Source organism: Kryptolebias marmoratus, linkage group LG24, assembly GCF_001649575.2.
Source record: "Kryptolebias marmoratus isolate JLee-2015 linkage group LG24, ASM164957v2, whole genome shotgun sequence".
Taxonomy (NCBI): domain Eukaryota; kingdom Metazoa; phylum Chordata; class Actinopteri; order Cyprinodontiformes; family Rivulidae; genus Kryptolebias; species Kryptolebias marmoratus.
This window is the reverse complement of record NC_051453.1, coordinates 1,560,806-1,627,803: the sequence shown is the minus strand read 5'-3', so window position 1 is coordinate 1,627,803 and position 66,998 is coordinate 1,560,806. Positions and strand designations below refer to the sequence as shown.

Sequence of the window (66,998 nt, the reverse complement as noted above, 5' to 3'; positions counted from 1 at the left end):
AGACACACACCTCTGTTCCATGTTTCATGCACACACAGACACACACCTCTGTTCCATGTTTCATGCACACACAGACACACACCTCTGTTCCATGTTTCATGCACACACAGAAACACACTTCTGTTCCATGTTTCATGCACACACAGACACACACCTCTATTCCATGTTTCATGCACACACAGACACACACCTCTGTTCCATGTTTCATGCACAAACCTACCGTATAATTGCTTTTGCTTTTTGCCTGTCTCACTTTGTGCTCGTCTCTGCTGACTGCTGCCAAAAAAAAAAAAGAATAGATGTGTGATATGTGTGATGTAGGGAAACCTTTGACAGATATTACAACAATAGCATCTGGACAAATTTAGCAGCTCCACAATTTGCAGGAGTATAAACAACAGAGCATGAAAAATACTGTGTACACAACAGAACTGAATGGCAAAAAGTGAAGCATTTCTTAGTTAACTCATCCCTCGGCAGCCTCCACACACTTTGAGGAATAAATGATGCACAGACTATGACCACAGCTCCCTCTTGCCTAATTGAGGTGATTGATGGTGTGCACTAACGTGTAACATCCAGAGTTTCATTAAAACAAAATGTAGAAATCAAGATAACGACACAGGGGGCCTAAATAAAAGTGGCATCCTTGAAATTGGAGCATATATAAGTCCCCTGTTCTCACCTAATTCCCAGAACAAACACAACATTTTCAAAGCCTTCCATTGCTTTTCTGGTAATTAGTTTGGTATCATCAATGACAGAGTAAAGGTCACAATTTGCCAAAGGAGATGGGCTTGAATAAGTGATCATTTGTAGAGGAGACAATCAAAATTTATTTCAGTTTACAAGCAATGGAAAATGGAAACATCATGTTAGTCTCACATATACATACATATATAACTCAATATTTGTTATAACAATTCAAATCAATAAATCTAACAAGGGGATTGTCCATGCCACAAAGACTGAGTAGATCTCAGCTCTGTAAACATTTAGTATAATTTTTAAATTTCAAACTATCATTTACAAACCTTCATTCCAAGTCATCTGTACCTCAGATGTGCACACATGTAGCACATCCTGAAAAGCATTTTCTTCTGATAAAAAAAGTCAAAAGCCAATAATAAAGACCAGCCAGAGCAAAACTAGCAGGAACATTTTCTCATTTAGCAGCAAAGCAGCCGAAGGTGAGCTAATCTGTGAAATCAGCTGCTGTCATATCACAGTCCATACATACAAGGTGGGACTTTTCCACCTTGCAAACACTGTCATTAAAATGCAGATATTTGCATGAAGCAAACATTCTCATAATCTGTTTGTGAAGAGTAATAAATACAGAATGTCAACATTTGCATATCCCAAGTTGGTGTGTTATTTATATTACCATCTCTAAATTGTACAAAGTACTGTTGCAACAGTCAGACAAATAATTATTTACCTAACAAAAACAGAGTGTTAATCTGAATGTATATTGAAAGGCAATAAAAAAGATGGAGCTGTTCAGAAATGATAAGCAACAGAGTCTACAGGTGCTGGTAGGTGGAAGAAATGACAACTGGACACATTGTGCTTTGTGGATATCCAGCTGCAAATCTGTCAGGAGATTCTTCAGTTCAAATTCTATTTTTAACTCAAAGATCAAATTCAAAAAATCCTAGAACCACATATTTATACATCAAAAATCTTTATGTCTTGCTGTAGAGGTTAAAGTTAACATCTTGAATCAGTCTTTGGCATGTCACTTTGCAGATCTTTTCACGTATTATAATGGTACTTGCACTTGTAACACAACTGTGTTTATTTTACATAAACAATAAAACCTTTAATGTTATAGATGTGAATTCAAAGAGGGCCACAAGTTAGTTCTTACCACATTTCTGTCATTTTAGATGGAGAGCGTTCTCTATTGTCACAGATACAAAACAGAAGTAAACATCATTATTCACTGAGGCTAGACTGTCTTTGTACAGCATTTTTCAAATGTATGTTAAAAGTCAGTAAGAGGAAGTGAACGCTCTGCCTGAGGCTGAGCTGTGGTTGGTGCTCAGCACTTCACACCCTGTTGTGCACACGCTTACAGACATCTGTCCACAGTTTATCAAGTCCACCTGAAACACCTGATTATCAATTCTATAAGGCAAAAACTTTCAACAAACAAGAGAATTCCTGCTGCGTTTCCCCAAGATTTGAGTATTTTTGAGTTTATTTTGTATTTGGATCATTATTGTTTTATGTTTAGTTCTGTTTTATTTTTGATTTTTCTGTGTTGTTTAGGTTCTTGTGTAGTTTGCTTTTCTATGTTTTATCTGTGTAACTATTCACCTGCCCTGTGCTCAGTAATTCTCCGGTCTGCCTGCCACGCCCACCTCACCTGTTCCTCACCTGTTCCTCACCTGTTCCTCACCTGTTCCTCACCTGTTCCTCGTCTTCTCCCAGCTGCGACCCATTTCCCACTCAGCCTCAGCTTCTTTAAAACCTGTCTGTGTCCTTTCCTTCTGTTTGGTCATGCTCCTGTGTTTCATGCACACCAGGTTCATGCTCATATGGGTTTTGTTTCTTGTTTTGGGTTTTTTTTTTTTTTTTGCTGCCATGTCAGCTTTTTGTTTTCTTGGTTTTTTGAATGAATTAGTTTTATTTTTCTCAAAGCCATGAGTCTGCGTATTGAGTTTGCCATGCTCAGTCGCTACAACTTTCTCTGTTTGCCACCAATAAAAGATTCTGTCAAATTGATAAATGACAGAAAATAGTTCTTACAACCACTGTTTTTAATAAAGGTTTTTATTCATTCATTCATAACAAATCAGATACTTTACTGTCAATAATAAAGATTCTCCATTTTTTAAATTAAGACCCATACAGTTTCCACACAAATATTCAGCTTTCCCTCAACATCTTTACATAAACTCCTGAAAATGTCCGGAGTGCATGCAAATACTTATTTTTTTTTTCTCTTCCAAACTGCTCTCACTTTTGATGCAGCTTGAACATCCAGTAAAATGACAGATAATGGTTTTATTACCAAAACCATCTCTGCCCTCTTATGTTTTGCCTCTCAGCATTCACACCAGATGATAGTTAAACTTAGAAGCACTTTGTGCAGAGAACTGCATGACTACCAAGAATTGCCTGTTGCTTGAAGACGCACATCTAAATAAACAGAGATTATTATGGAACATATGGCTTGAAACAGATGCATCATATTTTGAAGGTTTTGTTGAATGTGATGGATACATTATCTCAACTAGGGATTATATAAAGTAGTTCTTTGACTTGGGAGGAAAAAACATTTCTAAAGTCAAACTTATTTTGGTCCATAGTGTTTTAACAACATCATTTAAGAAACTTAATTGCTATGCAACAAGGTTTGTAGTTGTAGGATGGACTCTGTGGTGATCTGCTGATTATACCTGTCAAATCATCTTTAAGCTATTCTGACATGATCAATTGTCCTAATTTTGTTATGTAATGCTGTAATTGGTAGGCAACCCATTTGAGACTGCATTATTCAGCAGTATGGATTTATAGGTTGCTACGATTCACGTCTGAGCTCAGATCAAGTTTGAGGGGAAGCAGAACATGTTTGCATGTAAGCAGTAATTTTTAAGTGTGAGGAAGGAATTTTGAGACATAATATCTGAAAGCTAAAATAAGATATTATGCTTTCAAATCTAAAACTTATGCTCTTGATTACCACTAAATTACCCCCATAGATATTTGGTACACCTGAATCCAAGGTCCTGAGTATTTGGAAGAGGTAGACTCAACTTTAGATGCAACACATCCCAGTATGGTTTCAGGCTGCTTTAACGCCTGGACTCTGGATATTTTGTATTAGGAAACACTTTAATATTTTAAGATTGTTGGAGAACTCCAAATACGGACATGCCCTTTGGACATGTCAAGTCCAAAACCTGTTTGTTGGGTTCAGTTTTAGTTCTCCGTTTTGCTCATAACACACAGATCAGTTGCAGTGTATGAGAAAGAGTGCACTGCTTTTGCAGTACAGAAACTCTATTTTCTGTTTGTTCTTCCTTCCCCTTTATGGTCTGACTGTCACTTACTTCCGATCTAGAATTTATTCGATCTGGCTTCTTATTTCTAACTGACTCGGTGCCCTCTTTCTGTGTGTAGGACAGCAAAGTCCTCGTTCCAGGAAAACCTCATTTCAGGAAAGTGTTCCATTTCAATAATGGCCAATAAATGATAGAAAGTGACAGTGACTTTAACAACAACATGTTATATAGTTCTTTTTCATTACATTTAGTCACTTTACAGAAGTCAAAGGTTATGATCTAGTCAGTGTCATTAAAGTTTTGTACTGAATCCAAACTTTTCTTGGGGGTATGCATTTATTCTTTTTAAAAGCTAAACTTTTTCCACTACAACTACACATGATTTTATTTGTATACATCAAATTGATTTCCTCCAAAATGCCTTAGCAGTAGGCCTGACACTAAAACCCTGAAGGCATTTAAAGTTTGGAGGCTGCTGTTGGGACACTCCAGATCCAAGAGAAAACTGCTCAGCCATGGTGCCGACTGATTGTTTCCCTCATAATATTATTGCTGTTAATTATTTGAAAAGCTTGGTTTTCTGTGGATTGGTTCCTTGTGTTCCTCTGGGCCATCAGCCACTCATCAGTCAGTCAGTTTCTGTTCCTCAGCTCCAACCCTCACCTGTTCTGGGTTGTCATTAAGCCCAGTTGTCCCTGGTCTACAGAGATCCTCAGTGTTCACTTCTCTTTGGGCAGCCATTGTAGCGTCACGCCTTGTTCAGTTCTGCTTTCTGTAGCCTTGAGTTCTGCTTTCGTTCTTGCTGCCATGCCAGCCTTAGTTTTTGCATTATTTTGTTCTAAATTAAGACCTTTTAGTTTTTACTTGGGCTCCTCAAGTTGGTCTTCATTTCTGGGTGACACCATTCCAGCTTTAAATAAAACAACCATGAAGCACACTACACAACCACTTTTTACATATTAATTTGAAATGTTTGAATATCTTTTTATTGTAAAAGTGCTTTGCTCAAGTTAACGAAACATTAAATGACCGAAGAGCACAGTGTTTCAACACAGTTTTAAACTAAAATCATTTTATGATGAAAAATAGTTATAGCTGTTTTGATCATACTTTTTAAATGACATTTCATGCAATATTGTAAGGTCTTGTGTGATGTGTTGTGTGCTGATGAGTCAGATACTACCACACCAAATTTAAGTTATAGTCATTTTGTGTTGGCCAGGGTTGGTTAGCTCTGGCGACCATGTTGAATTGGGTTGACTCCAATGTGCATCCAATGATTAACTTCTGAAGTCATTTCAATAAACTTTCAAAAGAAATTTAAGTTTGGTTTTGTGCAACGTATCCGAAGTGCTTCTGTAGAACCCTGCTGGGCTTCTGTTTTTTATTATTATTTATTTTTCCCCTCTTATCTGAAATACTTCAGCTCTGATTATGGATTGGTAGTTTTTTTTTTTTACATTCATAAGAGAACTCCACCAAATCTTTTTATCTTGGAGAGGTGCAATACCTCATCACTTGAGATGAAAATATTATTTAAACAGGTTAAAACATCAGCAAATAAAAGCATTATTTTATTTCACTGCTCATGATTTCTTGCATTTGTGATAAAAACATACAGAGTTCTACACTTTGTGCTTAATTTTGTATTGAAGTGTCAGTTTGTATTCAAGAGCCACACTTGTGTTCATTCATTCATTGGAAGCTTTGGGAGACTTTGATGTGCAGCAGAACAGTCTGTTTAGCCTCTAAAGACTCTATATTCACTACATCCTTCACTGACTATCCAGCCACTGTAGCATTTTATGAAGTACAACTGCAGCTGTTGCGGCTCCACAACTTTCAGAAGTGATGCAGCTATTCAAGGTTGGCTGGTTTCTGGTCCGGGCGATATTACTGTCTGAAGAAAGAGGGGCATCAATCTCGCCTGTCTCAAGGAACAAAAGCCTGCGTCTGCAACCTTAGGGTTTTGTTTTCATTTATTTATATTTCCTTATATCCTTTTGCTCATTTCTTCCTTCATAAGTCTTCCCCTGACTTTCATTAAAAACTCAGTGGGGTTTTCCAAACTTTCACATCACATCAAAAACAAAAGAAGAAAAATAACTTCTGACAAAATGTGAAACAAAAGCAGAACTTTTTCTTTGAACTGGGGCTTTGTGTTTGCAATATATGTGTGGTATTTCACAAAGCTGCAGGATGCCGACTCTTATTTCTTTGAATCACGTACTGGACAGAAAAAAAAAAGTGATATGTGAACCACAGACATCAAAAACATGATAACCATGAGGTGAATATCGTGTTTATCTAATAACAAAATTCTTCTATCTGTTTTTTTAATGTAAGTTTGTTTTCTTTCACATGAAAGAAATGGTTATCTTATGTATTTTGTCTTCTTTTTTGTTTGGCGGAGTATCGGGAGTAGTTGGTATCTTACCTGCAGTGGACAGGGGTCAATTACAATATGGAGAATTTCAAACTGGGAGCCAAATTTACTCAGAGCAAGGACCATTCAAGGAAAAAAGATGCTTTGCAACTTTTCACTTTTGCATGAAAAGTGTTGAATATAATTTGCTGCAAATCGTGGATGACTGAATTCTTCAAGTCTTGAGTCAAAACAGCAACTGCAGACAGTACAGTTGTGGTATTATACACAGATAAACATCCCTTTTTTTAAAAAAGGAGAAGAGATCTGTATCAGAAGATGTTACAGATGAGGAACTGTTAGAGCGGGAGTGGAACGTGCTGATCAGCCAGCATCTACTGTAGCATTAGGCAGAACAACACAAGCTGAGTTTGGCTGTGAAAATCCTAACGATATCAACAAATATAATCATAACGTAATCTGAGTTCAAGCAGGGGAGTGAAACTCATAAAGACAGAACTCTGGATTAAAACACTATTTTTCAAAGCTAAAAAGGTAAAGTTTACCTGACCTATCTTTTAATCTGTATACTTTACTTTACAAATCTGAGTATATATACATACCAATGCATGAAAACTGTCAGACTTCTCTATCCCAAACAGCTCTTCCATGGATGTTGCTGTTTCTGACCTATTTTTAGTGTCTTCAGCTGTTTTTATAGGTAAACAAATGCAGCTTGTTAGTTGGGAGACTTTTACAAACTCTGTTGACAAATTCTTTATTTAAAGGCACATTAATCATCAATATAAGGAAAACAAATAATTTTGCAGATTTTGTTTCTTAATTTATGATTTTCTTTTGTTTACTTTTGACTGGCCTTTATGATATTTCAATGAGTACCTTTTCAAGCATGAAACAACTAATTACAGCTAAACATATCAGAAACGTACTAATTACTACGTGAATCAACAGACGCCAACGCCCGACAGAAATGATCTGACATGTTGTTTTATTTTACCTAGGGAGGGCAATGTCCCATTTGTTTCCTTGGAGGGGAGGGGACTTAAAACTTGTACTGGAAGGCTGGTCACGTTCCAGCTTCAACTTCCGGGTTCTGGTCCGAGATCTGGATACAGTTTAAACGGTCAACGCTTCCAACTGACTTTACAAACTGAAATGAATCAGACTGTTAACTTCAAGTAAGATACCGTCTGCACTTAAGTCTTCAGCATATTTTTATCATTTACTTCAGTTGCTGGAGTTGCGTCTCTGATGACCTTAACTGCTCAATAACAACCTTCATATGGCATCCTGGCATTTGCAAAACATGATTAATATACTGTGCTAAATGTTGCTGCAGTCTGTCTTTGCCATCCTTTTCTCTCCTATTGTACTTATTTCCATGCACAGCAACCTCTCTTTTACAAGGTCAGCCTCATGCATCTCAGTACATTTCTCCATTACCACACTGTGGAGATAAAACAGTCGGCTGTTTGTTAAAAGGACCACCATCCTTCTTAGTTTATTCTAATTATCCAGTCTGTCTTTCTATAAATACCCTCTGAATCAGTCATCACTGGGGAGGCTGAAAGGGAAACAGTGAAAACAAGGGGCTGACGAGGAGAGAAAGGTGCTGGGGTGATTTGGGGGGGAAACAAAGAACACAGCAAAAAGAGAGCATGTGAGAAGAGATATGAAGAAGGTGTGACAAAAAAAAAAAATCATAACAGGGGAGAAAGATGGGAAGGAAACTGACCAAAACTGAACACATTTAAGAAATTTTCTTCTCAGCTACATTTGTTGTTGGGATGAAAACTGATCATTTTCTTTCTGCCCCCAAAGAATAAAAAAAATAAATCTGTGAATCCAGTCAAGAGTGAACCTTTTTGAGTTATTAAATTTGGAAGTCGTTTTCTTTTTTTTCTCTAATCAGCCCTGCAAACACTTGAGAGATATTTCAGTTGGCTCGGCCTGACAGGATGTGAGGGCAGCCGCCACCACCAGGCCTCACCGCTCTGACTGCTGGGAAGCAGGTACAGTCATGACTCACACACACACACACACCTGCACGCAGAGAGGAAACGCAGCTACACACACCTGCATGGGTGGTTTCATTGCCATGGCAACCAGTGATTGATCCCCTGTGTTAAGCAGTGTGAGAGAGAGAATATTAATGATGGAGAAGAAACAGCGGTGGAGGAAGGGAAGTGATGGCATAGTGGGTGAGAAAACAACTAATAGAGGCTCACATCGATGTACCCGGGGAGGGATCCATCAAAACAGCATGTAGAATGATCTGTGTTTGGTTAAGTCTGAGAGGAGAGGCTGTCAGCCTATTGTGTGTAAAAGTGTACTATTACAGCTATTGGTCATAACCTATACAGGCTTGTGACGGTTCAAAATAAAGTCTCAAATGTTGATCACATCCCAGAGGCATTGGTTTTCATTTTTAGTTTACTATTAAATGGGCAATTGAAAGACTTTTTAATGTAGATGGATGGCACTCATGGTAGTTTTACAGCAAGTTGTTGCACTCCTAGAAGTATGATCATGCTTCACAATAATTGCACAAATATTAAATGTAGAACAAACGATAACAGAATATTCTGATGTTTTTCAAGGTTGTAGAAGGAGGCACAAAAGAGGTCTTAAATCGATTTGTTCTCGCTCTGCTACCAAATGGATAAAAGGTGACCCGGTCAACCAAAAACTGCCGGGGCTTTATTTGCATTTCTGATTTTGTCGTTAGAGGAGTTGTTTTCAGTTACAGTATCTAAAGCAGTAAATGTAAAAGGGGTAATAAAAGAACAGATAGTGAGTATTTATTCAGACGAGACAACTTTACAACCCTGTTTCTAAAGAAAAACAGCTTCATCGTGTGTACCAGAGGTCATAGATTGGATTTATTGTACAACAGGAACAGGTGTCACATGTCCACGAACCAAACAACTCTAAAATGTTTCTCCGTGTATGAGACTCAACAATATATCAGCTGCATTTCAAAATTTAAAAAGATTTCTGATGTTAAAAGACACTACATACTATTTAACATTATTGCTATTTAAATGAGAAAGTAAAGAAAAAGTGCATTCATAAGGAATCTGTTTTCTCATGAAGTGAGCATGAGGAGGACTCATGCAGGTAACGGGAGGCGGTGGAATGATAAATAAAATAAAGACTGACTGTGTAAAACTAAAACAAAAATGTTGTCAAAACAGATTCAAAAGCAGTAATGGGAAACAGAACGGGACAATGTAGAAGGCTATCTCTGCATGGAGGTGAACAGAACATGCTCTGAACAAAGACTATAAACAGTGAGAAAAATGATGACTATGATAAGCAAAAACAAAAACTTCCTCTTTCAAAATGTAAAGATTAAGAATCAGGAAAGAATAAAAATATGAAATGAAAACAAAAACAGAAAAGCCATGAGCATTTTTCTTGGTTGTTGACAGAAGTTACCATGCTGATTTGGAATGTGTTTACAATGTGCTGGTGCAGCCATCATTAAGCAACATTTTTTTTAAATATTTGGAACCATATAAGTAGTATTACTGCAATTTTGAAAGTATAATTTTATCCATTTATGAATTGTTTTAATAATTACACTGGTATCATTGCGTGGCTCAGAATTCATGCCTCTCATTAGGTTCTGTATAATATTCCTGTTTTAACTGACTGAAGTCCAGACAGAGGACTTCTGTCAAAGTACAAGCAGAGGTTTGTCTTTACCTGGATACATTATTATATACACTGTTGAACATTAACTTTCTCCTTCTCATGTTATATGTGCAATGAAACATTTGCAGTTTTCTGAGAGTTCTGAATGGCACACAAAGCTGGATTTTGTAGCAAAGTCTTTTATTGAAGAGGCAAGGCTTTAGTGCAGAGATTGTAAATGTGTAACTTCTCAGGAAATAAATCTAATCTAAACAATCACAATAAAACATCCCAGCTGCAGCAGCAGTTCGCTGAATCCCAACAAAGCAAGATAAATTAAGCAACACATCTATGTACATAATTACATGGGTTGTTGAAGTGAACTGAAAAGTCAAAGAAAGTCATTGACTTCACCAGTTTCCCATCTGGTCTTGGGAACAAAGTGTTCATTAATCATGTTGTAAAGTTTTTATCTCTTCGTCAAGCAGAGTTGCTGAATATTGGACCTCGACAAGCCTCTTTTGTCCGCGTTTCTCATGTTTCTCATGTTTGTGTCAGAGAAATGAATGCTCTTTTAATTTGCTCCTTGTTCAAATCATCAAACTCCAATTTATTATCTGTGATTGCATGGACAGCTTTAACAGTGGTGATGGACAGCCAGCCAAGTACAGTAGCTGTCTTATAAAGTTAAAGTATCGCTAGTTATAAAAAACTAGTCGAGCAAAACTTCCACATTTTTGTCCTCCATGAGTGCTCCTGGTGTTGTTAGCAACAGTGATGGCTGTTGTTTGGTGATGTTGATGACATGCTATGATTTGACTGGTGTGATGCCAATCAAATCAATGTTGTTTTTTTTCCAATAAATAAATCCCAGCTCAGTCCTTCTTATCCACTGGCTCGGCTTCCTTTGACCCAACCCTTACAACCTGTTTAATGTTTGAGGGTCTGAGTGGAAATTAATAACCTTTTGTTGTTGAGGTTGCAATAATAATTCATCAGTGCTCACATGAACAGCTTTCATAGTCGTTTTAATAGAATACAATGACTCCATTCTCCATATGCTTGGTTGTGTCTGTGGAGGAAGTGCTACTGAGAAGCTGTAACATGCAGTATTTTTGGACCATTTTTTTATTCTGCAGCTTGATTCTTATTCTAAAGTCCAATATCCCTTTTCTTTTGAGTTCAGTGTAAAACTTGTGAAGTGCTTCTCTGAAAAATGCATAAAAATGTAATGGAACAGAAAGATCACAGACTCAAAGGCAGATAATCAAAGGTGTAGCCCTTTGGGCGAATGCAGTCATTACTGTAATGATGGTTATTGCCCCAGCATGATGCTGTGGCTGGTAGGGGGTGATCATTAGTATTTTTCTTGCTATTTCATTTAGTTTCTCTATATTGTGACATTAATTATCATACCTAGACCCATGTTTGGTACAAGGATTTTCTCAGACTGTATCCATTTTGAAGAGTTTTTAAAGATGAAACTCATTTTCGGCTCATCTTTCTGCATGATCTCTGACAGTAATGAGGTGTGAGCGACCGACTTTTATATTTTCAGCCCCTGATTAGTAAATCCAGTTTTTTTCTACCTGCAGTGAGGAGTTACTAGAACCTTAGCTGATTGAAAAATCTAACAATATATTTACACTGCAGGTGTTAATCCACAGACAGAGTAATTTGACTTTTTCTCTTGTTTGTTGGAAATGTTTTGCCGCTCGCCCACGTAGTTTTTTCAATTTTGAAACGTAATCAACAATCAAGAAATAAGTCCAGTCTTTCTGTTGCTTCATAGCACCGCAACAACAGATTGGTGCTAAAAACGCACGTGCAGGTGCAGTATGCATGCAGTACTGTGATGTCAGAGCAAGACTTGTTGTAAAAACAAAAAGCTTGTGCCAAATGCAAAATCTGTCAGTCATCTGCGTCTATAAGAGTGTGCAGTTAGTCTAATCAAATTCTTGTGATTCAGCAGCAGAAAAACAACCTCTCTAAAAAAATACACCAAAATAGAACTGTTGGAACATGAAAAGATTCAGTCCGTCACACATTTCCTTTGCAAAAAGAACAAATAATATGCATGACAGAACACTTATCATCCACTACCTGATTTTTCACATTCTGAGCCAATAAATTATTTCTGCTTCTTCCTCTGTAAGGAGTTATGTGTGGATAAAACTGCTGCTGTAAAGAGCAGTTCCTCCATCTCTCTCTCTCTCTGTCAGTCTCAGCACGCTAAAACCTGAGCGTCTTTGACTTCTGGCCAACAGCTCTGTAACCCCACAGAGCCAACCTGGACACCCGCTATCCTGCAACTCTACTGTGCTCCTCTGCTGATGTGCCTACCCGTGAAGAAGATTATTGTGCTACTGATAAAGTGTTTAAGTTGCTGCAAGGTCAACGTTATTGCTGCTCCAGATAAAGCAACACAGAGAGACCCGGAGCTCAGCTCGAGGTCTCCGAAGCCAGCCGATAAAACTGCACAAGGGGACGGATTCTTGAAAAAGATAAGAGAGGAAGAAGGAGAAGAAAAAGGGAGATGGATCTCCAGTTTCCACAACCAATAGGACATCATCTGTGATTGCTGCAGGCCACCCACACAGGAACAGCAGCAGCGACAGGCTGTTTACTTATCTGCCTTGGCCTACTGAGCCTCCGGGGTCGGAGATTATTACAGACAAATGCTACATTTTCCTTCTGATTTGTGGAACTACTGTGTACTACTTTGATTTTTTTTAGTAATTGTTAAGTTAGGCATGGGACAGAGCAGCTTGGAGTAAAACGTTAAAAAAAAATAAAAAGAAATGCCCTATGGGTGGAAATTTTTTTTTTAAATGATTGCTGACTGAAAATGTCAAACATAAACAGTAGTGTCAGAAGTATTACCAGTTTCTAATGGAAGAAAATCTTCTCCATTTATTTGAGCAGATTGTTTTTAAGAGTTAATTGTATTTATTGTAGGTTTTGTGGCTCTTACTAAACAATACAACTCTGCCCTCTTCAGTTCAAAACACAAATTGCACAAACCTCAGGTTAACGTGCTGTAATAAATAAAATAAATATTTGCAGCATAAATAGTCTTGGCCAAGTTTTACTAATTGTAATAAAAGCAAATCTGATCAACTCTCAAACTTAGAAACAATTAGCATTTTTAGAAAACCTTCAAATCCAGTGATGCTTCAAAAGTATCAGTGTAGTATTAAAATGTAACACAGTTCAGTGGCTTCACTTTTCTCAAATGCATCGTGGACATTTAACTTTAAAATTACCGCAGTAGACAATCCATCTGCTTTTTATTTGAATCTCAGTCAAATTTAAATGCAACAAAATGGAGAAAATTATCAGCTTTTGCAGCACAATAAGTGTCCTTAAACATTTAATCAATGTTTGCATGTAAAGTCATCATAATGTTAGGCTTGGTTGATTGTCTCACAATTGTATTCAATCATTTAGGAGAAAAGGACGCCGCACTGCAAAGAGTTGTTGACCTTATTTGTAATGGAGCACTCCAGGTTGTAGAGCGATACAAATCAGGGGAAGCAGGGATCAGGAAGTGTCTCAGCATTTTCCAGGGAGCTTTTTATTTTCCATCTTGTATGAAGAGCTCCAGGATTACTGTGCTCAAGGAGCTGTGAAATCTCTTCCGACACCTTGGGCGTCTGAAACAACTGGTGTCGCCTCTCCTATCACAGAAACACACACTGGCCAGCGTCCATCTTGAATAACAAGAAGACAACCCCCACCCCCGTGCACACACACATTCACAATCTCCCTTACGCAGAGTCAAAAAGAATCTGGACCTGTCCTGTTTAAATTCCTAAACACTAACCTGACATGCCACCAATCCAATTTGTGTCAACTGCGGTCCTTCCACCCATCGCCTCGACGACAGGAATAAAAACAGCTATTCGTGTTGACAGCAGTCAGGAGAATACTTACTCGCTGCATTGTCGTAACCTTCCCTAAAACAAATGTCACTGTCAATAGCCCGGCACATCTCAGCTGACTCAGGCGATGTCCAGTCCTTCAACAGAGAAATGTCCAAACTAAAGATGACACGGGAGCCGGAGAGGGGAACAGAATTTATTGTAAGGCAAAAACAAAACATGGAACTCGTGTTTTTGATTTCCTTTAGTGTAATTCTTTATCTAGATGTCAACTTGCCAGATCATTGTAAAATAAAACCTGTTTTATGCCCTTGAAGAAATAAACCAACAGAAATGGCTGAAAGTTTAGTTTTTCTCTTTATCTTAACAGATAAAGAGTCTGTGCAAAAGCCCAGATACTGTTGGTCATAAATATGCAAAGATTCTGCGGTGAAGTGTTGCATCAAAAATGTTTTGTTTCATTTTTTTGAACATCCAGAACCCCCAGACATCTACAAATAACAAAAGTTTATTAAATGGGTGCCTTTTTAGCTGCAGTTCTATAAATATCTGTCCGAGAATCACCAGGACATGATGTGCTTTTATTTTGAAGAAAGCTCTTGTCAGGAAACCAAACGGTTGGATTGTGATGTTAATGAATTCTTTCACCATGGTGGACTGTAATCTACGCCACAAATGTTCAGACATGTTGTTTTCCTGCTCTTATCTTTTCATGGCACTAATGAAAAGATTGGGGACTGTCATCAGGATTTTACTCTGAAAATCTATAAATATTTCTGAACCAGTGAGAGTAACGAAGGGTTAAAACACAACTTGTGATTATCCAGCTTAAGGTAACAGATCAGTCTGGGAACGCTAAAGTAAAACCAAACAATAATAATAATAAATGAAAAAAGAAATGTATATATTACTTTGAGAAGGAAAATGTAATTTAAAGCTGCCTCCAGCTGATTGGTGAAAATCCTGATGATTTCATTGTCAAACGTCCCCCTGCCTGATTTCCTTTTTAATGTTCTTCTTTAGGTTATTTGCATTTCAAGGCGCCACACAGGTTTCCCTCCCTCATTACGTTTCCGAGACAATGCTGCCTCTAAGAAAATGGGAGAAAAGAAAACAAACTGTATGCATGATTGCGCCCTGACAGCCAATCGGCAGCCTGAGTCATGAGTGTAATCAGGAATGGCTGATTGTCCACTGAAGGGGGTGGGGAGGGGGAGGGACGACAGCCTCTCGCAGAAACTTCAGACTGATTACACGTCCAAGAAAATGCACGCTGCAAATAGATATTGGATCAGCACATGTCGGTGTACGGCCGAGTCTGAACAGGAACAGAAACACTTGGAGCAGGTGGAGAATTCTGTTTCTGTAGGAGCTCAGAATGAGTCCAGTGAGCTTCCTTCATGGCAATGATTAAACAGTTTCATTGTTCAAATGTTTAGTTTGGTCTTGCACCAGGAAACAGGATGTTTTCCAAGGCACTTTGGGAATTCAGTAATGGAGCGCAGATCCAGGAAAAACACGAATCTGCCAGGATTGGTTTGTCAGAATGATTGTCACATGTCGGGCACAGATTATTTAAGTCCTTTTGATGGAAAATATATGTCCTGACCCTAAACAATGCAGGCAGAGGAATGTGACAGCATTATCTCATTTCATCTCTAACCCTGAGTGCTCTTACAGCACATCTGCTGTCACCTGCACAAAGCGTTTCTATTTTTAGCCGCTCTTCAGCCTGCTCCCCAGACCATTTTCTGACATCTTTCGCTTTTCAAAGTGTTGAGATTATGTGAGCTTTATATGTCGCAGTCTGACTCATTGTTCAAAGTTGAGTCGCATATGTGCCACTCTTTTGACCCTTTTAATGCCTGCTGTCAGCACACAGCTGATGTGTACGAGTGGTTATTGGAGTTTTGTTCTTTTCAGTGGTAAAGTAACTTTAAAATAAACTGTTTCTACTCTTCTGTGGAAGGTTTACTGAAATAACCATCCAGTGCTTCGTGTTTTGTTGCAGAATTTTACAATTAGGTTGTAATAAAAATAAATATATGAAAAATCTTCAATTTGAAATTCAAACTTCAAGCTATTGATCATCAAACGGGTCTGAAATCTGCTTCACTCACTTTTTGAATCAAACAACAAAAAGCTGCTAAACTCAAGATGCTATATCATGTTTTTTTCTCCATTTTATTAAAAAAAAACAGTTTTCTTATGAAGATAACAATATTCAGCTGATGTTTTGGCCACTTTAGAAATAATAGCTCCACATTTATTCAGCAGAATATTAAACAGCCATCCTTTTTTTCAGCTGTTAGAGCTCATGTTACAGAGTCTGAGTTTATGGCATTCTGTACTCAGCAGGTCATTAGTATGTCCAACTATTTCTACCCAAATTATCTGGACATCTCAGAACAATTAAGGCCATAATACCTAATTACTGAGCCATAGAGGGTGCACAGCTCCACACTCATTTCAAGTCATTTTACACAATTACTGGTTAATGCTGAGCTGGGCAGCATTTTGCTCCTTGAAAGACCCACTGAAGTTTTTTATTTTTTTATAATGACCATTGACTTTTAATAGCTCATGAATTTTCTCTGGCTGCAGTTCAGTCTTGAACCCTTCAGGCCTGATCTGGAAAACTGCGATCTAACCCAGTCGTGACTGACAGTTTTATCAACACGTAGAAATGGAGATTCTCCATATTAATGCAAAGCAGGGCCTGTAGATTGACTCCATTTGTATCTGAAACTCAGAGTGAAAAATCACACTGACACCGTTTTAATGTATCTGCATAATAAGCGCTATGGATTTCAGAATTAGCTTATTGATAAACTGACCAAAAATGAGTTATTGTGCAATCTGCCCGATGCTTGTTAAGCAGAAACTCAGCATCACTCAATCAAATTCTAGCTAAGACCTGCACTTTGATCAATGGAGATTTTTTTATTTTTTTCTCAAACTTTCAGGCCTGTGGCAGCTGCTCATTCCAGAAAATACCATCATGTGCAGACAGACGCAGAGCAAATAACGGAAAGCTCTCTGCTTCTTCTTTGTCAAAGTCAAGATGATGGAAATAAGAACAACTAAATTCTCTTTGTTTGCTTTTAACTTTTATCCAGCTGGAGAAAATCAATCAAGTGTAATTTATTTCACAGCAGTGGTGGAACAAACAAAAATGTCATTTTAATTCAATTTAATGATGTTTTTGCAATTATAAATTAATTTTCTCCTTCTTATACTATGTTAAAAAGTCTAATTAAGGAAAGAGTTGTTCTCACACAACTTACTCTGAAATATTTTGTATTAAACAATAAAAACAAAAGTATTCAACAACAAAACCGGTTTATCTTCATCTCAGGGATTTTTTTCTGAATGGTTCAGAGATACAAAAGCTCCAACAAGTTTAACTTTTCCCTGTAAAAACAGGAGGTGTGGAACGATTTGATCCAGTCTGTTTTTTGTTGTTTTATTGATTTTATCAAATAACTCTTTGATAATTAGTATTTTATAAATACACTAAATCAAACCGGATGAGCTCAGCATGTGGTTGAGTTTGAATTTAAATCTGTGTTGCAATTTTAAATTCAATTTGAGTTTTTTGGGCTTTTTTTTTTAAATGAATTGTACTGAACTGAACTGTGTGCTGTTTGAATCTGATCTGACTTCATTAAACAGAATCAGATTAGAATAAAAGATGGACAGGACTGGATTCAAAGATTTACTGTTTGTATTGTACACTTAAATACATTAAGTATATAATACAATAAATACATTTAAACTGAATTAAATAGTAAGCAAATGTGTATAAAAATCATTCAGTTTAATTTTTTCATGTCCCAACACATCTACAGCTCAAATACTCATTTTTGACAAAGTATTTGATTACAAAAGAAGTTTTCTTTTTTAAATCTTATTAAAGAAAAAAAGGAAGGATAGTGCAAAAGACATTATATAAAATGTTTAGGTATCAAGTTTTATTCTGATTAAATTATATTTTTTGTCTTCACAGGAACAAAGAAGAGAAAGGTTCTTCTGCAGATAAAGGCAATCTCATGTTTCACACACAAATTAAATGCTTTGTTTTATTTATTTTAAAGAAATTATGTAATTGTTGAATGGTGCAAATTTCTATCATCACCCAGGAGAGAATGTGTTAATGTAAATTATATTATCTTTATTTGAATAATATCTGCCTTTTTATCCTGTTGAATGGCTGCTTTTTCACTCAAGTGTTGTGATTTGAAACAACAATAAAGCCTTTAGATTTTCCTTCTGGTCCCTGGAATATTAACTAATTCTGATCCAGCACAGCGTAACCTTTATTTCCCCGTGTGTGAAGCTGATACGGCCTCCTGGTGGACAACAATTACATGTCGTCTGTGTGGGTTTCCTGCCAAACAAAGAGGATCAGGTGAATCTGAGGTGGTGAATGGCTGATAGGCGTGAATGTGACAGTTTGCTTTTGTATGCTGGGATTGGCTGTGACCCTGCGTGACCCCGGCAGGGAGGAAATGACATGAATAAATGAAGACTAAGGAGACATGGAGAATGTCCTCCACAGGTTTGTATCATAATGTAACCCAGGAAAAGCAATGTCAACAACTTAACCCACATTTGTTGTAATTTGTCACAGTGAAGGATCCCAGGACTAATGACAATGAGATGTGAGATACGCATCACACTAATGGCTGCTCGCTCTCTTCCACAGAGAAACTGTCTCTGCAGAGCAGAGTCCATTTTCTGAATGTCTGGGACATTTCAGGCTTTTCCCCAAAGCATCTGGACCATAAAACATCCCAGTTCACATGCATTTCACTTTCTGTGTCTGTGTATTCAGTGTGTCCAAATTATAGCGGCCATGTCTTCACAAATATTATAAATGATGTGCTTCTGTGGTATTCAGCGCCGCACGTCTACACGGCAACAATTCATCAACGAATACCAGTTCCAAGTGTCAGCACTTCGCTGCAGCTTGAAATGTTTTTGCATGCATCATTACCAAACAGTTTTACATCAAAGCTTGTGCACATTTTCCTAACTGGGCCTGAAACAGTTCATTAGTTAAGTTTTCTTTTTTTCTCATCATCCATGTCTCTCTCCTGTGGAAGTCCATTTCTGCCACCTTGAAGAAGAAAAAAAAAAAGATTCTCCAAGTCATAATTATGAGATATTATCTAAAATATGATGACTAAACATTTCATAATTATGATCTATTATCTCAGAATTATGACTTAGTATCACCTAAATTGTACAGAGTACCTCAAATTAATGAGATACTAAGTCATAATTTTGAGATAGTGACACATATTTTGGAGATGCTAATTTATAATTTTGTCTTGTAATTACTTCAAGGCTTAAAGGACTTAAATTATCTTGTTTTTACAGAATAGCAGAAATGGGTTTCTGTACTTTGAAATGTTGTAACTGAATATTTAGTCATCCAAGCCTGAGGCAAGGGAATAATGTTTCTCCAGAAGTTTGGAAAACGGTTAAATATTTTTCTCTCTACAGTCGTCCTGTCAGTCATCAGAGGTCAGCAGATCTCTTCCTCTGATCCGTCTGAAGGATTAAAGGTTTCCTTTGAATCAGTAAAATTATTTGAATGTTTTAAAGTCTTGTATGTTTCTGCTACACAAGCATAATGGTTCTTGGTTTTTTTTTTTTAATTCAAAGAATTGTCTACTGTCTACTTTTAGGAGAGAGAGCCATCTGGGACTGTTTTCATGTCTTTTTTTTGTCAAACTCTTAATTTTTATGATAAAATTTTGAGTATCACTGTGGATACTGGAAACTGTTAAAGGAGGTTTTGTGGCCTTCCCTTTGCCTGAATGTTTTCTGTCAGTTTAGATCCTGTGCACCTCATTATTGTGTCAATTAAACCCTGACCAAAGCTTTAAAGAGGTTGGCCACTAGGTGGAGCTAAAAGAACCACATGGCTAATAAATGCCAAAATACTCATTCTTAGATATTTTTTTGGTCCATTTATTGGGATATTTTGCTACTAAGAGCAGTAAATGGTATCTCTTCTACTGATGTAATTTTGCTAATTGTGGCATTCTATAATGTAACACTTATTCAGATTTTTTAATTATTATTTTTATCTATCTTAGATGACAAAGTTAAAGTTGTGAGGTGAGCTTATGTTTCTTTACTTTAGCAACAATTTAACCGGCCACAGAAACCCAGTTTTCTCCTCCCACCTGATCAGCTGTTTGTGATAGTGCAGCTTAGAAGGAGTTGATCTGCTTGAAATAAACATGATTTCACTTCACCCATCCTGGGGGGAAGATGGATGGAGTCATCTTCAAAAGAAAGCTTCATACTTCATGTGGATCATTCAGCCGGTGTTCTCCACCGGCTTCATTGATCAGCTGGAGCCTCAGTTTTTTTCCAGCCCTCTCTGTAAATCAATCGTATCAATGCTGTGAACAGGTGGCTAATCTGAATGCTGTCTATCTGAGGTTATGTCTGGATACAAGCTGCTGAGGCGATGCATTTTTCCTTTGGCTTTGGAAAAAAGGAAACACTTGAATCCCCCGCTTCTGTGCTGCCTCATCAGATGTTTCTAGATTTCTGATTGATTTCCTTGCCTCTGTGAGCTACAGTGGTCAATGGGAATGTATTCAAAACGAATGCATTTATAGAGAGAGGGGAAATGAAACCCTCTGCTGATGAGACTCAATGTGCAGCACATGGTTTCAACAGAGAAAATAAATCCCTGTCAAAAGGAGGAAGCCTTGGAGACAAAACCAAACCTTGGAGAACAATCAGTTGGGGATTTGGCTCCAACTGGTGCAAATTCTTGCATACTGCATTAATCTCCAGGATGCACTGCAGTTAAAATCCTGCAAAGGGCCTCTTAAAAGGCAGTTGGAAATACTGAGATTAAATTTCAAGTTTTAAGTGGATTAGTGATGCAAAGACAGAAGTCAATTACTCCACAGACTCAGAATCAGTTTCTTCTGTCCCACTCTGGTAACTCACAAAACAAGGAACTTCAAGGGGTCAAAAAAGTGACAGCAATTTAAAGTATTTTAATAGTCATTTTTACACTGTTTATATGACCAAAAAGGCAAATGTGTTTATACAAGAGTGTATATCCTGGTGTGTAAGTTAAATATTGTCAAAGAGATACCAGATCATTTATAAATAATGTAATTAGCTTTAATCAGTAATATTGATCCTGCAGTGGATTGAGGAAAGAAATAACACAATAACTGAGTTTGATAGATTTTCAGTATCTGTTAAAATACTAAGAGTTAAATGTTTATTTTGATAAGATTGAAATGGAGAGGCTACTTTGTGCTTTCTTTAGATTCTGGGTTATGTTAATGTTGAGTGAAAATAAGCAGGAGTATTAACACTGGATATATAGCCTACAAAAAACAACAATAAACCCCTCCAGGTTTTATTCAAAAAGGTGGTGCTGCTAACACATAGGATATTATGAATGAACAGTACGTACTGCAATGATACTAAAACTGAACAAGATCTTATTAAAACATAGTGAAAATTAAAAAAAAAAAAAGAAAATAAAACGTGTATGGTGCTATGGGGAGAAATCAGGACAATAATGATCATTATTTATCTTAGATATTGATAAATGACTGATAGTTCCAGTCACACTATAGTCTGATCTACGCATATCCTGAAGAGGAAGAGCGATGTCTGTGGTGTTGTAGTACCACATTTAGCCCACTAGGTGGCGGTATGGCGCCATTGCGTTGAGTTGCGACCCACCAGCTCAGAAGAAGTAGAAGCAGGCGGAAGCTACTTCGTAAGGTGTGGATAAAAATATACAGCGCTAAAAAGTATCAAAATAAGTGTACTGTTTAAGACAGGCTGTTTCTGTAACTCCATAACTGCTTATTTACTAACTGTATGTTTTATTCACGGCCAAATTCCTTTTTTTGGTTGCATTTTGTTCTTTTTTTGCTATGATTCGGACAGAATGTCTTCCTATTGTCACAGACTGGCTGCCGAAGGACATTATCGCTTGCTTGACTTCATTAAAATCTATCTAACTAACTTTATAACAGAGCCACGGACTAATATTTAACAGAATTAACACTTTTCTAAACGAACTGTTAGCATGTAACACAACGTCACTGCTTCCGAGGCTCTGTTAGCTTCATAGTTTTGTCCATTCGCTTCTCGCACGCTGCTTGCCGTATTCCCTTAATATTTACAGTCGTTTAATAATTTATTTATTTATGGGATTTTGCTTGTTGATATATATTAAATTCAAAGCTGTTACTACTTAGTGAATATATATAAACAATTCGGCCTCAATATGAACCCTCGACAGTGTGAGGTTTTGTAAAAATATCGATATTCAGCTTTTGGCTAATAACACAAAACAGGCATTTTGGGTTGTATTAAATACAGTATATTAATAATTCACCACCACTGCTTTATTTCAACTAAATTGTTATTGTGATTTTGCTAATTTGTTAAGTAAATCATACTGTATATAGTTTTAGGTCATTCAGACAATACACCATACATTAGACATTAGAATGAAATGTCATTACAATGACTAAAATGAAGGGAATAAAACGCATATTTAGTAAAAAAGAAATGCAGCTAATTGATATAGAAACCATATGTACAAGGGGATAAATACTGATGACTAAAGAAAAATAAAATATGACACTTATAAAAATCTAAATTGTTACAACAAATATAGATATTTTACTGATATATGGGGGAAAATGCACTGAACATAAATATTGAAGGTTTGTCAGGGGTATAATTTAAAATATATATTACATTCTTGCATATAAAACCCTTGGAGTGTAAACTTTCTTAAGCAGGCAGGTGACACATTTTGTGTGTCACAGATGGTGGTGATAGACTGGCTTGCTGTGGACGGACTTTTATGAACGTTGTCGTGCCACCGGTACTGGGAAGAGCTTTATCTGGTGGGTAATCCTGGATTACCCACCACGAAAACCTTACCACAGTTGTAGAGGGCTTGAAACAGCATTAGTCAGTAGATTATTTCAGACCTTATTGTAACAGCTGACATATTCAGAGCATCACTTATGGCTCATTTTTATATTATTTTTGTGCTAATTCTTGCCCTCCATTCCCTCCCTACCTTCGGTATCTTCACATTTTTAAGGTTATTGCACGGCGTGTTAGTTAGATTCTGATATACTGCCATGTGAAACTCTATTGGCTCTAAGATACTGCATGTCTTTGTCTTTTTCAGAATGGGGAACTTTACCTCCTCCAGTCCTGGGAGTCTCTCCAGCCCAGTGTGTGCACAGCTTGTTCAGGTACGTCGGTGTTTACCGTTCTGCCTCCTGCTGTCATCTTGTTGCTGCAGCAGTGTGTAGAGGATTTCTTAACAATCTGCTTTTAACTGTGTTTAAGGCCAGAAGTAAACTTCTGTGTGTTTTTTTTAGTATTTCCTTTTGTTTTTCTGGTCTCCTTAATCCCATGTGTATTGACATCCTTAGTCATTACTTCCTGTGTAGATTTTTTATTACATTTCAGGAAGGAAACTTCATTAAAGTGAAAGTAATAGAAATATCTGAAAAAATATAGGAGGTAAATAAACAAAAAAATAACAAGGTATGACAGACACAGTCCTAAATAATTTAGAATTTAATCTTGATTGTTAAACTGGTTGTTTATGTAGCAACATCCACATTTCTATAACCTAACTTTTAACTTATAATTACTACAAAATGTGTTGTTTTTAAGAGGCAACTGTGGGTTTATTTTCTGGATTCTTTCTTTCCATATTTGACCATCTCCTATTTTTATTTATTTTTTTAATTTCCAGGATTTGGTGTCAAAGAACTGCATTGTCATATTTTCCAAGACCTCCTGTCCGTATTGTAAAATGGCTAAAAATGTATTTAATGAAATCGGTGCGACCTACAAGGTAATTGAACTGGACCAGCACAACGATGGAAGGAGACTTCAAGAAACTTTGGGTCAAATGACCGGTGCAAGAACCGTAAGAATCCCACTTTTTCTTCTAGGAACTTTACTGCCTGACGTTTTAGCTTCTAATAATAAAATAAATGACTAATAAAGTTTCAGGATAGTACGGTATAATACACTTTATTTCTTCAGAGATGACAGACTAATCCACACACCGGTAACGCACTGATATAAATCTTTTTTTTTTCTAAGGTACCTCGAGTCTTTGTGAACGGGAACTGCATCGGGGGTGGCTCGGACACCAAACAGCTCCATCAGCAGGGGAAGTTGTTGCCCCTCATCGAGCAGTGTTCCTCTTGTTGTGCTGCCTCTGGCTCTGAAGGCTCAGGCAGCGGACAGTTCGAATCCTCCAAATGACTGACCGTTCTTGTAGCACTTTTCAATCCTGTATTTATTAGGTGTTTGCATAATTTCATGCTAAATGTCGCAGATTGTTTGAGCCAGACTGTGCTCTTTGTTTATCAGAGTAAAGCAGACACTTGACGTTTTGGTTTGCATTTGTTTTCTGATGCGGATGTAAAGCATCGTTGTTGGTACAGTTGTTATTAAAACCTTCATTTGTGGAGAAAAGCTGTAAATGCTGGAAACATTTTTTTAAGCACAGTTTAGTAAACCGTTATATTATTTTTAAAGTATCATGAATACTTGACCATCAAGCTGTATCAAGTTATTTTGTATTGAAGGATTTTATTGAAGGAAAGTTAAAGCACTTAGATTTTGATCGTTGGAAGACCTTATTGGGCTGCTATTAAGTGTTATCATTTACACTACGTCTTGTTTTTTTCTGTGTGAATGTCAGGTAGTTTACAAAAAAACATTTTTTATTAGTCAGTGTGGTTTAAAAGACACACGTCTAAGCTTAAAGCATTTAAAATGTTTTTATTACTGTACATCAAATGTCTATTTTTATTCATTAAAAAATAAATCCTGTTTTAAGATTCCAGCGGCTTTGAGCGTTTCTGGAAGTGTGCTTCATATGTTCACCCACTCGTCGCAGGCGGGTGGAGTTTGATTGTTTATATTACAATTTTAGGATTTTCTAACGAGCAGAAATCATTTATGTCAGCATTTTGATAGCAAATAGAACATTTTCAAAAAATCCTTGGATTAATTAAGAAGATTGATGCTGACGTTTAGACGTTTTTCATTTATTTATATTTTACACGGTGTGCGCTGGGAGTCAAACCGTGCGCACCCTCTTTGCGTTGCATTGCTCTGAAGTCACTACTACGGCGCTCGACTAGCGGGTGTGCTGCTAAGCTGTTAGCATTTGATAAATATATGTGTGCAGAAGGTTTAATTAAACCCATTGTGAAGAATGTCTGGAAGCGCAGGAGAGTGGTGTTTGATGGAGAGTGACCCCGGGGTGTTTACGGAGCTCATAAAGGGTTTTGGTGAGTGTTTTGTGTGATAACGTTGGTGGCTCATTCAATGTAACGAGGCTATGCGACAGAGCTAGCTAGCATGTGTGTAGCTAACGGTAGCTTCTGCATGCACATTTTTCTTCATAATAAAAAATGAAATAAAATCACAAGTTACGAATCAACAACTGCATCATTAATTTTGTTTCCCGTATAAAAGTTGCATGCAGTAATTGGTCTGCGTTTGATGACTTCATTGAGCTAAATGGCTAGCATTACTCAGCGTTCAAACACAACGGCGCGAGAAAACGAAGTCAGGCAACAGTTTTAGCTTGATCTGTTGACAGGTCGTATCTTAAAATATCTAAATAAAAGTATCTTAAAGATGCTTCTGTCTCAGTTCGTGCTTGTTAAGGGTGGATATGAGCAGCCTGAGGTGCAATTTGATGCTTTGTTTGTCTTTGTCAGGCTGCAGAGGAGCTCAGGTTGAAGAGATCTGGAGCATGGAGCCCGAGAACTTCGAGAACTTGAAGTATGTTTGTTTGTGTGACTTAACTGTGTTTGTTGCAGATAGATAGATGTTTGATTCACTGTATGTGTTCTGTTTCAGACCAGTTCACGGCTTGATTTTTCTCTTCAAGTGGCAGCCGGGCGAAGAGCCAGCAGGATCAATTGTCCAGGATTCAAGGCTGGACCACATTTTCTTTGCCAAACAGGTAACAAAACAGGTTGATTCTGTGGCGAAGGCTGAAATCCTTGGTTTAGAGAAATGCCATGCTAAGATGCTGAGTTCAGTGGCTCAGAAACCATAATAAACATTGCAGCTCAAAAGTCATAGCACGTAGAGACGCTTGAGTCGGCTGACAAGCAGCGATATTGTCAGAAATTGAGGTTATTGAATGAATTTGACTCCTAGGGAGATCTGCACGCGAGGAAATGACGGAACGATCTAAATTAGTTTCCGTTTGTTTCCCTTCCTGGCATTGTAAATAATCTGAGCCCCTTCACAAGAGAAAACCTCAAGGCATCCAAAAGTTTCCAAACATACAAATATTACATCTCTGAGTAAAATGTCTTCAAAGTGTGGAACGGTCACCACACAGTAACAACCGTAAGTGTTTTATTAGCTTTTTGTGTCTGTTTCACAGCAGCGTTCTCATTGAACATCGTTATAAACAATAAGAATCTGTATCATTCGAGGCAGGGAACAAGTCTGATTTTAAATATTCTCTGTTATCAAAAGGATCCTTAAAGCTGAAGCTATTATTTCATAAAAGTACACAAGTAAACGTACCTTCAGCTAAATGATTCGAGCCAACTCTGCACAGACAGATTCTTTTTTCTGATGGTTCTGAACTATGAGTTTTGATCTCTGTCTTCCCTATTTGGGCAGCAGATTACTGTGGAAAAAGCTGACCGTTAAAGTGGTTCTATGTGTCCCCCTGTTCTTAATGTTTATCTGCTGGAGCCCGTCTTCAAATATGGCGATTAGACCATCCTCACACAGGATGTGACGTAAAGCAGTCTATGCTGCAGAGGTTTTCATTTAAATGTGATAAACAACTTTAAACACGAGTTTCAGGGTGTCTTAACTCACTAAGGGTCCTCCCCATTGTAATGAATGTAGTTATGACTTTAATAATTTCTCCTGTCTGTGTTTGCAGGTCATAAACAACGCTTGTGCCACCCAGGCGATCGTCAGTGTTCTACTTAATTGCTCTCATCCTGACATGTTGCTTGGAGACACCCTGACAGAGTTCAGAGAGTTTTCACAAAGTTTTGATGCAGCTGTACGTAAATGAAGCTTTTTTTGTGTTTTATTTAAACTGTGCTGATGTTTTAGTGATCATAAGTAAAGTTTGTGTTATTAAACAGTATATTTCTTGTACTGACAGTTTTCACAGCTGGGTTGATTCAGTGGTGTTCAAACAAATCAGGAAACGCCACTAATTTATGATGCTAAATGGCAGATTTTATTTTTTTTTCTAATTACTTTAGGACAAGCATGTAGAGGCTTTGTTTTTTTTTTTAAAAAAAACAACAGTGTTTTGCTTAGATTTTGTTGCATTTTTGAAGTGCTCTTGAGCACTAGTTCTCCAGAATTTGAGGTTTTATTTGTTTGACGTTGGCTGCTTCGCCTTCTAATTATCAGTCCAGTTTAAGAAGAAAGTTTTTTTTGTTAAGGCACAAAACTGGGACCTATAAATGATTTGACGGTAAAAAGAGATGCAGACACAGACTTTAGATTTACTCTCACAATTAGTATGTTTATGGCATGTGTCATACATTACTTTAAATCTGAATAAATGAGAGGTGTGTGAAGACATTTGTACTGAAAAACAAATTAGGCATGTGATTTGTTTCCAGAGAACGATTACCGTCTGTGGCTTGTCTTCCTCTTGGTGTTTTTTAAGGCCAAGTTTCCGCAGTTAGAGTTTAATCCATCTTCTCTCCTCAGATGAAAGGTTTGGCTCTCAGCAACTCTGAAGTGATTCGACAAGTTCACAACGGCTTTGCGAGGTGAGCTTCTGCTCATATACAGTAGTTTCCAGCTGGACGGCCTCAGTTTGAGGTTATTTTTAGCCTCTCGTTCTAACCTGGGTTTAAAGTGTTTGTTTTGTTTCCATCGGGCCTGTCTGCTTGTGGAAAAACAGAAACTTTCATCTAATTTAGATATTAAGAAAAGGTTCAAGTTTTGTGTGTCTGAATTTGCTTTAATGACTGCTGGGTGGGTGTATTGTGTTTTTTTGTAGACAGCAGATGTTTGAATTCGATGCAAAGTCGTCAGCAAAGGATGAAGATGCCTTCCACTTTGTGAGCTATGTTCCTGTAAACGGTAGACTGTACGAGCTGGATGGACTTCGAGAAGGACCAATTGACTTGGGTAGGCAGTTACAAGTTTTAGTTCTATAATTTCTTTTTTTCTCTTCCGTAGAAGTTGTCAGTTTCGTGTGTAATTTCTCAGTGTGAGGCTCTGGGGTTATGATCCACGTCACATAAACTATGCCTGTTTATGATGATGTGCTGCGCACGCTTCCTGTCGCTACAGATTTCATTAATTATCGTCTTCCTGTTGTCCCCAGGTGCGTGCAACCAGGATGACTGGATCAGCGCAGTCCGCCCAGTCATTGAGAAGAGAATACAGAAGTAAATATTGAACATGTAGAAATGAATCTAAAGCTGACCGGAGGCTGAGAGTTTGTTTTTCCCCTTCAGGTACAGTGAAGGAGAGATCCGCTTTAACCTGATGGCTATAGTGTCAGACAGGAAGATGATATATGAGAGGAAAATCTCCGAGCTTCAGACTCAGCTCACTGAGGTGAGTTAAATGTTCTCCTTTAAAGGTAACGTTCAACCTGCAGCTTTCTAAAGCTGAAGCTCTTAGCTGTGGCCTTCACAGAACGAGGTCAGAGTTGGGATATTTATTTTAAAAAATGACCAAATGAGCTGTTGAAGACGCTGGAAGTCTTAATGTTGTCGACTTTACCCTGACTGAAAACTTCACTTTGTTGCTCAACATTGAAAGTTTTAATATCTAAATATGTCACCACTTCCAGTACACAGCTGCATTAGTTTGAACCACTAGAGGTCAGCAAAGGGGAAGTTTTCAGAGGTTTTAGAAACACTGTGCAGGTCTTTTATTGTGTTAAATCTAATAAGAACATTGATGTCTTTGCAGTCTTCCTCCATATTTTTATTTTTAATTAAAACATCTTTAAATCACAGATTTCTGTGGTAGAAGGTTAAGTTTTTAAAACCATTTTAATCTTGTTTTTTGCTCCTCAGGATGAGCCAATGGACACAGACCAAAACAGTACGTTTCTCAGCTCCATCCAGTCAGAGATCGCAAAGTACCAGCTTCTTATTGAAGAGGAAAATCAGAAACTAAAAAGATATAAGGTCAGCCCTCACCTTTCAAAGCAGTCTTCTTTTTTTGTAGATGTGAAGCATTTTTGTCCATACTTTAGAGTAATTCACTCAGAAACATTTAGTGCTAATCCTTCATAGAACCACATCAGTCTCACCCAGTCTGCTGGCTTTCTGTCTTCTTTCAGGTTGAAAATATCAGACGAAAGCACAACTACCTTCCTTTTATCATGGAGCTCCTGAAGACGCTGGCAGAGCACCAGCAGTTAATACCTTTGGTGGAAAAGGTAATTATCTGGTTTTACAGCAATATTGACTTAGAATCCAGAGGATCTGAGGATGTGGACGCGTCAGTCAACAGTTATACACGTGTGTTAATTTCAGAGTTTTCATAGGTTGTTCATAGGAGAGAAATTGAAAACCTTTCTTTCAATGTAAATAAAAAGTAACAAACTGTTGAAAAGTGGACCTGCAGTAGTTATTTTTGACACTAGAGGGCATCATCACAGGACTTCTGTTCTTCTTTTAAAAGATTAAGTGTTTCATTGATATTTTGTGTGTAAAATACATTAATTGCCCTACAAATAAGAATGTACCATCTGAAATAATACGTGTGTATTCGGAATGGTCTCCTCAGGCAAAAGAGAAACAAAGCTCCAAAAAAGCTCAGGAAGCCAAGTAAAACATATAATCCACATCGTCAGAGAAGCCTCTGATACCACCCAAACCAACCAAACATGCATCCAGTACCCCACAGTGGTGTTTCCATCAGTGAGCGCGACCGTGGAGGGGCTGCAGTGTGCTCCAACGCTGGCTTCCTGTCAACCATCTGCACTGTAGAGACTCTGTCTTCACGTTTGTTCATCAGCTCCAATGCATGATTGAAGGAGAGGTGTGGTGACATTTTGTTCTGTCTTATTTTCATAATAAAATATTTAGATGTTTGTGAACTGGTGGGTTTTCTCCTTTATCATCAACATTATGGTTTATATCAGCCGTGGATCTTTACCCCCACCTACTGCTGAATCAGTGCAATGACATGTTTAATTTTCATAATCCAGTTTACAAAATTGTATTGAATTCAAAGACTGAGTTTTCTGGTGTTTATTAGTTCATCGTGATGAAAGTGTGAGTCCTAAAGATAAATCGTTGTTTTCAAATATTGTTTTGCTCAGAGGTTTATGTTGACTCCAACCAGCAGCATATTTTCTAAATGTAAAAGGTTTTAACTCAATGAACAATATGTATTTATTGCATTTCTTTTCTTTTTTATTCAGATTTTTTGCTGGAAAGGGATAGTTTTTGATGTAAGATCGTGTAGTTTATTGTTTGAAATTAAGAGTAAAACATTACAGCTGTCTCGTTCCTACCAACAACCTGCAAAATAAATTTAGTTAATTATAGAAAAGCCATTTTTATCCAGCCTAATTATTGGGACTTTGTAGCAAAACGTTTAACGTTTTACTCAGTTTAATTATCCACACCTTGCTGTGAAGTGATTTAGAGTCTGTTCGTTTATAGACAATATTATAAACAATAAGTCTCAAAAAAACAAATTAAAAGAAGAAAAAGTTTTAGCCACACTTTATCCATTATCCTGCTGACTCAAATGTGCAAAAACTTCACGTGCCCAGCATGCTGTAATTAAAAAATAAAAATGTGTTCTTTGTAGAAAATGAGCCATCAGCATTAAAAAGATGTACAGAATATTTGTAATTAAAACTGCAAACAGCTCAGAGAATAACCTGATTCCCCCACAGCTTTCCCTGGCTAAAGGCCTTCAGAAGTATGATGTTCTGAACCTGTTTGATTTGGTTCTGACCCGAATGGAAACCTACAGACTGCACTTCATTTCTTTGCTGGCTGCACTCGAACAGAGTGTACGTCTGCAGGTCTGTGTATTCCCACGCACAAGCAGTCTGCTGACCACAGTAAGACGTGGCCACTTTCTAATTTTGGCTGCAGTGTTTACATATGCACCTTGAGTACTCCTTGGCCCCCATCCCAGAAGTCTGTTTCCAAGATCGCTCATGGCAACGGGTTTGTACCAGAAAAGAAAATGTCTCCATACACGTCTCACATGTATTAGCAACTAAAAATCTATGAGACTACTTTTACCATTCCAGTGCACGTAGTTCATTAAACTGAGTAATTATCAGCATGTTTTTCCTGTTGATCTGTTTGTGTTTGCTGGGGTCACACAACAAAGTACTGCAACAGCCTGATGGAGACAAAAAAAAGGACTAAAGTGTTGCACAGGAAGACTGCTGTGTACCAAAATGTGTGTTTTGCCGCCTTAAAAGGTTGAGGAGTGTTTATTTCTGCAGCAAATTTTCACAAAAAGGTCACAAGTTAAAACTTGTACAAAAACTTGGCCAAGTTTTTTCAGCTTTAGCTTTGGGCTGCGAATCAGAAGTGCTTCCTGTAAGAGCTTCAATAAACTGAAATCAAACATCAGAAATAAGGAACATGGGGATCTGGATTTGCTTGAAATTGTATATTTCTATACTGTATAAAGAGTTTACATGTTCTCCCTGTGCACACGTGAGTTTCCTCACAGAACAAAAACATTGTTAGATTGTTAGATTAATTGGTAACTGTAAAAATGTTCCTGGGTGTGAGTGAGAGCACAAACGGTTGTTTGTCTCGTTTGTCTCCGTGTGACCCTGAGATGGACTTGTGACCTGTCCAGGGTGTCCCCTGTCTCTCGCACAGTGACTGCTGGAGACAGGCACCAGCTCCCCGAGACACAGAAAGGAGAATTAGGTCAAGAAAATGGATGGATATGCTATATGCTATATGTTTAAACCTGAAGGCTGCTGCTCTGCCCTGCATGCAAACAGAGCACGGTCCTTAAAAAGAAGAAGAAGAAGAAGCCCCCCCGTCACACAGCTGTCAGGAGAAACGTCTGCACCCTGGCCACTGTCAGCCTTCACGGTGGGTTCACAGCTTGTTCTGCAGCCACACAGCAGAACGTAGGATGACTCGTGTTCTTACCGTCTCTGCAGACAACACTGGTGTTTTTGTCACACTGTTAGAACAAAGAAGGGTGCAGGCGGCATTCCAAAAATGTGACTGAACGTTCGACGTGCTTTTTTAAAACAAGTCCTTTGTACAAAACGCACGTCAGTCTTTCCTATGCTTAACAATAAAACTGCATGTCATCGTTAGTGTTCTTCCAATAAATTTAGTTAATTGATCTGATAACTAGCAGTTGCTGGAATCAAATTTTCCATTCGAAAAATCCGTAAGTGATACATTATTTAAAAAAGGTCTTTGTGTCTTTATATTCTAAGCTGACATATCTAATGCATTAAACTGTATGCTGGGTTGTATTTGCTCAGCCTTCATTTTAAAACTTTCTTCAGAGTTGTTTTTAGATGCAAACTCTAACAAACACACTGGCAGCAGAGAGCCAGCTGCACAATATGGATGAAACTAGAAGGGACAGAATGGTACTTTGTCAAACTGACTTGACCTTTGCAATAAATATCCTGTATGTTTTTTTTTTTTTTGTAATATCATTATCTGTTCAAATGAAACACTAGTCATCTTCTAGTTGTTCTAGATTGCTGTGTCCAGAGTTTATACACTGCAAAAAGGGATCACATTTCTTTTCTTCCAACATCTTGATGCTGGCTCTTTGTGAATTTGGAATTAAAATCAAGATTCTTTTTATTACATACAAATTTTATTTTATTTACCGGACCTCTCAGTCCCATGTGATGAGTAAACCTGCTCTGTGTCTCATGCAGGTTTAATTGTTGTTCCCAGAATCCTAAACTGAGCCTGGAGGTGATTGGACCCGCTCCCTGTTTGGGTGCAGTAAACAGACACCTTTAATGTCCTTAATCCTAACCTCAAAACTTTGATTTTCATTTCTTACTACGGTTATTATCATTTATAAAGATAATGTGTTTTTTTTCTTTCATTTTTAAATGCATTCTTTTAGCATTGTTACCTTCTTTAAAAACATCTTTCATATTAATGCTTGTTTGGTTTTATGTGAAGCACTTTGAGTTTCACTTGTGTTTAAAAAAAGTGTCATAAGTAAAACTGATCTAAGTTTACAAAAACACACACGTTAGAGGTTTTCAGCATAAAAAACATTTTATTTCACAAGCAGTCCAGCTGCCTAAAGTTGAACTATACAATAAACATATAAATGTAACAAAACAATATTTACATTCTCACAATAATTTCAAGCCGTGTAAAGTTATCAGTGGAAATGTGGACATTATTGTACAAACTGAAGCTGCACTTTTTGTGTAAACTGGTGCAAAAACAGCAGAAAACAAACAAAAAAAACTTGTTTTACATGAAAAGTGCATGACTCCTGAACCAAATCTTCAAGTGTGACAGAAAATACATTCTTACAGCACTGTGGGTTTCTGACAGGACATTTGCACGGCCTTTTAACTTCTCAGCCTCCAACGCAGCAGAGCTACGATATTTTCTTAGACGTGCATCATTGCATGAAACCCATGAAACTGCATTGTGTGCAACGACCTGGTGATAAAAACTGTAACCTTAATTCCATCTCGTAAAACATTTCCTGCACACTTCCTGCAGCATCGTATAACATCCAGCCTAATCATTCCCGCTTCCTCATCCAATCGCTCAGCAGGATGGACTAAAAATGGCTTCATTTTGCATTTTCCACACTCGCCGCTGCCGTTCATGTCCAGAATTTGCATTCAGGACTTTTATCCAGAGCCAGTGCTTGGAATAAACATCATCTGAGCTCAGTTCACAGCCACAGCGGTAAACAAATGACTTCAGGTGAGGCTTTTCAGTTTGACTAGGACTTTATGTGCTTGCTCTCCCCCCTGGCAACTGCACACAGTTCTTTGTAGAGGTCAGAGTGGATGAACCTGGGGTAGGAGTTGTTCTCCATCAGGCTGTAGACTTTCTTCTGAGCTGCCTGGAAGGTAGTTGCTGTGGGTTCATTGAGACTCTGGAGAATGGCATTTTTGGTGTGAAAATCCAAGTTTATCTGTGAGAAAAGAAACATGCAGAATGAGCATTTGGCATCCAAGTCAATAAAAACATCTCTTTATTACCTCGAAGGAACATAAACTGTGATTTCATATCATCAGTAAGAAAATAGCTAAATTAGACATTTTATTACCTCCTTGGAAGCTTCACTTTGAATGAACTCCTCGTAGATGTGCTTGGCCTTGGACACCAGGTGCTTGTGTGAACTAAGTTTCTTAAAGTCCTCACAAGCAGCCCAAAACTCAATGTTCTCCTCACAGAACTCAGAACTCAAAAAGATACGGAAAGCAGCTTTTCCATCTGTGGGAGGAAGAAACGGAGGGAGAGGTGTTTAAGACAGGGCCAGTGTCATTCACAGACTGTTTACCCATTAATGGAAGGGAAAGTAAGTTTTATTGGGGCCAATAAACTGCTTTTATTCAGCTCCCCAGTTACAGTTTGACCTTTGAGACACTTTTATATAAATGGCTTCAGCAGACAGATGACTTATACTTACATTTATGACTGAGTAGTTTGTCAAGCGACTGTGCCCATTGGTTCACGTCATCAACGCTTGGCCTGAGGGGAAAGAACAGAGATCTCGTAAGAGATAATTACAGCTGCAACGGCTCCTGCCTTTGAGGTGCCACTGTAACCTAATTACATTTAAGTATTGCTGTAATTATTCTACAATGAAGCAACTGTTTGATTGACTTAATTGTAAAGCTTATGTTTGTGTTTTTGTCACATGCAGTAATTTAGAGTGCAACTAGTCTCTTTTTTGTGTAAAATAATATGTTACAAAAAAGCCTAAATTGAATGCAAAGTATGCCTTTAAAAGTAAATAGACTTTAGCTTGCATGTTGCACACAAGTTTTAAAGTCAGTAGAAATTACCTGTAGGATCTGGTTTTCATCGGATGCAGCATGGACTGGGAAGAGTTTGCCTTCAGCAGAAATCCGATTCGGTTTCTCCAGTTTTTCCTCCTGTAATAATAAGAGTCATTAGGGTTTTATGAAAGTAGATTTCTTTTTACAAGTTCGTCATGATCATGAACACCATCACTAAAGGCTCATTTACTCACTTTATGTCCTTTTTCCCAGTGAAGAAGTCAGTAGGTTTCATGCATTCAGTAAAAGCCATGTTTAAAGTTGAAACACTGGCGAGGTTTTCTTTCATGGTTCACGCTCTCTGTCTCCCTCTTGGCTTGTCAGACTGCTTTATATCTCCTCTATCCAGGAACCATTGTGACGGCTGGGGGTTGGTCTTTACGCGATTGGCTCGAACTCGCACTGCTATGACGCTTGAGGCAAACAGAGGTTGTCACTGCATAAACATTTCCACCCTGAATATGCTGTGGGCTTCCAAAATTAGGATCAGGGTTAGGATTTGACGTACACACTAATGCTTTTCAAAGGCAGCATTATGTTGAAGACTACTAAAACTTTCCTTTCCTGTTTTGTGGAGTTTTTTTTCTCTATTTTAGATTTGAAGAAGTTGAATAAAAACAGGAAGAAAGAATAACTTTAGCATGTTTAGTCATGAAGAGTTCTTCTTGTCGGGACCTGCTCTCCCTCACTGTTGTCATTTTTTAACAAACTGGTTCTTAGTATTATTTGAAATGCTACCTGCAGTTTTGTGAATTACTCATACAAGGTGTGGATCTGTGACACTTGTCATGATGGTATGTTGTGATATGACACCTTGGTACAAAATGTGATGATGTCATTTCCTCTCACCTTTCAAGGTGAGGAACAGGTGAGCTTAATGCAAGGACATGTTTTACATTCATTTCATATTAGTTTTTAAACCAGTTTATCTTTGGTTTGATTCCAGTGTTTTTATAAGATGAAACAAGGGCTTAAGTGAAAAGTTTTAAAGCAGTTTGCATTTGAAATAAAACCAGATTTGTTTCACTTAGAATGTGATCAACCTGATGAAAATGTTATACAGCTGGATTCAGCAGATAAAAGTCCCACCTTGTCAGGAGAATCTGTACAGTATGAGGTGGTGCTCAGGAAACTCATCCTCCCTTAGCAAATACTCAAACGGAAGAACTTAAGAGTGAAAATCAACAAACAGCACGGGATCAGGTTGGAGAGGACTCAGCTGCATGAAAGCATCAGCAGTAAGAGTCCATCTTTTGCCTCTGAGTATGAGTGCATGTCACTGGTTGGCTGAATAAAGACAAATAAGATAAAATAAGATATGAACAGCTGTGGTTGAAACTAATCAACGGATGCAAGAGCAGAAGACGAGATGTGAAGATAATCAAGCTGCACTGGTGTCTTGTTTCCAAGCTTAGCCTGAAAAACAAAACCTGCGTTGAACCTGTTATTGCTGAAGTCATTTTGGATAAATAAAACTTAAAAAAAGACTATTTAATTCTGGTTTGATGTCTCCTCAGTGAATGTATGTTGCTCTGAGTTAAACACTCCTAATTATAGTGGCAACAAGAATGACCAACTCTGGACCCAGTTAGTCCGTCTCAGTGGGGTCATCGTGGCAACATGGTGGTACGAGCTGAAAATAACCTTTTAGGGTCTAATTTTAAGTAAACAAATAAAAGTCGATATAGATGAAGTTTCTAAAGTTAACATTTCATTTTACTGCCAGCTAAAAATTAACCTAACCTAAAATTAAATTAACCTAACTATGCTAGAATTAGATTCACAAAAAAGTTCTGAATAATCAAACTTTGTATTTACTTGCAAATGCTTTGGAAGGTTTTATGGAGCCAGTTTGATGTCAGTAAATCTGTGGATTAAGGATATGTCTCAGTGATGGCAGCAGAGGAAATAATCTGCATTTATCAGATTAAAGCTGCAAGCTGAGAGCTCATTTACAGTTCCTGAGTAACCCACAATAACTTTGTTCAAAATCAACCCTACAGTCTTTCTGTTTACCTGATGTTTATATTTTAATTTGTGAGCCTGAAAGTTGTTGTCATTATCAGCACAGCTTGTGGTAAAACGACTCTAACCAAACTTTTATTCTTTATAAAAAGTGTAACATCGTGGTACATTTTAATCAAAGTACAAGAAGTTTTCACAATAAAATCTCCTTCCAGTAAGAAAACATTCCGACACTGACATCTTACTCTTACAAAACTAAAACGTCTTATCTGTTGTGAATATTCACGTAAATAATTCCCACATGTTGTCCTTCATTATCAGCACCAAGTATTATCTGCGTCACCTGCTGTGCAGTGTTTGTGGACGGTCGGTTGGCGTCCTTCCCACTTGTGCACGAGTTTAGATCTGTGCTGGATGAAAACATGGTGTTCAGCTGATGTGTTTATTATGATGTGCAGACTGTGTGTAAGCAGCTGTCTGTTTAGAAGTAGATGGAGAGCAGAGCCAAGTTTCCACTAAGACACTCGTTTCGTCTACAAAGTCTTACACAGGAGGTAATTCCCAGCATTAGTTTGCCGCGTTTGTTCTTTTTCTGTTTGGGTATTGCAATATTTGCAAAGTACGCCTGGTCTCTCAACCCCCTCAGGGGGTTTTCTGGTTAGTCTGACAACCATTAGCATCAAAAACAAGGGTCTATATTTAGTATGAGGATTCAAGTGGTTAAAGAAACATGTGCTCTGGGCCAGAAGGGCATCTCTGTGGAGCAGGCAAAGCAAATAAAGAACACACTCATTCAGACAAAACAATTAGCCAGTCAAAATATATTAAAGAAAGCCAATAGGGAGGAACTATCATTAAAATGACTTTCCACTCTGACAGTTACCCCTGATCTAAGTTGTTATAAACCCAGGACAGGTGTGCCTGAATTCTGCTCCAACCTTCTGCAAACCAACACTTTCATCCCCAATCCAAGTCAGAGGAAGCTGGTTCAGACAGCTGAAATAAACTCTGATCAGACTTTCAGAGCTAAGAAAACTGACCCAATTAAAAATGCAACAAGCTAAAAATTATTATTATTATTTTATTTAAGGGAAAGAAGAAGAAGAAGAAAGTAACAACAAAGTGAAATTACCAAGTTTTTCAAGTGGATAATCATGGGAACACGTGTGAGCATATGAAATTGTTAGAAATGTGTTAAAATCACATGAAAAATGAGCAAAAATACAAATATAATACATAAATAATAAATATATAAATACATATATAACATACATATTCACATGTAATTCATGTGATTTCCACATGTGAAGTTGATGTGCTTTTTGTTCCAAATCTGCATAAAAACATCTTTTCCCATGTGTTTTAATATGTCACCATGTTTCCACAAATACAAACATGTAGTTGTGAAGATGACATGTGTGTGTGTGTGTGTGTTTTCTGTAACGAGGTGCATTTTCTCCAGCTTGCAATGAAAATCAGAATCATCCATCTTCTCAATCAATCTGTAAAACTGTTTTGTGATTCAGTCTCATACAGGTGGAGTGTTTTTAGCCACTCAGTTGTTGTTAAAAGAACTGAAAGCTGCCTTTGTGGATTCTCCTGCAGATGATTGAAGTACTGGATTAGGGTTCTTCTTACTCTCAAAAAGCAGCACTTTAGAGATCAGTCAGTGGATAAATGTGAATAGTCTAACTGAATGTTTGTTTGTTTTCTGACCAAATACACCCCTGCTTAGGAGGGTCATAAATGGTGATAATTTAATAGCAGGATAATGTGTTTTGCAAAAATGGTTTAAAAAGGATGTGAGGAACAAGAAATAGTTTGAGATGCTTCAGATCTAAACCCAGCTGCTAATCTGTGACATGTGCTGGAGAAAAGTCCATGACAGGAAAGGCTTGTCTAACAAACGGACCTTCCATGACCCGGCAGCTCAGGACAAAGTAACAGACAGGTTATCAGAATGTGGAGGCCTGCTGGTTTGCAGAAACACACCTGTTCACCAGTCAGGTCCTGTGTGTGCATTTAGATATAACACGGCAATAGATTGTGACTTGACCCATTCTGTATTTTAGATTACTGGACAGGCTAAATGTCCAGCAGTGCTACATGCTACAATGCTACATTCCATGGCAACACATCTGTGCACTGTTTTGTTTGTGGTGTCACAACAGGAAACACAGGTATCAGTGTTCCTCAGATAAAGGTGAAAGGCAAATGCAGGTACATGCTGTCATTTTAACCATAAACAAAAATATGACATGATGAAGCAAAAATGTAAAAATTTGGCATTTTAAATTTAAAACCAGTGGCCTGTTTCAAAGTTCAAGTCATCTGGATGAACAAAGCTCTGTTTGTTCTGATTAGCATCTTTAACTCTTCAGTTCCTTCTCTTTCCTTCACATTATGCATGTTATTACGTAAAAGCAAATGATTGTTTTCTTTTTATATACATTATTGCAGAACGTTGCGTGCGAAGATCAGCAGCAGTCATATAGGAAAGAGATAATTACCGCAGCTAATTTTGTGGACGTAGATGTCTTTAATGTTCAGTTATTTAAGGCATGTGATTCATCTTTTCAGTCTGGATTTTATTTTACAAAATATCCTGTAATTGAATTTGTTTGAGGATGAGTACTTTTTTTCCTTTTGGCTTTAGAAACAAGTTGAGAAGTTTTTGCCTTGTCTGAAAACAGTTTTCCTTTTGTATGCAAGCAGCAACATTCGTATTTGATAGGAATCGTCTTTTTGTCAACTCATCCAAGGCTTTCACAACTTGTTTTTACATACAGAAGCTGTGCAGGCTGCATGCCGAACACAACAATGCTTCAAATTCCAGGCTGTCATCGCCCATGTGGGAGCACATTTTGTACACATTTTATAAATGTGTGACCCATTAATATTTAAAACGCCAACCAAGGTAGTTTTAATTTTTTTTAAATAAAGGAAACCACCATCTAATGGTTATGTTTAAAGTATTATGTGTATGAATCATGTCAAAGTCTGAATGAAAGATAAATGTGACTCTAAAACTCCTGTGGGTGTTTGATCCTCCACTTCACTCAGACTTCAATAAACGAGCCCTTCCAAAGAACAGAAATAGATTCTTAGCATAAAAAGGTCAAAAGATGACACGTGATGCTAAATGTGTGTGGACTGATTGAAGCTTCCCGTACTGTGCCACATGAAAGTCTCAGACATCAAAATGACCATAAAACCCCTTTAAAGTTCTCCCTTGTCCTTTCCGTCAGCACGCTGGGAGTCTGTCGCTGTTTTTGGCTTTTTTAAGTCGGGTTCTGTGAAATATTTATCAGTGGTCAGTATTTCAAAGAACAGTCGGGAAAAGACAATCAGGAAATTCCCAACATGGAAATTTAGAATCTTGTATTAATTACAAAAAAAGCGTGGAATAGGCACCGGGCTGACTTCTTCCAAAACATTTCCTCCCTGATTCTTCGAACTGAAATCATAGTGACTGCTTTCTTTTGTAGAAAATACGGACTACTGATAACTGCTCCACAGAAGCTGACTACAAAAACTCTTTACTTTCCCTTCAAGACATAAGGAGAGATGACCACACTGCCCTTAAAACAACAAACAGCAGCACATATGTGTGGCTTTGAGGTATTCATCAAAAAAATATTTTTATTTTGTTAAAAACACAGAAAGTAAATGTTCCAAGTTCCCTGCTGAATTACTAAATATCCAACATTTCAGATTGTTACTCAGCTGCTTTTAGTCTTCATTTATTCATGTTAAACACATAAAAACTTCATATTGCTATGATCCTTTAATCTACTAATTCTTAGACACATTGTTTTGCCTTTTTTCACAAAAAAACAGTTAAAGTAATGCATTAAAGAATGGTGTTATGATCAGGAATCTACAGGCGGGCCTATAAAACAACTGTTTTCTTAACAAATCTCATTGGACTGCAGAAAACATCAAAAACTATTTTTTAATCTATCAAAAAATCTAAAATTCAGCTTAGCTAAGTGTTTAAAGTATTCAATAAGATCATGTAATTTAATCAGAATTGTAAAAGCTTATTTTTATGTTTATTAAAGTACAAAAAAAGGCAAAAATAAAGTAAATTGTGTGCAGTTAGGTTGGATTTAGAAAAAAGCCACACCTCTGCTTGTAAAAATAGCAAAAATACTGCAAAGTACAACACAAGTGACTTGAATACGACCGAGGTTTTTCTGAAATGAACAGAAAGTTTAGGAATATTTCACTACCTGTAACATTTCTTTGAACGTCAGTCATTTTGGAATCTGTCAGTGTGTTTGAAAAACATCTCTCTAATATTTGCATGATGACGTTGCGAATTTAAATAAATAAATTTGCATTTTCTGTTGACAATCACCTTTAAAGTTTATGTAAAATGTGACATATCTGGATGGAAACTTGGCAATGCTGCAGAAAATAAACTGATGGATGTCCCAGTCAGGTTCAGTCAATGATGTTGCTGTTTTCAAATTTATTCAGCAAAATAACATTTTCATTAAACCACCACCCTCTGAAGGATACGTCATTATTCGTTGTGTCTTGTGTTCAGTTGTCTGCGCCGCGTGTTTGTTGTGAAAATGCAGTCATGGTGGTTTCATCAAGCAGAGAACGATGGGGCAAAAATTTCACAATTCCAACCTTGTAATGGCCTGGGTGAGCGTAAACATGGAGGTCGGCACAGAGAGTGCCTTTAAAACTAAAACCAAATCAACTTTCCTTTTGATGAAGCTGATTTTAAAGTTGAACGACCAGTTGGAGATTGTAAATAAGATTAAACCTCTTTGGGTGAGTTTATCTGTATAGATCTTGACTAAACATCCACAAATGACAGAGTGACAAATGTAGATCGTTCAAATGTGGTGGATAATGCAGACAATTTTGTGTATTTTTTTTTTTTAACTTTACAGTTTTTTCTGAAATAGAAGCCCATCCAAAAATGTATTTATAAAATAGGCTCCTAATTATCTGTCAGTGTTGATGGGGGAGCAGTTTCATCACTTACAAAATGTCCCGAAGTAAATCACAACCTGTCTCTCCCACATCTCAGACCTCTGTCTGTGCATGCAGACACATTCAAAGGAGGAAAAAACAAGTTATTGTTGCTTTAGTGGTGCTGTGTGCACGCCTGCTTTCATTCTGGAAATGTTTAGTGCTTCAGTTATCATTTAATTTGCACAATGGGATATTTTGTTTTCTTTTTTTACAAATATGGCTTTTTCCTAACAATCATGAGTTATTAACACTTTCATTGTGTATTGTTTCTCATTTCATGAGCTCTATAAGAATGAAAAACACTCAATATGGCCTGAAGCAATGCTTACTTTTCACTTTAACCTTCAGGTGTGTGATTCCATCTCTTTTATGCTACATAAAATGTAAAAACCTGGAGGAAACCAACCTGCTTTGATGATTAACTAACCTGTTATATATCATGTTAGTTTCACAAACTGTAAAATTCATAATAAAATGCACAATTTAACAGCTTAAAAAAATCATGATTTACAACGTCCCATCTTGTGTTTGCCTGCAGTCTGATTGTTGCTTTCATCCACGCTAAGACTTTATTTCAAGCTCTGTTCAAATGAGCCCAGTTCTGTGAGACCGGATTTACTGACGAGTTGAGACACCGAGAAGTCAAACAGAGAACATCTCATTTCTTACAATGTTTGATTTCTCAAGAAACTGGAAGTCCAGGCCTTCCTGTTTGTTAAACGAGACACGCCACTTATGAGTCAAACGATGCCTTTCAGTTACTGAAAAAAAAAAAAAAAAAACGATAACAGGAAACAAAAAAAAAACAAAAACCATTGGATATATTAGGATTTAATTTCATTTTTTAAAATGTGGATTTGCAGCTGTACTAACTTGACTTCTTGGTCATTCTTTGGTTTAAGCCAATGGAAACTAAGCATAATAAAGTCTACAATATCTAAGAGAAAAATGCTCAAAATAAACCTTCATTTAGCACAGTTTGCATTCTTGTGTGGTATTTATTGCTTTAAACTATGCCACAGTCTCTGTGCAAACATCCGTCAATTTTCAAATGCTTCTATGGTCTGGTGGTGTTTTTTTTATTTAATTTAATTTTTTTCAAATATGCCGTATGATTGAACTGAGAGCCAGCGCACCAGCAGCTGTGTTGTGAAATATGAGAAATGATTAAACTCTTTGTTGCATACAACTAAAAAAGTCCACCTATAAGATGTCAATTCAAATAATTTAATATTATTAAAATCACTAACATTTCAACAATCACTTCAACACTGCAGCAAGCTTTGCACTCAAAAGGTGACAATGAATAATAAATAATACAATGTTTAAGTTAATTTACCTAATAAACTCCTAATGAGAATACATTCACACCATGTGCTTTGTAAAGCAGTACTAGGGCTTATAGAAATAATTTGACCATTTTATCATGCAATGTGACACATCCTATGTCTATTGGTATTATCAAACGCAAACATTTAATTGCACAAACTTCGTCACATTTCAGTGCTGTAAGAAACTGAATTTGGCCAGAACCCAACTAGTGAGGAATGAAGTTTGACGTCAGTAGTTGTAAAAAATGGGAAGTTCTTGGTTTCAATAGTGCAACAGTTTAAGGCTCCATGTAAGAATGTGCTTAATTCTTCCTTTTTTGTTAGTACAACTTGATATTTATCCTGGATTTGTGTTAAAATATATTAGTTTTACAAGTTTAAAAATAATCAACCTTCAGGAAAATAAATATTGGAAGTAAATTCCTGTGTAGGCAACTCGGATCTAGAAAAACAAAATACATGCATTAGTTTTTAAAAATCTAATCTAGGTTACAAAGAAAGAAATATACTTATGAAGAGTCCAAGAATGCCGCTTGTAAAAAAAGCGTCATTCTATAACTTTCTTATTAATGATGACATATCACTACTCTACCCAGTGGGTTTCCTGTCTGTCTTGGTGCTGTCATTTGGTGATTTGGCAGCTTATTCTTGGTAAGTAGCATTTACGTGCCATGATTAAGTCCTCTCACACACTCATACAGAGTTGATCAAGTGTATGAAACACCTCTGCCAGGAAGGCCAGAGGACGACTGGAGAATGGTTTGCTTATGCAGCTGTACATTCAGAGCAGGAATCCGTTGCCCTGGTAATTTATTCAAACATGTCAATCTGTCCGACTGTCCGGTGCCAACTCGTGCCAGCTTCTTCCTGTTTCTGCTCGGTCTGCAGGAGGGAGGTGTTTAGTGTGGGGATCTTCTTCACCTTGAGTGGGAATCAGGTGTCTGTGTGCTCAGGAGTGAAGACTGTGTCCGTGTGCTGTACAAGTCGACCCTCCTTCCTTCTCTGTTGTTAGTTCCTCCTCCTGAAGGAGCTCAAGCTTTCCAGTTACAGGTTTTCATGTCCTCCTCTCTCCTCCTGATCGTGCTTTCATCCGTTCGTGGCATCAGCAGCAAGGCTTTCCAGGAGTGCTCTGTAAACGTCGGAGCGCAGGAACCGCGGGTACGAATCTCTTTCCATCAGCCCATAAACTATCCTCTGAGCTTCGTCAAAGCAGTGCATGGTGGGAGTTTTGACGTTCCTTTTGATCTGCTCTCGAGTGTGATAGTCAATGTTGATCTGAAATGAGGCACACAATGAGGGGATTTCAGCCAAGAGCAGGAGAAGTGAGATTCAACATCTAAGCTGATGTTTCGTTTTTCTTTTATACTACAGTATCTTACTATTTAAGACAGAAATAGTGTGTCTACAAATGTTTTAGGCTTAACTTACTTCTTTAGGTGATTCTGCTTTGATGAACTGTTCATAAATTTTCTTAGCTCTTGAGGACATTCGAAATGAAGACTTGATCTTCTTGTAGTCCTCACAGGTAAGCCAAAACTCAATATTCTCGTCACTGTATTCCGATTTGAGGAAGTTGCGAAAAGTTGCCAGCCCGTCTGAGAAAGAACAGATTACGTCAAACATGGACCAAAAAAATAATGTTGCTTTTCAGCTGTTTTAATTCAATTTTTTCTTTTTTCTGCTTTAGCTAAGCTCTCATTCTCAAGGGAAAATAAACTCACATTTAGACTCAAGAAGCCTTTCCAGTGACTGTGACCATTGTTGGGTATCTTCTAAACTTAGCCTGCTGGGAGGGAATGCAAGTTAGATTACTCAACCAGAATCAAATTTGATTGAATTAAAAAAAAAAAATAAATCAGTATAAACTGCAGAAACACTGAGGCACTCTCAGATGTGCTTATCAAATGCATACAAAAAATGTTAAACCCTGGGATAAGCTGGCATGCACATATGCTGTGCCAAAGCAAACATGGTGTCTCTACATCATTTGAATCCTTTCTTGAAGCCATAGATGGAAATAACTGGGGCAGTCTGGCTATTTTAAAACCTACATTTATGCAAAACACTTCATAAGAAACCTTACCTATCTGGGCATGATGGCTGTGTGAACATACACTGGAGTCGGCACATGAAGTTCTTTCCGCTGTGCAGAAACAAGAAACACATGAGTACACCCCTGTTTGATTTACTGCTGTGAAATTAGTTTCCAATAAGTCTGTCAAAGGATGTTTCAGAATGTGAGTAATTAGAAAAGAGGGCATGTGACAGCAAAATTTAGGGATGGTGAAGCTTAATTTCAGAAGAAACCATAAATTATTCACAATATTCTTGTATTTTGTAATTTGTTTGTGTATCATAAGAATTAGAGCAGTGTGAAACAAAAACTTGCTAATAAACCACCATGTGATAAATGGATACATCATCAAGTATCAAGTCAGCACATTTCTAGCAAACCCGATTCAGAGGATAAATACTCACATGGTCTTGTTTCTCCTACTGTCTTCTCTCTCCATGATGATGTGATGTGAGTTGGGTAGTCTGGCAATTAGGCTGGACATTGTGTTGTTAGGTCCACAGTCTCAGGCTCTCCGTCCTGGTCATGCTGTGACTGAGAGGCACTTAAGAGGGTTCCCTTTGCGCTGCAGCGTTTTATAACTAGGTTTTGCTATGAGCAGAGGCTGCTGGGATACCTCAGCAGCTCAACCCAGACTAAAGAGGAAGCACCCCTTCCTCCTCCTTCTTCGATTTCTCTTCTCCTCCTACTTCAGTTAGAAACAACACACACTCACACTGACGTATGCCTCCCTCCTCTTGATGCTGAACTCCCTATTATGTCTTGCTTTTTCTTTTCATTCCCCTCCACTGTTGCTTTTTATTCTTGCCTTCTTACTGGACTGGCCAAACAAATGACTGAAAGCATACAGTGTTAACTTTATTTTTAGTGACAGCACAGATGCAAATGACAGAAACAGGGACTGTGATAGGCAAATCACCACCTTGTCGTGTGAGAGGTTTGTAAAATGGGACTGAAAAATGTAAATTAAACAGGAAAGCCTGCTTTTATTTGCAAGAAATCTAAAATGCACCAACCCCACATAAAAGAAAAAAATCTTTGCAAAAATGTATGCAATGTAAGATGACGGGCTTATGTGAAAAAGAGGAAACAGCAAATTGCAACAGAGAGGCTCAGCAAGGCAACAGGAAGTCGGAAACACTGGCAGGATATCATGACCAGTCTCCCATGTAAACTGTGAACCGAGTGGGTAAAACTTTCAGCAAGATGTGACAGAGGACAGAAATCTTTAAATTGAGGAAAGAATAAGACTAAAACCTGTTGTGGATTGTATCATAAAATAGGGACCACACTGTTAGCATGTATATTCAAATTTACACCCATTTTTAAAAATTATTTCTGATAGAGCCAATTCTCTCATCAAAATTCTACATTTATAACATCCAACCACAGCTGGGGAAGACATCCAACAACTTTAACAACTACAGTGATATAAATGGATGCCACTATAAATAGTAGCAGACATTCTTGAAAAAGTGCAATTATTTCAAATTTCTGCTTGTTGTTCAGCACACTGTGAACTGACAGGGTGAGGACGAACAGAAATCAGCCGTTTTCTGGGCAGGGTCTGGGTAAGGGACTAGCATCAGCTGATGTTAGCTGACTTTCACATTTTCTATTTGCTTCCCAGATATTTCTGCTTACATTCACATAGATCTTTCTGTAAAATGTAAATGATTTAATGCCGGTGCTTCAGCGCCTGATCCTGAACCCAATGTTTGCAAAAGTCGAATCTATGCTAGAAGGGATTTGTGTTGTTTTACTTAATCGGCTTATGTTGCACAAAGGGTTCGTATTTGTGCCGGTTTGATGCTACAGGAAGCATTTGTTGCAAGCCTTGTTAGATAATTAGATCATTTCTCTGTTGCAATTTATTATGCGCTGCCTTCAACTAGTTAATTTTAAAAAGGTGGAATAGAGGAATAGAGATGTAACTTTCATCAGAAAATTCTTCAGTGCTTTTCTCACAGTTAGAAATACTGTCCAATCATCTGGCTTACTACAGCAATGTCTCTGTTAGTTTCCTCAGGAGCTGGCATTAATGAATTTTGTTCTGCTGAAAACCTGCCCTCAGTTTCATATAAAGGAGTGTAAATGGTCTGAAAGAACTGTGCTTCTGTCACAAACACAAAGGGAGCTAATGACAAAAGTGTCTTGAAGCAAATGTACCACAGTTACTCCTCAAACAGGGGTGATTGTTTAACATTTATCTTTGTGTTGTCATGTCTTTTCAACCCACACCACCTCATAATGTATTCAGTGTTGCTCATAGTTGGGACACATGTTTAGTGTGTGTAAAACAGGGAAACAGAATAATCTTGTGTGGGTTAGTTTGTAGTGTGGAGCTCTTTATGTGGTCAACAACATCAAAAATACTTACATGAATGCAACACATTTACTAAAACCATGTGAAGTAAGCTGCACACAACGATAAACTCCAAAGTCATTATTATGCTGGGAACTTGTTAATCTACCACATCCTCAATGACACTGTTGCTTTTTGATAAGCAGATGGACTTCAAGAAAGGCAACAAATTTAAGGCTATTCTAGATGAGAATAATATGCTATCCCAACACGAATGTTCAACACAAACCTTAACTTTATGCTAAGCTTGTTTTAGATCGCTGCATCAAATTCATCAAACATTTTCCCTTTAACATCCCACTGGAAGGCAAGAGTCACTCTAACTTTGATTAAAACAACCCAAAAACGTTTCTACACATTTAGTTTAGAAGAAAAAAGTAATCATATTTTATTCTGCTCATTTTTGATTATTTAAAACGAACAAATAATTATGTACATGTGGAAAAAAAATAGTTTCAAATTGACGAAAAGGTCACTTGCAAATGTGGAACTTGTCTATTTTGGTGATATAGTGTATAAATTTGGCCTTCGATAAATGTGAACAGCTGTTAAAAAGGGAAAATGTAACGTCATTATGTTCTAATGTGGCTGCTGGACTGCAGCTTTGTGTAAAACATGATTATAAAGTTCAGTGTTTATGGACCACTAGTCCAAATGTGAAGGAGCTGAAAGAACAACTAGAACATATTTAAGCCAATTATTATTGACTAAAACACGCTGCCATAGGCTGCCCTATTACAACCTGTCCTTTAGTTTGGCTTCACTGATGCTGCTTTCCTTCTTTTGCCCAAACATGGTTGTAAGTGCTGAGCTGTTACAAGCAGACCCTAAATACTGAACTGGTAGCATATTCTCTGTCTGTTACACCAGTTACTGTACTCTGTGAAGGAATGGAAGAGCTGCTTTGAAGAACTGCCAACATCTTTATCAGACACATTTATCCCAACGGTTTCGACCAACGCTGTGCCTTCGGAGGAACTCACTTCCTTGTAGTTACCATGGTAACAGTGGTGGGCAATGAGAAAACAGTGACAGATTGTGTGTGAAGAATAGTACACCATGTGATGAGGGAGATTTGAGAACTTTGTGATTTAGCAGGAACAACCCTCGGTGTACTCAGAGTTACTGACGTAGATCTTTGAAATAAATGGTGTCTCTTATTTGTAGTGGAAACTGCTAAACTTTAAAATCTGGAGCCAAAAATTACACTAATGTGCCACTAATCTGCAGCAGGAAATAAAATCATGCAATTCTGCTGTAACTTCTGTTCACAGTAGAACACAGTCTCCACTTACAAATAACACACTATTTAATGTTTATGACACAAAAATAACTGATATAAATGTCAACATGAAACATGATCCCCAGAGCGTTTTATTTACTGACAGTTAATCAAACTTATATGCATCCTGTTTCCATTTCATCGACACCTAACTGGAATAACAAACATGAAATGCAAACCTGAGTGTCAAAATATGCTAAATAAAATACACCATGCTTTAAAAAAAGATTTAAAAAGTGTTGTTTTTTTTTGTTTTGTAATACATTCAAGAAAATTTGTACAAGTTTCTAATCACTTTTGCAATGCTTTTATCCAACGGATGCAGATACTTTGCCCCTTCCAGGAGAGTTTACAGAAGTTTTTGTTTTCACATACAACTGAGCACATGTCTTCTTTCAGAGCGTAGTTTGTGACTTTAAAGTGGAGTTTTATGGACAGAATATGACTCTTTTGCAGTTATAGTAGATTTAATTTTTAAAGTTGTTTACTCAATTGTTATAGTTGTTTATCAAAGAGTTCCCTAATTACCACAGAATAAGTCTTGGAATGAAATATGTTACATTTGTTTTAGGCTGAGCTAAATAAGTTACAAACTTTCTGACTCTGGTAACAATCCAACGTTAGAATCAGGAATGGAAGGTCATTCCTGATCTTAATAACATCTTGTCTGCTCTTCAGGAAGTAGGATTTAGTCTTTAAAAACTGGTGATGCCTCAGCTACATACAAGGTACCTTTTTACATCATTATCCTAATATATCGGCTGCATTGAGCAGAACTTACTTTTTCCAAATGACAGAACCTGCATCAGCTTGTAAAATGACCAATGATGGTCACGTAAATTCAACTTGGAAAATATAGATTCAGTGTCTGTGATGAATGTTGTCTGTTTACAGTCTGAGATGAATATTCTATGTGACTTCACTATTCTTCTTTTTCTTTCAGGTTTTCAACTCATTTAATTGTTAGATTTAATCACCAAAAACATTTAATCCCCTATTAGGTTTGTTTGGGGAAACTCAATTAGGAGAAGGTAAATTTCAAGGGTTGGCCTGAAATGCAGCCTTTCTTTACATTGAAAGAAGAGACAGAGGATTTATATTATATATAATGTTCTGATGAAATGAACATTAAACTGAGTGAAGATCATCATATTTCCTGTTTGTTATTGGAACAGAACAGACTGTGTATAGAACATAAACATTGTCTAACCTTATGGTACACAGGGTTTATATTGTAATATTTTTAGTTTTTATTGCCTAAAACAGAAAGCGGTACCTCGGTCAGTTTTGCAGATAATAAAATTTGATGTGGTAGTAGCTGAGAGTCATTCACAGCACACACTCTGAGCGTGATGTCTCACAATTGCATGAGATCGTGCACGATACTTTAAAGGATTTCCAAAACCTTTACAGGTCTGTCATTTGTATAAGAAGATCTTAGTCTCAAACGCTGAAACGAAAAGCTGTAAGAAAGGAATGCTGGGCCCTTTAATTATTTTAGTCTTTCACCAGGTTATTTTCCAAACCTTTTTTTGGCAATAACTGTTATGCTGACAGTGTATTATATTTTATTTTTAGTGCATTTATGACGTGTGGAAAGTATGCTCAGTTTCAGGAAGTGGATCAACAACCCATGCAGGATAAATCTCTCTAAATGTTCTCCAAATGTAGAATTCATACTTAGACAAACATCACTATACTTTTCAAATGCGGTTTAACTGGCTCTCTTTTTCCCTAAGCTCAGTTCTTGTGAATTTGCCCCATCATTGTCTCGGAGCGATGAGATTATTCCCCTAACAAGGCAGCACATTCTGGCTGTTACGCTTCAGGTTGTCTGATGACTCCAGTGTTGTCGTTTAAGCCCCTGACTTATTTTTAGCTGCCTCAGTATTCCTTTTTAGGCACAATTTTTAGGAATAAAGCCGTTTGCAGAGCAGAGTGGGATCAAGAGTCATAGAGAGGTTGCTTTTTTTCCAGTTTGCTAAACCCCATTACTGGTGTATGGAATCATCCTTGCACCTAATTAGAGAAAATCAGACATGTGACCAAAAACAGAATCCCTTTGTGAGCTGTGGAAACTCTTCCCTTTTTTGACTCATCTTTGCATTTAGTCAGTCAGCTAAATATAAGTTATGAGACAACAAGACAAACAAATAACAACAGCAGTATGAGTATGGGAATGACCACAATCATCTGCCAGTGTTGGCAAAGAAGTCAGAATTCTGTGAAGTAAATAGATAGTAAAATAATTATTTGGTTTTTTTTTAAAGGTCATATCATCTCACATACCAGAAATTATTCATCTGTCAGTTTATTATTTACTGTTTGGAAACAAGACCTCCACTTTCTTACACTTGAATACATCAAGAATCCGAGCAGCTCTGAACAAGTCTACAAAAAATCCCACGCAAGCGTCTTCTGTCTTCTACATCCAAACTTCCTTCAGTCACATGCGTTCTCTTTCTCTTTACAAGTCTAACACACCGTCTCACTCTCAGCAGTGTTTAAGGTTTCACATGGCTGAAAACACTAGCACTTAAAGCGTACGGTAAGTACCAGTTGCTCTTCCCCTAAACAGAAATTAAATATACCATATAGACCTGGATTTGTGCCTAAGACTCAGGTAGGCATCCGAGTGCAGGAATCTGGGACACGAGTCTGTGAGCATCAACAGGTAAATCTGTTTCTGGGCCTCATCAAAGCAGGGACGACTTGGTTTCTCCAAAGATTTCTGGATCTTCTCTTTAATCCGGTGGTCTACATTGATCTAAAGGAAAAAAACATGAAAGGCAACTTATAAAACCATCATTGGGTGTTTAAAATGTTAAAAATTGTGCAAATATGTGCTGGCATCACAATAACAGAGTTAAAGAAAAGACCTTTCATGACACACAGTTATTTATTCACTTAAATTAAAATAATTAGGGACCAAAGATCTGTGTGGGTGTTAGCTTTTTCTAACTTGTGCACGCTTTTGCATGTAATTTACTGGCTGTATTACAAAGGATGCCTTTCTGGCAGGATGACAACCATAAAATAGAATATGAAACAAACAACAACAACAGCATGATTTCTGTGTACCATGTAAGTCAACATGGTGCTTCACTGAATGTTAAATCCTTTACTTGTTCCTGTTCTTGATCAGAGGTGCTGTTTCTTGTGTTTACGCAACATTATTTTCCACTGTTCTGTAATGTTAGTTTGAGATAAATGTATTTTTTATACATAACAGTAAGACCAGAAATGGCAACAAAGCACGGTCTGTTTCCACCATAAACCACCAACCGTGTTTTTCCCTTCAGACTGACCTCTCTGCAGGCTGTAGGGCTGATAAACTCCTCATAGATCTTCTTTGCTTTCCAGTCGAGGTCTTCTGATGAGGCTGTTGACTTAAAGTCTTCACAGGCAAGCCAGAACTCGATGTTTTCCTCACTGAACTCTGACTGTAGGAAGGAGCGGAATGCTGCCAAGTACTCTGTAGAAAAAAAAAAAAAAAAGCATTTGATTGTTTAGTTTTTAAAAGTCATCAAAATAAATGTGAAGGTAAATTTTGTGAAAAATAACATTTCTTACTTTTATCTCTCAGTAATCTTTCCAAAGACAGGTGACGTTTGTGGTCAGTCTGCCAGCTGTATACATGAGAAATGAAACTATTATTTTTACTTTTAGTGAATCACACAATGATAAAAACAACTAAAATAACAAAATACTACCTGAGGTTTGAGGGACATGTCTCATTATTTACTTTTTGCCCAATGACAAATGACCACATGTCTTTCTTTTGCTTTTTTCTACTCTGTACAATATCAATCCTGTGAAATAAATCCAGTCAAACGGAGAAAAATATATGACTTAACATGAAGAAAACATGTTCAGGCTGTCTGACTTACCTTCTGGGCTGCTTTATGTTTGGAAACAAATCTTTAATCTCATAAAAGCGAATCTTTGAAAACAAAAGTTTGGACATTTTAACATCCCTGGAGTTGTCCTTTGGGAAACTCAGACAGTTTTCGGTGATATAGGGAAACTGTATTGTTTCTCTCTCTGAGCTGGTTTTTATCTTGGAAGGAAAGGTGTAACCCGTATGACGCTGCGGGCCTGCTGGTACAGGTATCTGAATATCTTTTATATAAGCAAAGACCACTGCTACCCAGACTTAACATCTGTTGTCACTGACTCACCCTGGTTTTTGGGAAAAGCTTTATGTACATTTTGTTTTAGTTTATGGCGATTTTCACGTGTTCTTCATGTATAACATTTTAAGTGCAAGAGTTAGAGATGTAGAAAAATGAATAACTGGGCCATAACTGAATCTTTAATGACACCTTTGAACCTTCTACAAAGTACCTGATTGTGTCTTTCTACTTCACCTATTACTCACTCCAATAATGTCATGCCATCTGGAGCAACTTGAGCGTCAGTATGCTTAATTTAAAGGGTATTTATGAAGATCTAGAGACTAAACTCCCATCTGTGAGCACTAGTTTCCCAAAAAGGCATCAAAAGAATATGCTGATTGAGTGATACTGTATATGGAAGGAATGATTTCTAACAGTGAAAACATTAAATTAACCCTTCTATGAAAACAAAGAGCCTTTACTGTTTTAAGTAATTTTATTAGCACTGAGAAATTTCCCGTTCCCCATCTATCCACATATTTGGTCCAACCATGACGGAGAAGTAAATCTGAAGGTATTCACATTGAATTTTGAGATTTAGTAAATGTCTGAATAAATTAAAAAAAGATGATAACATTCCCTGCACTCAAGGAAATCAGGTTAATTGTGCAACAAATGATGTGTTGTTTTGAATTATTAGTTTGAATCAGGCTGAGCATTTAGAAAGAGGGTTAGTCTTTCACAGACATGTTATTAAGATTAAACTAACATCTAGTAAATGTTTAAAGTGTTTTTGTTAATTATTAGTTATTTTTCTGCGCCATGAAGTTGTAATAGCCCAATGTGATAAATATCTGCTAACCTTTGTAGTTTATTTTTACACTTAGTTCATTCCTATTTTGGGGGAATTAGGAGCAGTTGAGTCATTTGCTCATAAGCTCCTATAATCACGTGGTCTGAAGCAAACAATAAAAAGATAAAATAAAATAAGATTAAATGGGACTTAAACAGGCCAAGTCATATGCACACAAAAACCGACATGTAGACTGAGTCACGTAAGGACGACACAGCTGCAAAGAGACAACTGGGAAGTTAAAAAGGAATACTCATCGCTCTGAAACTCAAAAGTTGCCCCAGACAGCTCCTGTTGTGAAAATGTCCCCTCTTTAATTCTGTGCCCATACGCTTTAATATACTTAAATCTACATAGTTTCTGTCAGCTTTCTGTAAATCTGAACAACAAAGTTCCTCTTGTTCTGCACCGCATGACACAAATAAAATTTATATTCTAACAAGGTGGTGAATGAGTGTGTTTTTGGATGGGTGGGTTTGTGTGTGTGAGTGTATTTGTGTAGCTTTTCAAGATCCCCCTGAGGGCATTAATGTGGGGTATGATAACTTTGTGGTTGGTAGATTGCTGAAGTGAGCATATTTCAAACTTTCCCCTGAACGATAGGAGCTGTAGTGGATGGATGCGCAACGCCGTGCAGGCAACTGTTCGGCGGCCAACACCCTTCATATTGCATGCTTGACTGAACTGTACTTTTATACAAGAACATGGGAAAATTAAAGAATGCAAATCATTTTGGTCACCGAACATGTGATAATGACAAGTTTACAGAGTTTGTGAAAAGTCAGCATTAATAAAGATGTTCATTATTTATATATATAACTAAATGTTACAGATAACCCTGGTCAGTTCTCATTGGTTTAAACCATTTGTTGTGTTGGTGGAACTAATTCAGGGAACCTCAGCAGAAACATGATGCAGATCGTGGTAAACCTGGATGTGTTGGCAAACACAAAAAAGAAGATCTAGAAGACTCTTTAAATCACTTTTAGCAGCTACAGCTAATGTAAAACATTCCCATCAGCTACAAAGTACTTCTCCTTGACAGTAGTTTATATTTATTAGCTACATCAGTCAGACTGTGAAGATTTAAAAAGTCACATGCTGTCAGCTGCCATTTCAGATTGCAAAACAAACAGTTGACAACTTAAAAAATGAACCCAGGCCTGTTTACTGTATAAACAACAATTGCAAGACTGAGTAAGTTGACTTCTAATTACAGTGAAAAGCTTTGGTTTGATCTTATATTACCCTAGTTAGCCTATTCATAACTTTATTTTCATAAAAGACACTCAGAATATATGTTTGAGGTACGCTGTAATTCAAGAAAAGTTAGAAACATGACAAATGAATTGTCTTAAAAGGGAAGAGGAAATTAGGTATTTACCTAAAATATAAGTCATTGTCTCAAAAACAAACAAAACCACTTTAAGCACTAATCTATAAGTGTACAAGTGACACAGAACCTGATCTTAATTTCAGAAAATAGGTAAACTGCTCCAAAAATGTGTCTGAAGACGAGATGAAATCAGTAAAGACCAGAAGAAACCTTAAAAAAAGACTGAAGCAGCAGTTTTAGCTCTAAAAATCTGTTGTACTTTGATAACCACATAAACGTTGATTTAAAAAACCAAATCTTTTAGGCATAAGAAGGTCAAGACTGTGTGACGACACTAAGCACTGATGTAAATACATCCTGTCAGGGTTGTACAGATGGAGGAAGTGCCCAATTTGGGCATGTGACTGGCATTTTGTATTTTCTGAATTACCAAAGTTGAAGAAACGTGCAGATCGGTGAGCAAATTGAAACAGAGGATAGCAGAGGTCAGCCAGTTTTCTCCATCTATCCATAAAAGCCAAATCACAACTTCTTGTTGCCACAGATTCATCATTATAGCTTGCGAATTTATAAAAGTTAGCTATTTCAACATGTGAACCTTTATTACTGCCTTTATCCAAAACCAGAAAAAAATATGAGATAATTGCAGCATTTTAGATTCAATATCAAACCCATTGTCTAGAGGTGCCCATTTATGAAATTTATTTTTAACTGAAAACAAAAGTGATCGTTGATTTTGATAAATTCCAATCGTCTCTGTGAAATACGAGAAACATTTTAATGACGCTTTCCATTGTTCACAGCTTCCTTATTCAAACACGGCACTGAGAGAGGTAACAGGTAAATCAAAAAAAGGTAGGGCATTCCCACTTCTGTTGCTTGTGGTGACAGAAAAAAATGACTGCAGCCGTACGCTTTTAGCATGTGGAAATTCCTCCATGGAAAAGACAGCCAACATGGATGACAACACTAACTGAGGCTGAGCCAGAACACCAGGCTGAGCTGCTTTTGTGTGACCATTGACTCAGCAGTGGAAAATAGTTGATGACATCAATTAGCAGCAGTAAAAGCCGAACAGGTATCCGTAAATGGAGAAATGCACATCTTGTGATCCAACCCCCACTTCACACATGACTTTCAGGTTTATATGGTGCAACGCTGTGGATGGTTCCTTCTTAAGGATTCAGCTGATCAAACATCCTTAAATAACATTAACACCAAATATTGTCACTCAAACAAAGTAAAATTGTAGTTTATGAACTATTTTGTTAAACTTTAAAGTCCTGTTGCTGCTAAAAATGATTTTCTCCGTTTTTTTCTCCCAATAAGCCAGAAGAGGTATCTGGAGAGAGGGAGGTCTTGAAATCTTTAGTTGGACTGTTGCTCAGCTGCAAGATGAATAAAAGGACAATGGATTGTGATTTCTGCTTTGAATCTGGAGAGCACCACTCAGCCACAGAACCCAAACACTGTAGGAAAACCGTCGAAGAAAGCAGTTCTGATAACTTGCTGACCTGTACAGCTAACATGCATTTACTGTGACAAACAAACTAAATGAAACCTAACAAACTTTGTGTTTTCCTCTTTTTGTAAAGGTTCCAGACCTGTTATATGATAGTTATGGTTCAGATGAGAGAAAATGTGGTTTTACATGCATTTATAGATTTTACCCAGTTCTAGCCACCTATATGACAAAAGAGCCTTTAGTTTATCTTAGATCATAACTTACATGGTCTGGAGTTTTCATTCAGCTTACAACTGCATTATTTTATTTATGTATGTTCTACTGAACTTGTGTTCCAATCACTTTTCTGGGCAACAAGCTTTTACAAGAATATATTCTGAAGTCAAGTCAGGGCAGTGAAACCGAACCCACGCACCAGGACTTAGCCCATGGCTGATCAAAGCTTGTTGCTTCAGAGGCCCTCACTGACTTGCTACCCAGGAAAACCTGCAAGTGGGCTAAATTTATAGCACAAGAGGCCCTCTCTGACTCACTAACTTCCCCTTCTATCAGTGTCTTTGCCCTGGGCAGAGACTACTCTGCAGACCCCGGCTGCTCCTCTCACATCTCACTAAAAATGACAAGCGTTGCTGATACAGCCTGTGTTGTCCTAAGCACAGAAAGAAAGAGAAAGTTATCACTATTGTATTGCTGTTTGGCGTTGACTGCAGCAGAAGTAGCTTTGCACAGTCACAGAGAAATGTGGAAAAGTGCTGGTGGTCACTTCTCAGTTTGATGGAAGCTGCAGAGTCATACCTTGTCCTTTATAAATGCTAATTTAAATGAAGAAATATATATAAATATGCAATTTTCAACTGTAATGCGACTCTGGTGATACAGTCTGCTGTGGCTGTGCCTTTTCAGTCATCTTCAATTAATTTTATGTTTAATTTAAACAGGCTTTTGTTCAGAGATGGAGAGGAGTGGGGCAGAGTTTTCCATTTCATTGTGTCTATATTTGTACATGTAGGTACACAGTGCAATCAAAATACTCATTAACTAGTTGGCCAATAAATTAGATATCAGGGAAAACCGAAATTTATACTCATAAAGCTTCAGGCTGTGAAGCATATATTGCACCACATTTCTGGAGAATTTTTACTCTGATTAGGTTCCACACAATACTTTTCATTTTCACATAAGAAAGTGCCCTTACCACATGCACCAACATTATTTCTGGTCCAGTGCAATTCTTTGAAGTTCAAGTGACACTGTCGGTGTCTGTTTAGTCTGTTCAGCAAAGAGTCATCTCAGGTTTGGCAAGATAAACCGAGGCAAGCATTCCTCTGACACGGTGCAGTTGAACAAACAAAGATAAGCATCTGATACGCACAGGCTGACGAGAGGTATTACCTGAAAGTCCAAGCAAACAAACATTCGCTTTATTAGGCCATAAAAGGAGGTTTTTTTAGACTCATTATATATATATATATATATATATATATATATATATATGTGACACACCTTGGTAAAGTCTGTAGTGAGAATTCAAGTACAAGTGGAAGAAGTCACCTTTTCTGTGTTGTTAAGTATGAAATACTCCTAAGTATTTTATTAAATCTTCCCTTTCTGTAAAAGCTTCCTAACTCCATATTTACAAAATCTTTACAGATTCAAAGGTGATTGTTGTTGCTTCAGGGTGTGCCACATGAACCACTGCAATCATCACACAGATGGGTTTCACAATCCTGTGATCATGTTCAGCATGAATAGACAGTTTACAGGTAGTGCACTGGGATAGGCACATTTAGGCACCATTATATATTTAATACCTGTAATATCTGGGAAGGCGATAGTCTCTTATTTGAAACACACATAAGCCAGCGTAGTTCTGAAAGGTCAGATGAAGTTCGCATATATTTCCACCATCCGATCTGCTTGAAGTTTTGTTAAAAGTAAGCAAAAACCACCTCAAACTTGTGGATAAACTCATTTTATATCAATGTTCTCATTTCCTTTTTTGCAGTTACTAAATGCACATCAAAAATGAAAACAGAAACCCAGCTAATGACAGTAAACTAACCACCTACCGTAATTCAAAAATTGTGCGATTGTAATTTTTTTTAATCTGCCCTTTTCAAAGAAGCAACTTCTGTATATTGTCACTGTGTTCACAAGGCCAGAATTTCCCTCTGATTCAAAGCAACATCCCTCTTTCATCAGTCAACTGTATAACACCAACTTTTGCATGTCCTCAAAGAAAAATGTTGTGACACTATCATTACATAATAGTGGAAAATTATAAAACATTTCGACAACCTGGGCCTGACTGACAGGAAGTGAGCTGTGCGAGGTTTTGAACACGCTCAGCAGAAATAATATACTACGATCAAACTGCAGAGCTGCACTTTTACTTTTGTTTGTATTAACACATTAGATTACTGAATAAAAACAAAAGACAAAAAACCACAACAACTGGAGGTTGTATATTAATAAAGAATGGTCCACATCTAAAAGCAACAGGAACTGTGTTCAGGAAGCAACAGGACTTTTCTAAGCTTCACATGAAGGATGTAGAATTCCTGATTTTGTAATTGTTATAGTTCATATTTACACCTACCTCTGGTATTTCCTCATCAAATAATTTCTGTTTTCTTAGTTCCTTCAGTCCCCACATGTTAGAGTTACCATTGTTTAATCAGTTTACAACTTATTGCTGTTTTTTCTTTCTCTTCGGTTGTTTGTTTCTTTCCTTTTATGTTTTGTTTTTAGCTAGTCTAAAGCACTTTTGCATTTCACTCCATGTGTGAAAGGTGCTTTAATGATAATGATGAACATGAAATATTGGCATCAAAAGAGATCGTTTAAGAAGAGCACAAAGCATCTGCATGTGTGTGTTGTCACGCGTCTGTGTGGCTGCACATCTGATATGCTCAGCTTATCTTCCATCAAAGTAAACACAGACTCATCTAAAATTGGCGCCACAGCCTTTATGTATGACTCAGGTGAACTGAGACTCACTCCTATCTGACTCATCACACAGACTATCATATTTGCCGGAAGATGGTTTTAAAAGGGCATGATGGTTGCGGGTTGAATTACGTTCATGATTGTCGACTAAGCACTAAAGTTGTGGTGTTGTGTCCAAAATGAAATAAACAGTTCAGACGTTACAGTAGCAAACTGAACCCCTTGGTGGAAGTATTTCTTCTGAAATGTATCTTTATGTTACCTTTTTTTTCTTTAACTGCGCTACCCTTCGGTGAATTCAGATGTCAATGTAGTTTCAGGGAATTAGCACAGATCTAAAAGCCTGACAGGGTGGGGAATCAGTGTTGCAAATGTTTCACCAGAAATCTGTGTGGAAGTGAAACCAGTTTAAGTATCTGAGGGACGTGAGTCTGAGGCAGATTGAAGGAACTCAGACTGCCAGGTTGCTCTCACGCTTCCATCCCTGCTGTTTGCCTGAAGTCAGCAAGAAGCCGTCACACACCAGGCCGGCAGCTTTCTCTCTGATTGTAATTACATAAAGCATGTTTCAATTATGTTACTGTACATATTTACATTTCTTTGAAGTTTAATTAAAGTTTTACTGTATTTTTCACTAGTATATATCTAAATTAAGAACAACAAACCATCTCAAATCACTTAGAGAAGATCAGAGGTCAACAGATCTCACTGAGCTACAATTTGACAACTTATTTTTTGGTTCAAAAATATAAATAGCACATTAAACATACCCGCTTTCCTCTGTGATAGAACCTTATGTTTATTTCAAATGAGTCTCTTACTGTTTTTTCATAGAGATCAGGAAATTGTCTCCATCTAGTGGTTCAGTAAACTCATAGATTCAGAGTTAGAGCTAAACAGGAAGAGGTATGTGGCAAACAGACCATCGTACTGACCTACAGGCAGCATTGGTCTGGCTGATGTTTTATTTAAAAAACAAACATTTTTATAGTCTCTAACCCCAACTGGTTTTGAAATGGTTGGTGTCATGTTAGATGAGTACCCACAGTTTGACAGGACTGAGGGTACAATGATACATTTATTGCATCAACAAGCCAGAATGGACATGTTTAATCTTTTCTAATTACACACATATTTTAACCAGTTTTGACACACACCACCAACATAAATACATTTATGGACCATCATTTATTCCCATGGTAACAGCACCCCCTTGTGGCAGGGGCCTCCCTTAATTTGCTCAGACATCAGGGGAAGCCCCAAGAGTTTTCCTGACCAGGGGATCAAAACGTTGCAGCTGATCAAATATAGAAACCCATTATTTTCTAAATACTGTTTACCATGTAAGTCAGAAGTCCCTTTAGCTCTGTTTACTCAGTCTGTGAGATGTTACTTTCCATCTTTGTGCTGACGCTTGTTTAGCAGGTTTAATGAACGTCTCCTGTCAAACTGAACGTGCACTACGACTCACGAGCCATATTAAAACTAACTATCAAACCTGTAAGTATCTGAATATTTTGAAACTATTTATAATAACTGAACTACTACCAGATCTCAAGAGGTGTCTTATGCAATAATTTCAACCCGTCTTTACATATTGTCAGTTTTAAGTTTAACTCTGAATGCAGTTTTAAACATACACTGAGAGAGGCAGAGACAAACTGAACAGATTTTATGTTTCCAGGGCACAAACACTGCCTTCAAGAAACTGCTGCTAGTCCTGAGATTCTTGGAAGATAGCAAAGTGAGAAAGAGAAACAATCTTTATAAATTCTCCTACATCTTTAAAACTTCGATATTAAAGCACTGAAAGTTTGCCACAAGGGGAGGTAATCTTTCACAGTGTTTATGGCTGAGCAGTGGAGAAATTCCTCCTTCCCAGCTGGAAAGAAAGAACAGTTTGAGGCAGTCAGCAGAGACTTGGTTGTCTTATCACCGAGCCACTGCAAACTCTACCACATACATGACCCTAAGCCCCAAACCCCAGGGCTTTATCTCTGCCTGTGCTGCTCACATTGTCCACCTGCTGGGCTTTTTCCCTCCTTTTCCGCCTTAATCTATCAAACCGTTCTCAGTCATACTTATTCCTTCAATTGATGTCTGGCTTCCCTCCCCCCAGTTTTACCTCTGTAAACCTTATGCAAGTCATTCTTCTATGACTGACTTCTATTTTTCATTCTATGTCTAACTTCATTCTTTTTTTAATTTGACATTTATTATCTATTAGTGATTTGGATTACAGCTGCCAAAAGAGTATTTTGGGAGCTGAATAAACAGACTTGGAGCTGGTTCAAAGCCTGCTGTCTCGGCTCTCACAGGGCTCCTCGTTTAGTTCTTGTGATTAGCTGTTTGAAAGCTAATCACAAGCTAAAGGGCCATCTCTTTTTGGGAAGTTGAGCCAAATGATCTGGATCCCAGAAAAGAACCATATATCCCATGACTATAATTTCACTTCTTCTTCAAGTGTCACATTCAGCAGTGGGTTGGTGAAGGACCCAAATGCAGACATGCTGGAATCAGTTTCAGGAACAAGACAAGAAGGCAAATATCTGGCTCTAGATTGTGGAAAACAAAGAGTATATATGCCAGGAGGGGTGATAAGCAAAGTGAAACAGGTGTATATATTATGACTGGGGGGCAGGTGGTGGGTTGGGAGCTGGAGCTGAGCAGCTGAGGACATCTACCTGGCAGCAGGTAACAGAATTAGTGATAACAAGAACAAAACCAAGAACAGAACTTACCAGAACATTTATTCAAAACAAATTTAACCTACAGTGAAATTTAAGAATATAAAACAAAGGTCAATTCTAAACAGCCCTAAAAAAAAAACACTTATGCCATCCCATCCCACCCTGTCCTATCCCATCCCATCCTATCCCATCCCATCCTATCCCGTCTTATTTCATTTCTCCTGAAAACTGGCCCATGCTGAGGTCAACCTGGGTCAAACTTCTATCAGATACTGCCGAACCAACCAATCTGGAAAAGCACAATAGCCTGCACATTGCTTGTACAGAGTGAGTGTATAAACTCACACACACACTCACACACCCTGTGAGTAAGGTCTAAGATTGGATAGTTTACAAACATATTAAACAATTCTTTGAAATTTGAGCAAATGATTTTTGCACTTTAAAAAAAAAGCTGGCAGCAAGGACATTTTTCTTAATTATATTTTAAACTACATTTTATCATTTTATTTTGTGCTTATTTATTTTCTAAATTAAAACCATTTGAAAACCAATAGAATCAGCATTTAATGACAACAGTTTTAAAACACTAAAAGAGCATCACATATTCATATACCTGGCAGCAGGTGAGCAACATGAAGAGTATTGTTAAGAGTAAACAGGAACAATTTTGACCATTTGAAAACCAAACAAAAAGACAATACAGGCAAAGAATTGAAGTTTTCACTCTTGAATTGGGAGACATCACCTCAATGATACCACCTAATATTTTTATGCTGATTTATTCAGAGAACTCAGAGAATTTGTAGAAAACAACACAGGAACAAAATGGAAAGCAGTTACTGTGATCTTTGAGGCCAAAGGCAACACTTTGGAGTAGAAAACACTGCACGGGTTCAGGACCTTCTCTAAACACAGAGAGCACAACAACAAGTTAAAACTCTACCATTTTAAACAAACAATCAAACAAGCCAGTGGGCTGAGATGAAGTAGAAAGCAGTCCTGTGATCTGCAGAATGAAAATTTGATCTCTTTTAGGAAATAACAATGCAGGGTTCGTCATGTTTTGGGTGCTGAATCGTCTTACCTGTAGTACAGATCTGAGCACCTCGATCAATTTATTTCAGTAGATTAAATATATATTTAGTGGTTTCTCTCTGTATCTAAGAGTTAAACATATATATTGATGATCTTTGTTTCACCCATCCATTTTCTTTAATTGCTTTTTTTTCTGGGCTGTATGTGAGCTGGTACACATCTTTGCTGGTACACCTTTTTTGTTTCAAAATTATACATCCCATAATAATAGCCAAAATGATTTTTACCGCAGTCATTTAATTTGATGTGTTTTAGTGAGCTGTTTGCCCTCTGCAGACATGACTTCATCCTCACAGGTGAAATGCATTTCCACGGCTTTGTCTTCAACCGTTTTTTGTCTCTAATTTATGTAGAATAAAACCCGAGCCTTGTCAGAGGAATTAAATCTTTAATCTTTTCAAGCAAAGAATCCTTCCTGGAATGCTACAGCTTGAATAGTAAATCTTATTTTTTGACATTTAAAGTAAGCCCCGGAGTCTAACCTTTGTTGTTAAAATTCTTCACTTTTCAAGAAAAAGGTGAGGCGTTCTGAATAGGAGAGGTTTTCAAAGCCGAATAACCTTAAAGCACACTTTAGCGTATTCTTTTTTGTTTCTTTGAAGTAGATGTTACATTTTCAATCTCATCCAAATATTTCAACATTAAGCCCTTTATGAGACTGTAGCACATTTGCAATTCATAAGCTTTCCATTTATGATTACTTTCATACAACTTTCCTTCTTCAAAGCTTGAGCGTAAATCGTCTCACTTTTGTCGGAGAAAGCTTGGCGTTTTCGTTTTCTTTAGTAAAATCAAAAACATATAATTTGACTATTTCTTCCCTTTTGTTATGCCTTATGACTGTTGCACAAAAGTTGGAAGCATGAATATTGTGGATAAGTGAAGTATGGATTGGAGTCAGAAATGTTTTATTCATCAATGGGAATCTCGAACTTTGTTAACAAGAAATACTGACACAAAAACGCTTCACATCATGGAGTTAAAACTCCAGGAGGCTAAAAAAAACATCGAACTGTTTGTAATATTAAAAATTCATGAGACTGTGTATGAATGGTGCACCTTCAGACACATTTTACATCCAATTTCCATTGACTTTACATCTTTCAAGAGTTATTTAGTGTCATAAACAAACAAAAACATCATGTTGTCATCAGTGATGACAACATGATGACAAATGACAAACCAAAAACTAAATTTGTGTGGAGAAAACTGACTGGAGTTTTTGCATTAAACCTGAATGTTCCAACATATAAAGGAAGTTCAGTTTCTTTGAATTTATTTTCAAGCCTATGATGAGCAAAGGTCATTAAATTAGATTCTTGTGGATTTGTTGGGGAATTATTTCTAGTGACTAATTAACACTAGAAATGATAAATTAGTGGGTTTTACACATTTATGCTACAATATTTGCAAATTCACAGCTGCAGTTCAAGAACTGCCGTATGTTCTTAAATCATGTTTGACTACAGTTTTTATTGTAATGACTCTGAGTTACTGATAAACTGTCTTTTAAATTATGTTCTGTTTCTGCAATTTCTAAAGAACATGACTTCCCAGACTATTTAATGTTTATATAATGGCTGATTATTACACATTTTTGAAGATGTAGAATCTTAAACTGAGGAGATAAAGTGACTATCATGGAAACATTTGTTTGCTAAATTGTTTATAGGGAAGAATTTATTGTATTTATTGTTTAACCAACAGTTTACGTTCCTGCCGTCAGGGGACCAATGTTCAGCTCAGTTATTGTGCTGTGCAGCATGTCACTAATGATGATACTTAGAAAGCGATTAAAGTTTGGAAACAGGATTATGGCACAGATGTTAGTAATAACCAGGTGTCCAGTTAAGCACCTGTTAGAATACATTTGATCCAGAAAATTAAGCAGAACTTTACTCCATCCGTGAACATGTAGTTCATTCTGGGCTGGTTTCATCACAGAGGACACAAAGGTCACTTCTTCTGGTTTTCTTTAAATTTAAGAGTTTCATCTTTTAGACCTTCTTTTTTAGACTAAACATCTTGGTTGAGAGTCATAAATACTGTCTCTACTGTTTTTCTGTAGTTGAAGACATTTTGCTTCCAGGGAACATTCTCAATCCCAAACTGGAGAGTGTGGATTCCCAAGCTCCAACTCCATGAGATGCTCCCCTTTCTACCTTTTTTTCTGTATTGATGCTCCAATAAATGAGAGGCAAAAAAAGCCCTTTGTTTAAATTTTTGTGGTAGTAAACATTTATGCACATCCTGTAAATAAATCCCACTGGGGCTTCAGTTTAATTTAAATACATCACAGCAACAAGAAAAACAAAACAAAAAAAAGTCTTATTTGCAGCAGGGTACAAAAGCTTTAAAACATTTACATATTGTTGCACAGTTAACAGAATCAGGACACATCTCAGGAGTTTTAGTCTGTACACAAGGTCATGATAACGTAAAAACAACCTGTTCACTTTAACCCTTGATCCAAACAGTTTCAAACACATGATGGGCTGTACAAACTAGCAGTGAGGCTAGTTTTAAACATTTAAATGACATCTGTTTGTTTGATGTAAAATATTAATTCTAAAAGAAATGCCTTCAGAAGGGGCTCCTGTTTCTCACACCAACAGTTCTTTTCACCTCCACTTCCTCTGACAGGCAGACTTTTTATTTTTTGTTTACACCGCGATTCCAAAAATTCTTCTGAAGTGCAGAATCAATCATTTAAAGGAGCACCTGATGAGCTGTTTTTCTTCATGTTGCTTTCATTTCCTTTCAGCCTGTTCCAGGAGAGCTTTGTACAGCTCAGATTTTAGAAATCGTGGATAACAGTCGTTTTCCATCAGACTGTATATCAGCCTCTGCGCCCTGTCGAAGCAATTTGGCCCCGGATGAGAGATATTTTCTCTGATTTCTTTCCTCGTCACAAAGTCAATGTTTATCTGTGTTCAGGAAACAGTAGGTTTCATTTATGTTTGCAGGTACTTTTCCATTTGAATATTTTCAGAAAGTAAATTGCATGTCAACTCAGTAGAGGGAAAATAAAACATTGCATTTAGTGAGAATACAAAAAGGGAGAAAGAGTTTTTGCTTTTTATCAGAAATCTTTTTCAGAGCAGATGTGACTGAAACTGTAGGGGATGGAAAAAGACAGAAAGCAAACTAGAAGCGGAGTCTGATTTGAAGTTCACATCTCACTGTACAGAAGCCGTACCTGTCTTGGTGCATCAACCCGAACAAACTCTCTGTAAATCCTTTGAGCATCAACGTTCGTCTCTGTCTCACAATAATTTGTTTTGTAGTCTTCGCAGGCCAGCCAAAACAAAAGATTCTCATCGTTGTATTCTGTCCTCAAGTAGTTTTCGAACACCAGCCGGCCTGCTGCACAAGAGGAACAGAAACAATGGCTGCCTTTAACCATCTGCTTCAGAGTATTTCTTCATATAATTCATTTAATCTTTAATAAGGCCGTAACAAGATCGCATTCCATCAGATCTCACAAGACTAAA

General features: G+C 37.3%; 5 protein-coding genes across 8 annotated transcripts; 2 read left to right on the top strand and 3 right to left on the bottom strand.

Moving 5' to 3' along the window:
• Nucleotides 1–21,639: 21,639 nt before the first annotated feature.
• On the top strand, nucleotides 21,640–24,828 carry glrx2 (glutaredoxin 2). 2 transcript variants are annotated; one of them, XM_017429100.3, is made up of 4 exons: nucleotides 21,640–21,707; nucleotides 23,143–23,209; nucleotides 23,722–23,898; nucleotides 24,078–24,828. In XM_017429100.3, the coding sequence occupies exons 2-4, from the start codon at nucleotides 23,144–23,146 to the stop codon at nucleotides 24,240–24,242; spliced, it is 408 nt and encodes a 135-aa protein (XP_017284589.1). In that variant the 5' UTR covers nucleotides 21,640–21,707; nucleotide 23,143; the 3' UTR covers nucleotides 24,243–24,828. The 2 variants fall into 2 exon arrangements, with proteins under 2 accessions (XP_017284589.1, XP_017284587.1); XM_017429098.3 differs by lacking the exon at nucleotides 21,640–21,707 and adding an exon at nucleotides 22,882–23,052.
• Nucleotides 24,829–25,083: 255 nt separating this feature from the next.
• Nucleotides 25,084–30,063, top strand: uchl5 (ubiquitin carboxyl-terminal hydrolase L5). The gene is made up of 11 exons (XM_017429120.2): nucleotides 25,084–25,279; nucleotides 25,715–25,778; nucleotides 25,857–25,962; nucleotides 26,911–27,036; nucleotides 27,705–27,766; nucleotides 28,000–28,130; nucleotides 28,330–28,393; nucleotides 28,463–28,565; nucleotides 29,033–29,146; nucleotides 29,302–29,400; nucleotides 29,751–30,063. The coding sequence occupies exons 1-11, from the start codon at nucleotides 25,204–25,206 to the stop codon at nucleotides 29,793–29,795; spliced, it is 990 nt and encodes a 329-aa protein (XP_017284609.1). The 5' UTR covers nucleotides 25,084–25,203; the 3' UTR covers nucleotides 29,796–30,063.
• Nucleotides 30,064–33,204: 3,141 nt separating this feature from the next.
• On the bottom strand, nucleotides 33,205–35,316 carry LOC108243574 (regulator of G-protein signaling 21-like). Its single transcript, XM_017429121.3, has 5 exons — nucleotides 35,175–35,316; nucleotides 34,987–35,076; nucleotides 34,608–34,669; nucleotides 34,245–34,411; nucleotides 33,205–34,109 (listed from the first exon to the last, which is right to left on the bottom strand). The coding sequence occupies exons 1-5, from the start codon at nucleotides 35,267–35,269 to the stop codon at nucleotides 33,915–33,917; spliced, it is 609 nt and encodes a 202-aa protein (XP_017284610.1). The 5' UTR covers nucleotides 35,270–35,316; the 3' UTR covers nucleotides 33,205–33,914.
• Nucleotides 35,317–43,156: 7,840 nt separating this feature from the next.
• LOC108243575 (regulator of G-protein signaling 21) lies at nucleotides 43,157–46,540 on the bottom strand. 2 transcript variants are annotated; one of them, XM_017429124.3, is made up of 5 exons: nucleotides 45,753–46,540; nucleotides 45,358–45,417; nucleotides 44,996–45,057; nucleotides 44,703–44,869; nucleotides 43,157–44,549 (listed from the first exon to the last, which is right to left on the bottom strand). In XM_017429124.3, exons 1-5 carry the CDS (start codon nucleotides 45,830–45,832, stop codon nucleotides 44,361–44,363), a joined length of 558 nt encoding a protein of 185 aa, XP_017284613.1. In that variant the 5' UTR covers nucleotides 45,833–46,540; the 3' UTR covers nucleotides 43,157–44,360. The 2 variants fall into 2 exon arrangements, with proteins under 2 accessions (XP_017284613.1, XP_017284611.1); XM_017429122.3 differs by having other exon boundaries at nucleotides 44,996–45,060; nucleotides 45,753–46,502.
• A 2,529-nt stretch (nucleotides 46,541–49,069) lies between these two features.
• Nucleotides 49,070–53,082, bottom strand: LOC108243559 (regulator of G-protein signaling 21-like). Of its 2 annotated transcripts, XM_017429091.3 has the most exons (5): nucleotides 52,886–53,082; nucleotides 52,709–52,807; nucleotides 52,569–52,624; nucleotides 52,304–52,470; nucleotides 49,070–51,762 (listed from the first exon to the last, which is right to left on the bottom strand). In XM_017429091.3, the coding sequence occupies exons 1-5, from the start codon at nucleotides 52,960–52,962 to the stop codon at nucleotides 51,577–51,579; spliced, it is 585 nt and encodes a 194-aa protein (XP_017284580.1). In that variant the 5' UTR covers nucleotides 52,963–53,082; the 3' UTR covers nucleotides 49,070–51,576. The 2 variants fall into 2 exon arrangements, with proteins under 2 accessions (XP_017284580.1, XP_017284581.1); XM_017429092.3 differs by lacking the exon at nucleotides 52,709–52,807 and having other exon boundaries at nucleotides 52,886–53,046.
• Nucleotides 53,083–66,998: the final 13,916 nt, after the last annotated feature.

Coding starts and splice junctions, on each gene's coding strand:
- LOC108243574 (XM_017429121.3), bottom strand. CDS start 35,269: ATGAAAGAAAACCTCGCCAGTGTTTCAACTTTAAACATGGCTTTTACT. Junction 35,077..35,174: donor ACTGGGAAAAAGGACATAAA/GTGAGTAAATGA, acceptor TTATTATTACAG/GAGGAAAAACTGGAGAAACC. Junction 34,670..34,986: donor ATGAAAACCAGATCCTACAG/GTAATTTCTACT, acceptor CTTTCCCCTCAG/GCCAAGCGTTGATGACGTGA.
- LOC108243559 (XM_017429091.3), bottom strand. CDS start 52,962: ATGTCCAAACTTTTGTTTTCAAAGATTCGCTTTTATGAGATTAAAGAT. Junction 52,471..52,568: donor AAGATTACTGAGAGATAAAA/GTAAGAAATGTT, acceptor TTTTTTCTACAG/AGTACTTGGCAGCATTCCGC. Junction 51,763..52,303: donor GCCCTACAGCCTGCAGAGAG/GTCAGTCTGAAG, acceptor TTTTTCCTTTAG/ATCAATGTAGACCACCGGAT.
- glrx2 (XM_017429098.3), top strand. CDS start 22,973: ATGGCTCATTTTTATATTATTTTTGTGCTAATTCTTGCCCTCCATTCC. Junction 23,210..23,721: donor TGTGTGCACAGCTTGTTCAG/GTACGTCGGTGT, acceptor TTTAATTTCCAG/GATTTGGTGTCAAAGAACTG. Junction 23,899..24,077: donor AAATGACCGGTGCAAGAACC/GTAAGAATCCCA, acceptor TTTTTTTCTAAG/GTACCTCGAGTCTTTGTGAA.
- uchl5 (XM_017429120.2), top strand. CDS start 25,204: ATGTCTGGAAGCGCAGGAGAGTGGTGTTTGATGGAGAGTGACCCCGGG. Junction 28,566..29,032: donor TTCAGACTCAGCTCACTGAG/GTGAGTTAAATG, acceptor TTTGCTCCTCAG/GATGAGCCAATGGACACAGA. Junction 29,401..29,750: donor TAATACCTTTGGTGGAAAAG/GTAATTATCTGG, acceptor TGGTCTCCTCAG/GCAAAAGAGAAACAAAGCTC.
- LOC108243575 (XM_017429122.3), bottom strand. CDS start 45,832: ATGTCCAGCCTAATTGCCAGACTACCCAACTCACATCACATCATCATG. Junction 45,418..45,752: donor AGTAGGAGAAACAAGACCAT/GTGAGTATTTAT, acceptor GTTTCTGCACAG/CGGAAAGAACTTCATGTGCC. Junction 44,550..44,702: donor AAGCAGAATCACCTAAAGAA/GTAAGTTAAGCC, acceptor GCCTCATTTCAG/ATCAACATTGACTATCACAC.